The 70,126-nt window shown below is 44.8% G+C and overlaps 3 protein-coding genes across 9 annotated transcripts; 1 reads left to right on the top strand and 2 right to left on the bottom strand.

Annotated features, from left to right (window-relative positions):
• NDUFAB1 (NADH:ubiquinone oxidoreductase subunit AB1) lies at window positions 972-13,089 on the bottom strand. Of its 2 annotated transcripts, XM_005656762.3 has the most exons (5): window positions 12,864-13,089; window positions 4,479-4,601; window positions 3,560-3,647; window positions 1,894-1,993; window positions 972-1,146 (listed from the first exon to the last, which is right to left on the bottom strand). In XM_005656762.3, the coding sequence occupies exons 1-4, from the start codon at window positions 13,029-13,031 to the stop codon at window positions 1,902-1,904; spliced, it is 471 nt and encodes a 156-aa protein (XP_005656819.2). In that variant the 5' UTR covers window positions 13,032-13,089; the 3' UTR covers window positions 972-1,146; window positions 1,894-1,901.
• Window positions 19,710-45,666, bottom strand: PALB2 (partner and localizer of BRCA2). 6 transcript variants are annotated; one of them, XM_013989673.2, is made up of 13 exons: window positions 45,430-45,666; window positions 43,352-43,411; window positions 42,846-42,948; window positions 37,755-39,221; window positions 35,019-35,848; window positions 33,572-33,643; window positions 30,683-30,844; window positions 29,397-29,482; window positions 28,457-28,618; window positions 27,872-27,988; window positions 25,008-25,095; window positions 21,224-21,372; window positions 19,710-20,208 (listed from the first exon to the last, which is right to left on the bottom strand). In XM_013989673.2, the coding sequence occupies exons 1-13, from the start codon at window positions 45,475-45,477 to the stop codon at window positions 19,998-20,000; spliced, it is 3,555 nt and encodes a 1,184-aa protein (XP_013845127.1). In that variant the 5' UTR covers window positions 45,478-45,666; the 3' UTR covers window positions 19,710-19,997. The 6 variants fall into 6 exon arrangements, with proteins under 6 accessions (XP_013845127.1, XP_005656820.1, XP_020942127.1 ...); XM_005656763.3 differs by having other exon boundaries at window positions 35,019-35,701; XM_021086468.1 differs by having other exon boundaries at window positions 39,021-39,221.
• Window positions 45,741-68,374, top strand: DCTN5 (dynactin subunit 5). Its single transcript, XM_021086466.1, has 6 exons — window positions 45,741-45,907; window positions 46,671-46,739; window positions 54,068-54,186; window positions 58,289-58,400; window positions 62,946-63,048; window positions 66,850-68,374. The coding sequence occupies exons 1-6, from the start codon at window positions 45,860-45,862 to the stop codon at window positions 66,945-66,947; spliced, it is 549 nt and encodes a 182-aa protein (XP_020942125.1). The 5' UTR covers window positions 45,741-45,859; the 3' UTR covers window positions 66,948-68,374.

The raw sequence follows: 70,126 nt of genomic DNA, 5'->3' as shown, positions 1-70,126 counted from the left end.
GCTAGGCAGTTGCCTACATCTATGCCAAAGACCTAAAGCAGTGCTAGGAATACAATGTCAAAGTGACCTAGGAGGAAAGAGAACCTTCTATGACCCCAAATCACTAAATTCCATTAATTCCGAAAGAAATCCTTAGGACGGGGGTGGAAAGAACTAGTCCCACAAACGGTGTCAGCGGATACATGGGATAATCAAACTGGTAGAGGCACATTTTTGGAGGCCAAAAGTCCTTTTATCACCAATACGGTATTCCTCATACTGAAGGGGATGGGAGAGAAACTTATTTCAAGTACCCTGCTGTAAAGGTCTGGTTTGGGGGTACAGGGGACACACCCATGGCATGTGGAAGTTCCCAGGCTGGGGATCAAATGTGCATCACAAGGAGTTCCCGGTGTAGGGCAGAGGAAACAGATCTGACTAGAATCTGACTAGTATCCATGAGGATGCGGGGCTGATCCCTGGCCTCGCTCAGTGGGTTAAAGATCAGGCGTTGCCGTGAGCTGTGGTGTAGGTGGCAGACGTGGCTTGGATCTGGTGTTGCTGTGGCTCTGGTGTAGGCCGGCGGCTACAGCTCCAATTTGACCCCTAGCCTGGGAATCTCCACATGCCATGGGTGTGGCCCTAAAAAGACACACAGAGAAAAGCCCCCCAAAAAACAAACCCACCAAACAATGTCAGTATTAAGAAAGCACTTTATAGTTCTCATTGTGGTACAGCGAAAACAAATCTGTCTAGTATCCATGAGGATGCAGGTTCGGTCCCTGCCCTCGCTCAATGGATTGGGGATACAGTGCTGCTGTGAGCTGTGGTGTAGGTCACAGACATGAGTGGCTGTGGCTGTGGCTGGCAGCTGCAGCTCTGTTTCGACCCCTAGCCTGGGAACCTCCATATGCTGTGGGTGTGGCCCTTAAGGAAAAAAAGTTTTTTTAAAAAAAGCACTTTATAGACACATTTAAAGAACTGAAGACTAATGAAAAAAAATGTTGGCTTTAATAGATTTATTTTCAAAGGGCAAAAACACTTAAGACAATTTAAATACAGTCTAAACAGAATTACTCTGTCCCAGGGAGCAGTGATGCAGAATGTGTTCTCACTTCCAGACACCTGCCAGCATCTTCTGAGTTTTCTTCAGTGAAGAAAAGGGGTCTGACAAGAGACAAAGGCAGCTCAGTGTCTCTCTGTGGTATCACTGACTCTTAAGTGATCATCTATGAGGTGCTCAGTCCAAGGGAACTCAAGTTAGAGACACGAATACAAAGTTTTATTGAAGAGGTCTGCTCACTTCTACAGCCTGAAGAACAATAGCTAATATCTACTAAGAGGCTTCTTTACATCGAGCATTAAGGCATTGACGGACTATGCAACTGGAGCGTCACCAAAGCCCTAGGAAGGTCCTATCCCCATCCCCGTCTTACACACGAGGAGACGGAGCCTTGCAGACACTAAGCAGCCTGCTCGATGGCCAGGCTTACAGAAGGCAGCTGAGAATCAACTTGGGTCTTCCCCGCCTAACTAAGAGCCAGGCCATCCCTGCTTCTTAGACAGCAGGCCGGCCGGGCCCTGGGCGGGTAACCGAGGGAGGCAGAGGTCTCTGCTTCTGGGTTCCCTCGCTCAGCCTTTGGTACAAGGCTGCTTTTACAAGGAGGGCTGACAGTCAAGAGAGTCCTGGCCTGCAGTGAACTGCCTGCCGTCCACGCCTCTGGAGAAGAAAGACAATCACGGGGGCTGGCACCCTTGGAGTGAGTGGCAGACAACCAGAGAGGGCCTGCATTTTATAACCAGTGACAATCCGTCAAGTTCTTTCATTTCTCCCATGTCTTCCCACATCTTTCCTTACTGAAGCACCCCAGAGAGATTCGGTCTACGGGAGACTCCCATAATCACACTGTTTACCTGATACTTTATTCATAGACATCCTTCTTATCTGCAATGTAATCTACAATTTCTTGTGGGCACATTAACTTCTCCGCATCTATATCAGGAATTTCAAACCCTGGAAGTAAAATTTACAATAGTTAAGTGTAGAAAAAGAAAACCCTTTAAACTGAAAGCATCCAACATTTCAGCAACATGCACATCAAAAATTTCCAGCAACCCTCAACCCTCTTTAAGTTGCGAGCCAGTTATGTTTTAGACAATGTATTTTTTTAGAAATAGTTCACATAATAAAAATTTTCCCACTTAGTGCAAAATTCAGAGTTCCCGTCGTGGCTCAGTGGAAACAAATCTGACTAATACCCTTGAGGACACAGGTTCAATCCCTGGCCTTGCTCAGTGGGTTAAGGATCTGGTGTTGCTGTGAGCTGTGGCGGAGGCCGGCAGCTACAGCTCCAATTCGACCCCCAGCCTGGGAACCTCCATATGCCGTGGATGTGGCCCTAAAGACAAAAAAGACCAAAATAAATAAATAAATAAAGTGCAAAATTCACTGGTTTTTAGTATATTCACAAGACTGCAACTATCACCAGTATCTAATTCTAGAACATTGTCAACACCCCAAAAAGAAACCCTGTACACATCCTAAGCCTAACCGATACCGTCCCTGTCGTTAGCATAGTCTCTGAGGCACTGTAACTGAGTCCTGTTCTGCAGCAGGACAGAAGTTCCTTGGCTTCCATTCAGGTAGTTCACCCCCTAAAAGAGCTGTGGAACCCATACATCTGTCATTTGCACAATTAACTGTCCATCCTGGAGCGTGTGTTAGAGGCACTGCAGGAAAAACACACACACACACACACACACACACACACACACACACACACACACACACACCACACACACACACACACACACACACACACACACACACACACACACACACACACACACACACACACACACACACACACACACACACACACACACACACACACACACACACACACACACACACACACACACACACACACACACACACCCTAATCTCAGCACACCCAGCACTCTTCCAGGCAGAACTGTAGGCTTAGCTCACGGCTTGGGCAGGGCACACACACAAGGTGTCAGCTCTGCCCTTCACCTCGGAGCCCCACCTCAAGAATCCCAGTCTGAGTTCCCAGTGTGGCTCAGTGGTTAACGAATCTGACTAGGAACCATGAGGTTGCGGGTTCGATCCCTGGCCTTGCTCAGTGGGTTAAGGATCCGCCATTGCCATGAGGTGTGGTGTAGGCTGCAGACGCAGCTCGGATCCCATGTTGCTGTGGCTGTGGTGTAGGCCGGCAGCTGTAGCTCTGATTTGACCCCTGCCTGGGAATCTCCATATGCCTTGGGAGCAGCCTAAGAAATGGCAAAAAGACAAAGGAAAAAAAAAAAAAAAAGAATCCCAGTCCCACACTCCCCCAAGGCCTTTTCCAGTCCCTCTGCTGGACCTGCAGTCAATGCTTTCCCCGTACGCGCACCAGCCCTAACATTTACGTCCCCTGCTGGTGAGCAGGTGTGGATGGAGGGGGGGATGGGCACCACTCCTGCAGACCCCAATCCAGACCCTCAGCATCACTGCGCCCCAAATCCACCTAAATCAAGAACCCCAATGTGCAGATCCAAGACAGCCTGGGTGTGTTACCAAATTCGTCCTCCATGGCCATGATAATCTCCACTTGGTCCAAACTGTCTAAGCCCAGGTCTTTCATAAAGTGGGAATTTACTGAGAGCTGTAAGAACAGAACACCAAACACAAAATTCAGTCCGTAGAGCACTTGCTTCTCAAGATAACTGGTACAATGTCACTTAATCATTATATAGGAGATTTTAAAAAAATACAAGAAGCCCATATTTTAAACATACAGAGCCAGAACATTATACATTTAACCAACACACACGTGGTGTGCTTTATATGTTACCTTATTCATCCTTATATAGAAAGCTAATAATGGATCAATTTACATATTTTATGAAGATCTTTGAGGACTATTTCTGAATGGCATCTGAGAACCTGGCTTCCGTTGTTGCCCACTGACCACTAAGACACCACACCTTAGAAGCAACATTCTGCTCAAGAACAGCACACTGTGGGAGGTCCCTTGTGGCTCAACGGGTTAAGGACCTGTCATTGCCACTGCAACAGCTTGGGTTGCTGTGGTGACACAGGTTCGATCCCTGGCCCGGGAATTTCCATATGCCGTGGGTGTGGCCAAGATAACTTAAAAAATAAAGTGGGGTTCTTGTGTTAGTGGGAGTCTATGTATTTTCAAAAAAGCAGGGTGCACAACAATATTCACAGCCCACTACCACTTGTGTTTTTTAAAAAGGGTGGGAGATACAGATCACACAGTACATATGATATACATACATGTACACGTGTATATACGCCCTTCCATAAAGATATGCAAGAAGCTGGCCATTGGCAGCCGCCCCCAGAAGGGGAACTGGATGCCTGGGAGCTGGGCGACTTCGTACACAATGTCCTTGAAGGCACGTTGGATTCTGTACCACGAGATCAAACCCTCATTTTAAAGAGAAAACATTTAAACCGCATCGATTACCTTTTCGGGATCGATCTTGTCATAGAGTTTCAAGACGTAAAGGACACGGTCCTTGATCGCCTCTAATGTCAGAGGGGGCGCGTCACTATACCGGCGACACAGCTGTGTGACTCCGCCGGGAGCCTACAGAAAGGCAGGAGGGAAGCGTTACTGAGCCCAAAATGCCTCTGAACAAAGGCACTGGCGTCCAGACGTCGCTCACAAAGCTTCCAGAGCTTTAGCAGACCCACTTTATCTGATTCTGTGTTAGGACACACTGAGGCCTCCTGCTAGGTGGCACCAGAAGCCCCAGCCATCCCACAGCATAAATAAGGGCCTCTTTTCTCCCGGGAGCCAAGACGGGCCCCCTTCTCTCCTCCGTGCAGCCCTCAGGCTTTGGACATATGTCCCACTCAAACTGCCAGTAGAATCATCTAGGCTCTACAGAAGAGCCTCTGGCTTCTCATGGCATCTCGAGCAGCCACCGCTTTATAAGGCACTGCCACCTGTAAGACTCAAGTCAAAAGAACCCAAGGTGGAGTTCCCGTCGTGGCACAGTGGTTAACGAATCCGACTAAGAACCAGGAGGTTGCAGGTTCGAACCCTGGCCTTACTCAGTGGGTTAAGGACCTGGCATTGCCGTGAGCTGTGCTGCAGGTTGCAGACGTGGCTCAGATCCCACATGGCTGTGGCTCTGGTGCAGGCCGGTGGCTTCAGCTCCGACTGGACCCCTAGCCTGGGAACCTCCATATGCTGCAGGAGTGGCCCAAGAAAATGGCAAAAAGACAACAAAACAAAACACCCAAGGTGAACTGAGGCCAAGGCCACTCACACTGAGAACCACGTACTGGAAGGTCTGATCTGGCCCCGGCGGTACTTTCGCTGACTTTGGCTGGGACAGACGAAGCTGCTACCAACCCAGAGACGAGGATGAGGGAGTCCGCCAGTCATTACAGTCCAGTCTATTTCTCTTCTAAGGGGCTCGCCTCAGTGCCGCCAAGTAGTCACGAGCCATTCTGATCTTGGCCTCTATGGAGCGGTATTTCCAATCTGTTACCATGCCTGACTAGCAACTGGGCCTGACTGGATTCCTTCCCCAAACACGGAAGGGGCTCCAAGGCACAGGTCAAGTGGACCTAACGCTGAGGAAGGTATGGTGCATGGAGAGGAGAAAATGACACTTCTGCTCACTGCTATGGAAGTCCCGAATCTGAACTGGTTTACTCACCTTCTAAAGCTGATTTTTAGTCTGCAGTTTGGAGTTTTTAGGGCATTTCCCCATAGAAAGTGGGTTTGCTTATTGGGGTTCAGGTCTTTTGACAAACACAAAGGTCTATGAAAAATCACCATAAAAAACACTGCCAGGAGTTCCTGCTGGGATGCAGTGGGTTAAAAATCTGGCCTTGTCTCCATGGTGGCACAGGTCTGATCCCTGGCCTGGGGAACGTCTATATGTTGCAGGTGCGCCCTCCCCACCCCCAGCAAAAAAAACCACTGCCAAATGAACCAAATTGGTATATACCTCTGTTTTAGAGCCTTTTTTTTTAAATTTTTATTTTTTTAAAGGACCGCACCTGCAGCATATGGGAGTTCCCAGGCTGAGGGCTGAATTGGAGCTGCAGCTGCCGGCCTATGCCACAGCCACAACCATGTAAGATCTGAGCTGCTTCTGTGACCTACACTGCAGCTCACGACAATGCTGGATCTTTAAGCCACTGAGTGGGGCCAGGGACTGAACCTGCGTCCTCACTAGTTGGGTTCATTACCACTGAGGCACAACAGGAACTCCCCGTTTTAGAAACATTTATCTTGCCCACAATAAAATAAACACATCAATAAATAACCAGGATTGAAAGCAGGTTTGATCAGCAAGCTAAAGGTATCAGAGGAAGAGTTTTATGAGTACTGTAAGAGTATGCCTAGGTACTCTCAGGGTCTTAGAGCACTTGTTCTTCTTTGTTTAAAGCTAGTCTCCCTTCCTTTCTGATTAGAGCAGAGGTTTCGGCCTTTGCTCTGGGAACATCACCAGGCCTACTTCTCAACAACAACCAGGAGAGGTTTCCAAGCCACAAATAAAATGGAAGCAGCAGAAAGGACTAATGAAAAAGAGGGAGAAGACATGAATCAATAGTGGTAATGACAGAAAAGGAATGTGGTGTGGAAGGCTCTGACAGAGGCCTTGTCTGTGTGCAGAGCAAGAGGTGCCAGGAAGTGGAACGACACGGGGGGTGGGCGGTGGTGGGGGGAGACATGTGCACAGAGCTCAAGAGAAAGGAAGAGTCTGGCCAGGGCGTGCTGGAACGCGGCTACCCAAGTGGCCCACTAGGTGTCAGCAACCCCCCGCCCCAGCAGCAGAGGCCAAGTGCCTATGGGCACCAGGTGGGTACCTTGTCATGAACTAAGATTAAAGGGGGCTCCACCTGGAGACCACAGGACAGTCTAAAAGGATGACTGGAGCGTGCTCAGCAAGAGGCACGAAGGTGCAGCAGGAGAGAACTCAGGCTCTGTAATGAGAAAGTAGCCTGGCATTAGCTCTTTCTTAGTAGCTGTTTGGCCTTGGGCAAGTTATTGAACCTAGCTATGCCCCCAGGTTCCTTATCTGTAAAATGGGCATAAACAGGACTGCTGCAGGGCATCAATGAGTTATGTAAAGGGCTTAGAACACTGCCTGGCACATACCCTGTAAGTGCTACTTGGGGCTCACTGGTAGGATCAGGATGACAATGACCTGCCGGTTTGAGAGCCGCAGTAGTGTAGCCCCAAAGCGCTTGATCTGATACCTTCCTTCTCCTGCCCACTCCCCGCCCAGAACCCTTCATGGTCTCTTTGACTTCTCACGATGGCAGGCTGGAGTTCTGCCCTGAGCGCTTTAGATGTATCGTCTCCTTTAGGATGAGTGATAACCCATTTCACCGATGCAGAAACGGAGCCAGAAGGTATCTCGCCCCAGGTGTCCAAGAATGGCCTCCTGGAGGGTCTAACTGCCCCCTTCCTGCTGGAGCTCAGCCATTAAAAAAAAAAAAAAAAAAAAAAGAGTGGAAATGAATCCAACTAGTATCCATGTGGATGCAGCTTTGACTCCTGCCCTCGATCAGTGGGTTGGGGACCCAGCATTGCTATGGCTGGGGCTGTGGCGTAGGCTGGCAGCTGTAGCTCCAACGGGACCTCTAGCCTGGGAACGTCCATATGCTACGGGTGTTTCCCAAAAAGCAAAAAAAAAAAAAAAAAAGAAAAGAAAAGGAAGGAAGGAGAAAGAGAGAGAGAGGAAGGAAGGAAAGAAGGAAGGAAGGAGAAAAAGAAAAAGGGGGATACAGATACTCCTAAAAGTACCCCCAAAAGCCAGTAAAGTTTCTGGTATGAATTGTTCTTCCCCAAGATCTACTTAGCAGGAGCTGCCATCGTGGCTCAGCGGAAATGAATCGACTAGTATCCATGAGGATGTAGGTTCGATCCCTGGCCTCTTTCAGGGGGTTGGGGATACAGTGTGGCCATGAGCCGTGGTGTAGGGCGCAGATGCGGCTCGGATCTGTCATTGCTGTGGCTGTGGTGTAGGCTGGCAGCTATAGCTCTGATTAGACCCCTATCCTGGGAAGCTCCATATGCCACGGGTGCGGCCCTAAAAAGACAAAAACAAAACAAAACAAAAAAAACCCTACACTTAGCAATTATATGAGACATAAGTCACCTACCACAGACATCAGAGAAGGCACTGTTTTCGGGAAAAAGATGATTACCCCCGGGAGTAGTAAAAATAAGTCCAACTGGGTTCCATTAACATCCCTCTTACTTCCTCCGACTAAGGCAAACTCAGAGGAGCCCAGACGGCTTTAAAGGCCATCTCTGCAAACTGCCCCCTGGACAGTTCTACCCCGCAGGTGGCACACACATCCCGATCTCACTTTGGAAATAAATCCCTTATCTGTCTCCAGAACACCTGCTTACAGACCTCTATTCCTTTTCCGCTACCTGGGGCTCTAGCCAGAAACCTTAGAGCCCAACTCCACTCTTTCCGTTTCCTCCCCACTGTGCTTACTGGGCCACGCAGCCTGGCTAACTGGGAGGAATGGTATCCAGTATTTCTCCAACAAATCTCATTTAATCTGCATTCCCTGTGACTCGGACAGAGAGCAGCCACACTCCTCTGTGGGGCACACAGCCCCCTTAACAACATAACCATCCCCCCACCTCGACTCGAGTCTCTCCCTTCGGCAGGCGCGCCGAGGGTCAACCCTAAGGAAGTGCCGGGCCCTTCCTGGACCCTGCACATGCCACTGCATCCTGCCCTGACTGCCTGAGAAACTGCCGCCTTCGAGACCATGTTCCCCGCGGGTCTGAATTAAGCTCCCGCTTCCCTGCACTCCACACACACCTGTTCTCATATGAGGCAATGTCTTGCCTTTGTCTACTGCAGGCCTGTCTCAGCAGCCTTACGTTTACCTTACATGCAATTTGCTGGAACCACAAAGATAAACCTCTACTCTCGGAGAAGCTTATGGTCTAACAGGAAAGATCAATCCAAACAGATCACTTCAGTTTTGGGTTTTTTTTTTTTGTCTTTTTGCCTTTTCTAGGGCAGCTCCCACAGCATATGGAGGTTCCCAGGCTAGGGGTCTAATTGGAGCTGAAGCCGACAGCCTACACCACAGCCATAGCATCGCGGGATCCAAGCCGAGTCTGCGACCCACACCACAGCTCACGGCAATGCCGGATCCTTGACCCACTGAGCGAGGCCAGGGATCAAACCCGCAACCTCATGGTTCCTAGTCAAATTCGTGAACCACTGAGCCACGATGGGAACTCCAGATGATTTCAGTTTTAATAAAAATGTGGCAAGAACCACGGCAGGTATTTCTTTGTAGGTTGCTTCAGTAACAAAAAGTTGTCATTCAGTTCTTAAAAGGCAGGGAAGATAGAGATATCAGACTTGCGACTGGGCAGGAAAAGAACGGGGACCGATTTTCAAGGAGAGAAGGATAGGCCAAGAAAAGGAAACGAGGCATGAAACTGTAGGGTGTCTGTGTGGGAAGAAATTAGTTCATGTTTGGAGTTCCCACTGGGGCTCAGTGGGTTAAGGACCTGATGCTGCCTCCATGAGGATGCGGGTTCAATCCCCAGTGTAGCCAAAAGCTGCAGTGTAGGTGGCAGGTGTGGCTCAGATCCAGTGTTGCTGTGGCTGTAGGGCAGGCCTGCAGCTGCAGCTTCAACCTGACCCCTGGCCTGGGAATATCTATAGGCCGCAGGTGTGGCCATGGAAAGAAAAAAAAAAAACTTAGTTCCAGTGCTGGAGATTGAAGGGCAAGGGGGTACACTGGCGTGGGCGCTGAGGCTGAAGAGGCAGGGCCCAGAGCCGCAGAGTCTCGGGTAAGTCAAAACAGGTTTGTCTTGCTGGGGAATGAATGACACAGACAGACCACAGCCCCAAGTCCCTCACCTTCAGGCGAGTTGGGCTGGTTCCAGCACCAGGAACAGCTGAACTTGCCCTGCATAACTGCTTTGCCCTCATCTGGGAACTGTGCCCCACAGGATTCTTTGGAAATCCTCCGTGCTATGGCTGCCAGTTTAGATTCTGGGCTATCTGGGTCGAGTGAAAGACTTCGAAGCTCCATTTCAGGTCACTACCCTTGTGCTTCATACCTTCTATTTTATATTGCTATATTTTTATACCCAGGAAAGCTGCCTTAGCTCCATTTTTGAGGGGAAATAGTAAGTACACAAATGAACAACTAGTTGTTGCTGCATCAGCATATTGGATGATGCTGATGGAATGGAACAGGTGGAATGAGTGAAGGTTCCGATGAGATGAAAGAGGGCTGGAGGGGGAGATGTGGCCTGCAGGCAACAGCAGAAACCAAGAGTGAAGAGACAGGCCAGGGAGAGTGTGTGGTAAGAGACCTCCGGACCTTACCAACATTTAAAGATTTGGTAGAGGAAGTTCCCAGCAAGGCAGAAGAAGAGACATACCAAGAGAAAATTGTGTCACAACAGCCTAGGGAAGACAGAGCCGCAGGGAATAAGCTGGCAAGGTTAACATATAAATGCCTCGTGTCCAATGAGAATATGAACTGATGTCTTTCTTTTGTATCCGTCTCTGTATCCCTCAAGAGCTAGCATGAGGCCGGGCACACAGTCCAGCAGTATTTTTGAATGAACAAGTATTTACTCTCTGCTTCAGTCCAAAAAGGGTATAGAGTGGCCAAATGAGAGCAGTAGTCAAAACCACTTAGTAAATATAAAGAAAATGGTTCCTCCGCTGTAAATGTAAACCTGTCAGAGGCAGGGGAACATCTCTGTGCACCCTGCAACTCAAGGCATGGTCCAAGGACCAGCAACAGATCTTCTGGAAGCCCACTGGAAACAAAGGCTCTCAGGCCCCTTTCCAGAATCAATCTAGCTAGCTAGCTAGCTAGCTAATTTTTTTTGCTTTTTAGGGCCACACCTGTGGCATATGGAGGTTCCCAGGCTAAGGGTCTAATCCGAGCTACAGTTGCCGGCCTACACCACAGCCACAACAGTGCAGTATCCGAGCCGCAGTCTGCAACCTACACCACAGCTCTCTGCAACATCAGATCCTTGACCCACTGAGCAAGGCCAGGGATCGAACCTGTAACCTCGTGGTTCCTAGTCGGATTCGTTTCCATTGTGCCGAGACAGGAACTCCCAGAATCTATATGTATATGTGTGTGTGTGTGTATGTATATATATATATATATATATATATATATATATATATATTTGTCTTTTGTCTGTTGTTGTTGTTGTTGTTGCTATTTCTTGGGCCACTCCCGCGGCATATGGAGGTTCCCAGGCTAGGGGTCGAATCGGAGCTGTAGCCACCGGCCTACGCCAGAGCCACAGCAACGCGGGATCCGAGCCGCGTCTGCAACCTACACCACAGCTCACGGCAACGCCGGATCGTCAACCCACTGAGCAAGGGCAGGGACCGAACCCGCAACCTCATGGTTCCTAGTCGGCCAGAATCTATATTTTTAACACAGGGGATCTGTATGTACAATCAAATCTGAGTATCAATGCTCTGAGAACAAGGAATATCACTTTGCCTCTCAGCCTAACACTGAACTCAGTCTCAGGAACAAAACAGCTATCACACATACTGCTCTTTTAACTCCTAACTTCAAGGTGACACTTTTAACCTTCTGATTCATCAATAGGACAGTGCCTTCTGAATGAACCCATTACACTGTCAGTAAATCTTGATACTGGATATACAGTGGAATCACTGGCAACTTTTAGAAACGCACGATCGAACTCCACGTGGAGAGACTTCCCAACTTGACCTTGGGAGACTATCCTATCATATGAAAATAGTTTTCATTTTTTTGTTTGTTTGTTTGTTTGTTTTTGGGTCGAACCTGCGGCACATGGAGGTTCCCAGCCTAGGGGTCTAATCGGAGCTGCAGCTGCCAAGCCTACACCACAGCCACAGCAATATGGGATGTGAGCCACGTCTGCAACCTACACCACCACTCACAGCAACGCTGGATCCTTAACCCACTGGGTAGTCCAGGGACTGAACTCTCATGGATACCAGTCAGGTCTGTTAACCGATGAATCACGCCAGGAACTCTTGGCAATAGTTTTTAATCCTGATGTACTTCAGAATCACCTGGGAGAACTTAAAACAGCAAACATGTCAGGGTCTCATCCCAGAGGAGAAAATCGGATGGGAGAGAAGGGGAGCCCACAAGGGATATTTTTCTTTCTTGTTTAGACTACCCAGCTGATATGAATGTGCAGAAAAATCTCTGACCTAAGGAGAGTTGCAGCCTCAAAAAGTTTCATGGGGGGAAAAAAAAAAAACAATGTTAGCTACTACTTGTTTCCTATCTTATCTCCAAGAGATCCAGAAACAGGAAAAAGGTGCTACAGGGAGAAATCCGGGGAGAGAACTGCTGAGGAGAAGACTGAAGCCAGCGTGCGTTCCTCTTTGTACACTATCATTAGTTTTTCTCCAAAAAGCTATCATCATCATCCCTATCACCAACGGCGCCCAGTATTTTGAGAATTTACCAAGTTCTGCACTAGACCTCATTCAAACCTCGTTGAAACCCCACAAGGTAGACACGAGTACCTCAACTTTACGGTTCAGACTGAGGCTAAGTGACGTTAGCAAACTTGTCCAAAATCACGGTCAGTGGCAGCCAGCATTCGAATCCAGGGACGCTTGACTGGAAACGTCTGTGCTCTTGCTAAAAATCACCAGGTCACCCGGGTCTCAGCATGGGTCCACCAAGCACCGTTAGGCGGTGGCACGGAGAGCGAGCAGTGTCCCCCGGTCACCCCCGCCCACAGGAGCCGCGTCCCCGCTGCCTGGCCTCTTCCCCCCCGACCCTCAGCGGGCCCCATGCCTGACCCCTGCAAAGCCCCAACAAAGTCACCGCAACTCACCTGCGCGAGCACCAAGGCCGGCTGCAGGGCCCTAGACCTCGCCTGGGCTCCCGTGGGGAACAGGGTGGTGCTGAGCGGCCGAGCTGCGACCACCGTGGGAATCCTGGGCAGCGGTGCAAAGGCCGCGGGCAGGCGGCGGACACAGGCGCAGAGGACACGAGCCGCCATGGCTACACCGACCCAGTATACACTGCGCCGCGCCCTCTGGTCCAGTATCGTCTCGCGCTCTGCGCAGGCGACGCACAGAGCGGCGCTGGCGGCAGCCGCCGGCGCTGGCGGCCCCTGGCGGCCCCTGACGGCATTGCGTCCTCGGGGCGGCGTTCCAGCTATCAGTGGCCGGAGGCAATGGCCAAGAGCTAAAGCGCCAGAGCTAAAGCGGCTGTAGGTCTTGTTCCCCTAAACACTAATCACTGAGACAAGAAAGGCACTTTTATTAATTCTCTGAATGTTGTGAAATACATTTAAAGTTTTGATGCCGCGATTCTACCATAGGCATTAAAATTATTTAATAGGTCAAAACTCAGTACAAAGAATGTGAAACTATGAGTTGACGGATAAGTGGGAGAAAGTTCAAGCGTCCTAATTCCCTCATATTTCTCAGCAGGGAAATCGAAACCTAGAGAACAGTGGCTCCAAACTCTGAATATTGCCTGGGTGAACAATCCAACCGTGCCTTCAGTTTTTTGGGTTTTTTTTCTACCTACCCTGGGGCATATGATGTTCCCAGGCTAGGGATCAGATCCCAGCCAAGTTGCGACCTAAGATCCTTAAACCACTGCGTAGGACGGGGATGGAATCTGCTGTCCCAGCGCTCCCAAGATGCTTCTGATGCCTCTGGGCCACAGCGGAAACACCAATGCCTTCGGTTTCATTTCAGTTTCTTTCTACTTTTGCTAAATTCAAGTAAAATAAACTGTAGTGCCTTTAATTTAAAATAGAATACATACAGCAGAAATTATCACAATGTCAATCAACTATACTTCAATAAGGGGGAGGAGAAGGGAGTGGGATGGACTGGGAGTTTGGTGTTAATAGATGCAAACTCTTGCATTTGGAGTGGTTAAGCAATGAGCTCCTGCTGTATAGCACAGGGAACGGTATCTAGTCACTTGTGACGGATCGTGATAGTGGATAATGTGAGAAAAAGAAACTATATAAATGACTGGGTCATTTTGCTGGGCAGTAGAAATTGACAGAACACAATCAATTTTAATGGACAAAATTAAAATCTTTTTTTTAATTTTTTATTACTCAAATGAATTTATCACATCTGTAGTTGTATAATGATCATAACAATCTGATTTCACAGGATTTCCATCCCACAGCCCAAGCAAATCCCCCTAAAATCTTAAAAAAATTAAAAAACTATACTTCAATAAAACTTAAAAACAAAAAAATAGACTACATACTATGATCCCACTATTGTAATTTCTGTGTTCATTAAAATATCAAAAATCTTGGAGTTCCCGCTGTGGCACAAAGGGATCAGCAGTGAGTCTGCAAGTGCTGGGAAGCAAGCTCCATCCCAGGCCTGGCAAAGTGGGTTAAGGATCCAGTTTTGCCACAGCTGTGATGTAGGTTGCAACTGCGACTCAGATCTGATCCCTGGTCTGGGAGCTCCATATGCTTCAGGGCGGACAAAAAAATCCAAGAATCTGTTATGTGCTAGTTGTTGAGGCTATACCTACCAGCACACCAGGCTGACAGTTTGTTTTAAGAGTTTACATTCTAATGCAAAGATATACAATAAAGAAACAAACAAAAAAAATACAGCTTCTCCAAGAAAAATCCTCCAGGAAATAGTGATGAGTACAAGGAAGAACAATGAGGCAGGGAAGGGGATAGTGAGGGCTACAGGAGGGCTGTTATTTTAGACAGGGTCGTCCCTGAAGGCCTCTCTTTGGAAGGGATATTTAAGCCAAGACTTCAAAACCCTCAGGGATGAACCCGCTGCTGGCGACATCAGTTTCTATGGCTGTGCTGGTAGTGGATCCTCGGCTTCTCCTGCATCCTGATTTCATCATCACTACTTTGCTGCTTATTAAGCTATTGCAGAGCAAGTCTATCACCTCTTTGGAGTGGTCAGTGAATAAATGGCCAAGCTTCTCCTTGAGTAGCAGCTTTCCATGTCTGCAGAAAACTGAATGGCGCTAAAAATCCGATTGGAGTCCTAGGATTAGGGCCATACAATCTGCTTGAGTCACCTGTGACACAGCTCTGTGGTAGACCTGTGATGGTCTCAGCAGAGAGCTTGATAGCCTACTAAGTCCATATGTAGAACCCTCTCTTCCCATAACCTCTCTGTATTTCTGGGTTAGATTTGATTCCTTTGGTCAAACATCATAAAGCACTTATCTAAAGGATGTATTTTGGGAAAGTTACTTTTCCCTTCAGCAAACACGCAAAGAGAAAATGTCAGCCTATGTGGGCTACAGGGTCAAAGGTTGAGTGAGTCCTTAGCAGCAGGGGCAGATTTAACGGTAGTGGTGCTTTTCAGTGGCACACCCAACAAGGATGGATACGCATACACCTTGCCAGCTTTCGGAACATGTCTGCACATTGGCCCAGAGGCTCATCCCTCCTTCCATCCAGCACATTTGCACAATGGCTGCATCCCCGCTGGTCCCCCAGGAGCTTGTACCACCAGTTCTCTCTTCTCCCCTATGTCTTCAACTTCAGTTTTTCTTCTGGATCTTATCCTGCAGCCCATAAACATGGCAAAGTTATTTCTAGTCTAAAAACAAGGCCAGGAGTTCTGATCGTGGCTCAGCAGAAACAAATTTGGCTAGTAGCCATGAAGATGCAGGTTCCATCCCGGGCCTCGCTCAGTGGGTTAAAGATCCAGCGTTGCCGTGAGCTGTGGGGTAGGTCACAGATGTGGCTCGGATCTGGTGTTGCTGTGGCTGTGGTGTAGGCCAGTGGTTACAGATCCAATTCGACCCTTGGCCTGGAAACCTCTACATGCCTCAGGTGCAGTCCTTAAAAACAAACAGGAGTTCCCGTCGTGGCTCAGTGGTTAACGAATCCGACTAGGAACCATGAGGTTGCCGGTTTGGTCCCTGCCCTTGCTCAGTGGGTTAACGATCCGGCGTTGCCGTGAGCTGTGGTGTAGGTCGCAGATGAGGCTCAGATCCCGTGTTGCTGTGGCTCTGGCGTAGGCCAGTAGCTACAGCTCTGATTTGACCCCTAGGCCTGGGAACCTCCATATGCCACGGGAGCGGCCCAAGAAATAGCAAAAAGACAAAAACAAACAAAGAAACAAACAAACAAACAACAGAAAAAGCAAACCAAGGCTAGAGGCCCCCTCCAGCGACCATTTATTTATTTATTTGTTTATTTTTTAAGGGCCATACCCATGGCATATGGAAGTTTCCAGGCTAGGGGTTAGCCAGATCCTTGATCCACTGATCAAGGCCAGGGATCAAACTGGCATCCTCATAGATACTACATGGGTTCGTAACTGCTAAGCCATAATGGGAACGCCTCACCACTACATTTTAAATTGTTCAAGGCGTTCCCATCGTGGCTCAGAGGTTAACGAGCCCGACTAGTATCCATGAGGACTCAGGTTTGATCCCTGGACTCGATTAGTGGGTTAAGGATCTGATGTTGCCATGAGCTGTGGTGTAGGTGCCAGATGCGGCTCGGATCCTGTGTTGCTGCGGCTGTGGTGTAGGCCTGCGGCTATAGCTCTGATTGGACCCCTAGCCTGGGAAGCTCCATATGCCATGGTATGGCCCTAAAAAGACAAATAAATAAATCAATAGTTCAAGTAAAACAGATACAACCTCTGGCCATTCCTTTTCTGCTTTCTTCATGGGTCTATTTCCTCTGCTCATCATTTAAACATTGGTTCCCAGAGCTCTGTCCTTAACCCATTCTTGATTTTATTTTTTTTAATTTTTTTTTTTGTCTATTTGCTATTTCTTGGGCCGCTTCCGCGGCATATGGAGGTTCCCAGGCTAGGGGTCAAATCGGAGCTGTAGCCACCAGCCTATGCCAGAGCCACAGCAACGCGGGATCCAAGCCGCCTCTGCAACCTACACCACAGCTCACGGCAACGCCAGATCGTTAACCCACTGAGCAAGACCAGGGACCGAACCCGCAACCTCATGGTTCCTAGTCGGATTCGTTAACCACTGCGCCATGACGGGAACTCCCCCCATTCTTGATTTTAAACATACAAGTTTTCAGAATTGATTTACTCCAGAGGTTTTCACTGTCACCTGCATCCAGCCTGGCACTGTTTTTTGTTTTGTTTTCAGGGCTGCACCCATGGCATATGGAGGTTCCCAGGCTAGGGGGTCTAATTGGAGCTGTAGCTGCAGGCCTACACCACAGCTCACAGCAACACAGGATCCTTATCCCACTGAGCAAGGCCAGGGATTGAACTTGCATCCTCGTGGATTATAGTTGGGTTTGTTAGCTGCTGAGACTTGACGGGAACTCTGAGAAATGCAGAAGCTAGAAGGTCCTGCTGTGGCTCAGCGGTTAATGAACTCGACTAGTATCCATGAGAATACAGTTTTGATCCTGGCCTTGCTCACTGGGTTAAGGGTCCTGCGTTGCCGTGAGCTGTACTGTAGGTTGAAGACTTGGCAAGGATCCTGCATTGCTGTGGTATAGGCCGGCAATTGCAGCTCCAATTCTCAGGTGCAGCCCTAAAAAGACAAAAAAAAAAAAAAGACAAAAAAAAAAAATAAATGAATGAATAAAATCAGTAACTTGTACACTTCTGAAGCGAAGGGGCCTCAGAGCAATTATTTTCACACCTACTATGTCAAGTGTTCTACTGTTACTGACTTTACTCAGTTTTCTAAGTCTTAAAATCAAGATAACGTGTGTTTCTCGGGGTTCCTGAATACATTAAATCTTTGTGAAAAATCCCTGTATTATCTATGATGTGTAAGCAAAGCATTCTCTTATTTGAGGTTGGAGACAAAGTATTAGTACAGGAGAGATACTACAGTAATATCATAAAATGGCACCTTTTTTATAAAAAGGCATCTTTTTTTTTTTTTTGTAATGGCCACATCTGTGGCAAATAGAAGTTCCCAGGCTAGGGACTAAATTGGTGCTGCAGCTGCTGGCCTATGCCACAGCCACAGCAACACCAGATCCAAACCGCATCTGTGATCTAGGCTGCAGCATGCAGCAATGCCAGTTCCTTAACTCACTGAGGCCAGGGATTGATCCCGAATCCTTACAGAACTATGTCAGGTCCTTAAGCTGCTGAGCCACAACGGGAACTCGTAGTAAGTTACTTTTAAAAGAGATTAGAGTGGAGTTCCCTTCGGAGCTCAGTGGTTAATGAATCCGACTAGGAACCATGAGGTTGCGGGTTCGATCCCTGGCCTTGCTCAGTGGGTTAAGGATCCGGCGTTGCCGAGAGCTGTGGTGTAGGTCACAGACGCGGCTCGGATCTGGTGTTGCTGTGGCTCTGGTGCAGACCGGCAGCAACAGCTCCGATTCCACCCCTAGCCTGGGAACCTCCATATGCCACGGGAAAGGTCCAAGAAAAGGCAAAAAGACAAAATAAATAAATAAATAAATAAATGAGACCAGAGCATTAGTTACCTTATACATAGATCATGAATACATATCCTCAATATACTCAAGAAAGGCAAATAAGTTCTTGTAGACTAAAATTTCCAATAATACCGCCAGATTAGGACTTTAAAACTTGTGGCCTCTCAAACCACTTCGATGGTGAAGATGATGGACCCAGTACAGTTGTGCTGTTGACTCAAAGTGACCCTAGTGATAATGTAGGCACTGGTGCCAAGGATGCTCCTGAGAAGGGAAAGAACAACGGCATTTCTAAATTAGCATTTTTAATAGTTTTTTTTTGTTGTTGTCTTTTTGTCCTTTTAGGGCTGCACCCGTGGCATTGGAGGTTCCCAGGCTAGGGGTCTAATCCGAGCTGTAGCCACTAGCCTACACCACAGCAACACCAGATCTGAGCCGCGTCTATAACCTACACCACAGCCCACAGCAATGCCGGATCCTTAACCCCGAGTGAGGCCAGGGATCGAACCTGCAACCTCATGGTGCCTAGTCAGATTCATTTCCACTGCGCCACGACAGGAACTCCGCATTTTTAATAGGTTTTATATTACTTTTTGTAGGTATGTGAAAATTAAGTATTACAAATAACATAAAAAGCATATTGCATATTAGTATACCAAGTTAAATGAAATTTATTTATTTTTGGGGGGGTCTTTTTAGGACTGCACCCATGGCATATGGAGGTTGCCAGGCCAGGGGTCGAATTGAAGCTACAGTTGCCAACCTATGCCACTGCCACAGCAACGCCAGATCTGAGCTGCATCTGAGACCTGCACCACAGCTCACAGCAAAGCTGAGTCCTTAACTCGTTGAGCAAGGCCAGGGATCGAACCTGTGTCCTCATGGATACTAGTCAAATTTGTTTCCACTGAGCCACAATGGGAACTTCTGAAATGTATTCTTTTTTTTTTCTTTTCTTTTTTGGTCTTTTTGCCATTCCTAGGGCTGTTCCCTCGGCATATGGAGGTTCCCTGAATAGGGTTCTCATCAAGCTATAGCCGCCGGCCTACACCACAGCAACCCTGGATCCGAGCCACATCTGCAAACTACACCCCAGCTCATGGCAACACCGGATCCTTAACCCATTGAGCTAGGCCAGGGATCGAACCCGCAACCTCATGGTTCCTAGTCGGATTCATTAACCACTGAGCCATGACGGGAACTCCTGAAATTTATTCTTACTATGCAAGCACTGCTGACAAAATATTCCAGTTGTAAAGAATGAGCTGTTTCTGAAAATGATTTTTATAGGATGGGAAAAAATATGCCAAGCAGAATGTACCAAAATAAAATATTTATTAACATCTGAAGCTTTATATACACTTTTAAAAGCAAATGTGCAAATGTGAGCGGATTTACAGAAATCAACTGACAATCCCTTTCCCTCAAGTATAAATGAACATTCAAGATCAGTAGTGCCCCTTCCATCGGTATAACAAGCATGTCTAAAGGAATACAAGACATTATTTTAAACACCTTTCGGATAGTCTCCTTTACAATTATAACTGCAAAAAGTACTAAGAGGCCGAAAATATCCAGAACACTGTGTTTCCACCCTACCCTAACTTATGAATATCGGTATACAAATATATTTCCATCTTTTTGCCCAGCCAGCAAATGAGAATCTGTACCTGACCATTTAACAAAAGACCAATTTTGGTCAGAGATGGGAGGAAGGAGAGCCGTGCAATGACCTAGGAGTAAGTCCCAAATGGCAATGCTTCCGGAAGTCAGTACTGCTGCTGCAAAATGATCTTTCACGTCACCTTCCAGGAACCTAACGTTAGGCAGAGAAGAGACAATCCAAATCATATATATATATATACACACACACATATATTAAAACAAATTTTTTAAAAAATAGGCCACAACCACGCTCCCCCAAGCAACGAGAACAAAAATACTTGGACATCTGAACCCGTACATTTGCACTCCTCGGACCGCTGGCTATAACCGCATACCAGCCACTGCCTGGCTCTCTGAGGCACCTTTGTATCCTCTGCACGCAGGCTCACAAGGGCCTGCCTTCCACTCTTTCTCAGCTGAGCTCAGTCTCCCCCCAGTGTGTTCCTTTTCCTTGGTGGCTCTAATCCCAGACCTTAGCCTGGCTGGGTTTGGGCCATCATTCAGGCTTGCTGCCTCCACAGAGGTCAAAAGGTCAGCACACACACACACACACACCACTCTCCATTGTATGTATCACCTCTCTTTATCTGCACTGTGCTTCTCACTATGTGAGATTATCCTATTTCCCGATTATCTGCTGGCTGTCTGTCCTGCCAAATGTAAACATCATGAGACAAAAATCCAGGAGTTCCCAATGGGGCTCAGTGGAAATGAATCTGACTAGTATCCATGAGGACACAGGTTCGATCCCTGGCCTCACTCAGTGGATTAAGGATCTAGTGTGAGCTGGGGTGTAGGTCGCAGACGCGGCTCAGATCTGGCATTGCTGTGGTTGGGGTGTAGGCTGGCAGCTGTGGCTCCGATTAGACCCCTAGCCTGGAAACTTCCATGTGCCTCAGGTGCAGCCCTAAAAGGACACACACACACACACACACACACACACACACACACACACAAGCCCCAGACATCCAGTTGCCTTTTTTTTTTTTTCTTTCTTTTTTGGCCACCCTCAGATCTATAAACTTCATACTTCATCCTACTTCTTAGCATGCTTTACCATCATCTGTATTACCTCACGTTTCCATTCATGTCAGTTCACAAAACTATCTGGTTTCTGTATTTGCCTAAGTGCCTTTCAATCTGTCCCCCACATTAAACACACTTGCCTTCCAGCCTGCCCCTGAGGAAGGCAGTAGAGCATCACGCCCACACTCAAGGTCGTCTTCGGGTTAATCACAATCAGCTGAAACACAGGGCTTCCCAACAGCTGACTCTCTTTGGCACAAGGGTGACTCAGAACAACAAACAGGAGCCCCTGGTTTAGGAGAAAAATCAGTAACCAAATAAATCAAGAGCATGTTTGGAAGAAGAAAGGGCTGGCAGGAGTTCCCATTGTGGCACAGCAGAGATGAATCTGACTAGTATCTATGAGGTTTGATCCCTGGCCTCGCTCAGTAGCCGGGGATCTGGCATTGCCATGAGCTGTGGTGTAGATTGCAGACACGGCTCAGATCCCATGTTGCTGTGATTATGGCGTAGGCTGGTGGTTGATGTGACCCCTAGCCTGGGAACCTTCACATGCTGCGAATGCAGCCCTAAAAAAAGACCCCCCCCCCAAAAAAAAGAAAGAAAGAAAGAATGTGTTGGCAGAGACGAAACTATGGACTTATAGATAGGAACTATCAACAGACCCTTAAGTCTCCAGAGATGTAATCACTGGTTCGCGTTTTTTCCAGCAGAACTGCTGGGGGCATCCCTGAGCTGGACTTCCAGCTTCTCCAGCACAGGGCTTTCCGTGACTTTACAGCCAGTCTTTGCAGGCAGGAACCTAGGTGACTTATCAGCTTCCTCCACTTTAGATCCTACTAACATCTCAAGCCATCCATTTGGGAAACACTGGTGTAAGAAAAGAGGGCATAGGAATACGTGGAGGGAGTTCTCAAACTGGAAAGGTTAAGCTGGTTTTTGAAAATTCCGAACGCATTTTCCCATAAAAACAATCTTGTCAGTGGTGACTGGATTGTTAGGTCAGTTTGCAACTTCTTATTTATTTATTAAGTAAAAGCGGCCCCCAAAAGACACCATCACCTATGCCTGTGTCTGTGGAAAACTGTTACAGACCTCGCCTGGCTTTCAAATTCCATGTGCTTATAATAACATCATTGTGTGTGTGTAAAGATATAGATGTCACAGACACAGATACATATATATGTATGTTACACTGAAAGTAACATTTTGGGGGGTAAAATGGGGAAAATTAATTATAGGGCCATTTTAGGATTAACAACATTCACTTCTAATTTCATACATTTCTAGAATGATTGAATTCTCTCTCTTTTTTTTTTTTGGCAGATCCTTCAGGCCAGGGATCAAACCTGAGCCACAGCAGGAACTTGAGCACTGCAGTGACAATGCCAAGTCCTTAGCCATAAGGCAAACAGGGAACTCCTGGAATGAATTCATTCTTATAATGAGAGTGAATTACCTTTATAATTAAAAAACAACCAAGAGCTGGAGTTGTCACTGCTGTGGCTCGGGTTCGATCCCTAGCCTGGTAACTTCTGTATGCTGCAGGTGGAGCCAAAAAAACCAAAAAACACCAACAGTCAAAAAATGTTAAATGCTATACACTAAATTAGGGGGTTAGCAAACTATGTCCTTATATGTCAAATCTGGCTCAATGCTTATATTTGTATGGATTATGAGCTAAGCATGGTTTCTGCGTTTTTTTTGTTTGTTTGTTTGTTTTGTTTTTTTTCATTTCTTGGCCACCCCTGCAGCTTACAGTCATTTCCAGGCTAGGAAGTGAATCAGAGTGGCAGCTGCAGCCACAGCCACACCAGATCCAAGCCGCATCTGTGACATACACTGCAGCTTGCAGCAACGCTGGATCTGAAACCCACTAAGCTAGGCTAGGGATCGAACCTGCATCCTCAGGGACACTGTGTCGGGTTCTTAACCCACTGAGCCACAATGGGAACTCTGGTTTCTGCATTTTGAAGTGGTTGGAAAAAAGAGGAAGAATACTTTGTGACATGTGAAAATTATATGAAATCCAAGTTTCAGAAAGTTTTATTGTCTAAAAAGTTTTATTGGAACAGAGCCACACAACTTGTTTTACATATTACCTCTGCCTGATTTGGGGCTGTAAATCAGGGTAAATAGCCGCCAGAGAGACCACATGGCCTGCAAAGCTGAAAATATTTACTATCCGGCCCTTAACAGAAAAAGTTTGCTGATTCATGTACTGACCTATTAAGTATTATCTCTTCAGGATGAAAAGTATTAGCCCCAGGATAATGCGACAGATTGTCTAAGATCATGCAACTTCGGAGCTGGTGTCCAGAGATGCTGCCAGGCTAGGAAGGGACGCAGCCTCTGTGTTCAGAGGCTCTCAGGGCTCCTGCACAGGCCCACTGACGCTGGGCCAGTTGGTCTTACATGGCAATGAGCCATCTACTTCTGCCTCTGCCTCTGCTCATGGCTCAACAGTGGACACTTATTAAGCAGATATCCCTGACTCCTGGACAAATACCTTCAACTTGTTCAGATGCTAAAACTGGACTGGGGAGGAGTTCCCGACATGGCTCAGTGGTAACGAACCCAACTAGTGTCCAGGAGGACGTGGGTTTGATCCCTGGCCTTGCTCAGTGGGTTAAAGGTATGGCATTGCCACAAGCTGTGGAGTAGGCCTGCAGCTGAGACTCCATTTCTACCCTTAACCTGGGAACTTCTATATGCTGCAGGTGCGGACTGAAAAAGAAAAGAAAAAAGAATTTGGCGGTGTTGTCTCTGGGGACATGGGTTTGATCCCCAGGACAGCTCGATGGGTTAAGGATCCAGTGTTGCTTCAGCTGTGGCATAGGTCATAACTGTGGATTGGACTTGATTCCTGGCCTAGGAACTTCCACATGGCATGGGTGTGGCTGAAAAAGAAGAAGGAAAAAAAAAAAAGGACCGTAAGCTAAGTCTATTAGCACAATGGCTAAGAAGCTGTGTTTGTTTCTATATGGGGACACTAAAGCCTAAGATAAAAATGTGTCGGGGGAGTTCCCGTCGTGGCTCAGTGGTTAATGAATCCAACTAGGAACCATGAGGTTGCGGGTTTGGTCCCTGCCCTTGCTCAGTGGGTTAACGATCCGGCGTTGCCGTGAGCTGTGGTGTAGGTCGCAGATGAGGCTCAGATCCCATGTTGCTGTGGCTCTGGCATAGGCCAGTGGCTACGCTCCGATTAGACCCCTAGCCTGGGAACCTCCATATGCCGCAGGAGCAGCCCAAAGAAATAGCAAAAAGACAAAAAAAAAAAAAAAAAATGTGTCGGAGTTCCCATTGTGGCGCAGCCAAAATGAATCCGACTAGTATCCGTGAGGATTCGGGTTTAATCCCTGGCCTTGCTCAGTGGGTCAAGGATCTGGTGGTGCTATGAGCTGTGGTGTAGGTCACAGATGCGGCTCGGATCCTGAGTTGCGGTGGTGAAGGCTGGCAGCTGTAGCTCTGACTAGACCCATAGCCTGAGAACTTCCACATGCCACAGGTGTGGCCCTAAAAAGCAAAAAGAAGAAAGAAAGAAAAAGAGGGAGGAAGGAACAAATGAACACAACATGTCTAGGACCATTTAATCATCCTCCCTAAGGGCATCCGTTCACATCATAAACCCTTTAGGACAATGTGTTTGGGAGTCAAGTCTGAAAACAGGCTATTTCTAGGTACGAGTTCACAGCTGGAAATAAATATTTGCCCTTAAGTCATATAACTAGAAATTTTACCCAAACAAGCATATTTTCACTCATACATTTCAAGAAAGAACAAATGCTGTTATCCACTTTTGAAAAAAAGAGGCACCAGGGAGAGTCAGTGGACTACAGCTTACTAAATTACTGCTCTCACTCAGTGAGACCAAGAGTAACACACAACGTAGACCCAAAGCGGTCCCCGAAGGTCACTACTTACCATTTCAGAATAAGCTCTGTGACAGACTGAAGCTTGGTAGGAGTCACCAATGTGCATCTTTTTCAGGAGCTGTCCAGTTTTTAAGTTCCTTGGACACCAAAAATAAATAAGCTCATGACATTCTTCCCACAAATGGGTTTTCACATAATATTCTCTTATTTATCATAGCATCCTTTAGGAGGTAACCAAGGGAAAAACTAAGGGACACAGTACTTTAGTTCCTTTTATTTATTTATTTATTTATTCTTTTTGCCTTTTCTAGGGCTGCTCCCGAGCCATATGGAGGTTCCCAGGCTAGGAGTCTAACTAGAGTTGTAGCCACCGGCCTACACCACAGCCACAGCAACGCAGGATCTGAGCCGCATCTGCAACCTACACCACAGCTCACAGCAACACCAAATCCTTCACCCACTGAGCAAGGCCAGGGATCGAACCCGCAACCTCATGGTTCCTAGTCGGATTCATTAAACACCGAGCCACGACAGGAACTCCCTTAGTGTCATTTAATCATAGATTTAGCTAAAAACACCACTATAGTTTATTTATTTATTTAGGTCATGGCTGAGGTATGCTGAAGTTCCTGGGCCAGGGACTGAACTTGTGCCACAGCAGTGACAAGGCCAGATCCTTCTAGGAGGCTACCAGGGAACTCCTAGAACTATAGCTTAACGTTGCCAATAGTGTAATTTGATGGTTTAGCTTTAGGTCGAATCTGCTATGCCACTGGGGATGAATCTCTCCACCGTCCTTGAGAAAACTTTCCATTATCTCATTTTACTTGTACTGAAATTAGGCACCTTTTTTTGCCAAAATGTTTTGTCACCTTTCTTGTAATGACTAAATTTCCCGTGGAGGACAATGGTCAGGAACCCAAATTTGCATGGGTGAGAGACTACACCTAACACAGACTTATAACTGTGTCTCTATAGTATATGCTTATACTAGGGCTAGACCAAGATAACTGAGACAGAAGGGAAGACTGAGATGGGATTAAAAAAAAAAAAATAGAAAAAAAGAAGAGAGAAGGTAAATATAAAGAAGAAAAAAGCAAAGTTTGTCGGAACCCCTCCTTAGCGTATTTTTTTTTTCTTTTTAGGGCCGCACCCCTGACATATGGAAGTTCCCGGCCTAGGAGTCAAAGCAGAACTATAGCTGCTGGCTTATACCACAGTCACAGCAACACGGGATCTGAGCCACATCTGAGACCCACACCACAGCTCACGGCAATGCCGGATCCTTAACCCACTGAGCAAGGCCAGCGATTGAACCCGTATCCTTGTGGATCCTAGTCGGATTCGTTTCCATTGAGCCACGAAGGGAATTCCTGTCCATTCATTCTGAATGTAATAGTTTACATTTATTAAGAGCAAACTCCCGGAGTTCCCGTCACGGCTCAGTGGTTAACGAATCTGACTAGGAACCTTGAAGTTGCCGGTTCGATCCCTGCCCTTGCTCAGTGGGTTAAGGATCGGCGTTGCTGTGAGCTGTGGTGTGGGTTATAGGAGCGGCTCGGATCCTGCATTGCTGTGGCTCTGGCACAGGCTGGTGGCTACAGCTCCGATTGGACCCCTAGCCTGGGAACCTCCATATGCTGCAGTAGCAGCCCTAGAAAAGGCAAAAAGACAAAACAAACAAACAAAAAGACCAAACTCCCACTCCCTCCACCTTCCCCCGTGGCTTTATTGAGGATTTGTGATGTTGATAAACTGTCCCCACCATGTGACCCTACTGCTGCGAAATTTTCAGTTGGCTCTTCATTAGCCACTAGATAAAGTCCAAATTCTTTCTCAAGATACTTATAACTCTCGTGAATCTTGTGCTGCAATACTGTTACTCACTGGTCCCTCACTTGAAATCTTCTCACTGTGGGTACAATGCACTGTGCATGCTCCTGGCTCCGTACCCTTGTTCAAACTAGCCCACCCAATGCACTCCGTTTCTGACCAGTGTTCATCCCTGTCACTGACCAGTGCCCATCCATTCCTCAAGGCCTAGATTATGCCCCACATCCTTCCAGCTATATGGAAGTGACCAGGCTAGGGGTCGAATCGGAGCTGTAGCTGCCGGCCTACACCACAGCCACAGCGACGTGGGATCTAAGCTGCATCTACAACCTACAGCACAGCTCACAGCAACACCGGACCCTTGACCCACTGAGCGAGGCCAGGGATCAAACCCACAGCCTCATAGATTCTAATGGGGTTTGTAACCCACTGAGCCACAACGGGCACTCCATGAGCTGTTTAGACTCAATCCTTCTCCAGGTCTTCACCAGTTCACAGAAACCTCCTCTCCTTCAATTTCCAAAGTACTGTTCATAGACCTCATTTTTTATTTAATATATACTATAAAGGGTATGATATAGTCATTCAACAAATACTTCTAAGTCTTCTAAGGACTAGGTACTATGTATGAAAACTAAAGAAGCGAGTTCCCATTGTGGCGCAGCAGAAACCAATCCAACTAGGAACCATGACATTGCAGGTTGGATCCCTGGCCTCGCTCAGTGGGTTAAGGATCCTGCATTGCTGTGGCTGTGGGGTAGGCTGGCAGTTGTAGCTCCTATTCGACCCCTAGCCTGGGAACCTCCATATACTGCAGGTGCGGACCTAAAAAGCAAAAAAAAAACCCAAAACAAACAAACAACAAAAAAAACAGAAACCAAAAACCAAAGAACTGAAGAAGGAAAACTAAGTTCTCATGTACATATGAAAAGTTTCCCTCCTGGAAGTGGCCGGGCATGGTTCTCCACTATCTTCAGGAAAGAGAGGTGCCTGGGGATTCTGACTAAATAACGCTGTGAAATTGGAGGACTAACCTTACATTACAGATGAGGAAACCGAGGCCCTCGAAGGAAAGCTTACCAAATAACAACGTTGTTCATTATAGTGGTACCAAGCAGAGCTTCCGGCATCCCTTGAACCTCAGCAAAAGTTAGGAGAGTCTCTTCAGGGGGCATCAGAAACTGTCTGTCTTTGCCTCTGCATTAAAAACAGTATTAAAAGTCAGCGTTTGTACCAAAGCATTTTTTAGGCAGTCCTTCTATGGAACTATTACTACTGAACTATGCAAAATAAAAACTAAGCTAGTGCCAGGAAAAAAGCTCCATCCAGCATCCGGCTGATAACTGAAGCAATGGAAGCCAAGCTTCAGTCTGGCACAGGATCTTAATGTATTGGTAACACTCCAGGGCCAGAGAGATGTCAAAGGAGGCTGAAGAAAGAGCAAACTGCACCTGCTGAGCCTCTCTGCTCCCCTGCCCTCCTCCCTGCCACGTCTGGCTCCACCTCCCAAAACTGCTTCGATGTTACAGCCCAGTGTTGAGGCAGACCCCACTATACCACACCTACAGCATAGAACACAAGAGGCTTCTGATCCAACTCTCTCTAAAACCCTGCGATAAAATCATTCTTTACCTGACAGTTAAAATCAACCAGTGGCTTCCTTACCCTCCATCCTGTGCAAATGTCATGATTTCTACTTGCTGATCACAAAGAGTCCCACTGCTACTGACTAGCCTCCTCTTTGTCAGGCCAAGCACAGCTTTTATATTTCCAGAACTCAGGAGGACTTGCTTTTCACTTTTATCATCAGAGGAACAAAGTAGTGCCCTAAAGCAGATACAAGGAAAAATGGGAAGAAGTCAGGAGTAAGCCTTCACTAGAGAACTAGAGTCAAACTTTAAAAGGAAACTTCAGTCAGGGATGTCATTCTATTGACAGTTTTGACTGTTTTTTAAACACATCTCTCTTTATTTTATTTATTTTTTTAACTGTTTCCAATTTTATTTCAAATCGTTGTGGTTTTAGTATTAGTTTATATTATTACAATCTATTTAAACACTAGAAAGCTGAGGGAAGAAAATTAATTGGATACTATCAACTCTGACCATTGTTTCAGTAAGATAATAACAAGCAATTTCACTTAAAAGAGGAAAAACACATGGCGTACTCCAGAGCCACAGCAACTCGGGATCCAAGCCTCGTCTGCAACCCACACCATAGCTCACAGCAATGCCGGATCCTTGACCCACTGAGCGAGGCCAGGGATCGAACCCGCAACCTCATGGTTCCTAGTCGGATTCGTTAACCACTGTGCCACAGTGGGAACGTCCCCAAATTTATTTCTTATTATTTATTACTTACCTGCTTTTCTGGCTGCACCTGCAGCATATGGAAGTTCCCAGGCCAGGGATCAAACACATGCCAGAGCAGTGACCCAGGCCATTGCACTGACAATGCTGGGTCCTTAACTCGCTACACTACAAGGAAACTTCTAGACCTAAATTTAGATTCTTTCAAGACTCAAGCCTAGGTTATAACTTGCACTCTAATAAAGCTGACAAGGATTCAGGGAAAGAAAAAAAACTACTCTTTGAGATTTACATACCTGATTTCTCTGATCTCCAAATTTCCCAAAGCCACACACACGAGATCACAAACATCAGGCACTAGAATGATCTGTAATACCGGAACCTAAATAAAACAAACCAGCCAAAAATTACATTCTGTTGTTTGTCTTTAATCTAAATGTTGCCAAATTTGTCACATTCCTTTCTAGCACTGCTGTATTAGGATGGTTTGCAACAGTGAAACAAATGTGAAAATGTTCAGCAAACACTCTCTCTTTTTTTTTTTGGCCATGCCCAGAGCATGTGGAAGTTCCTAGGCCAGGGCTCGAACCTGTGCCACATTAGTGGCCTAAGCCACTGCAGTGACAACACCAGATCCTTAACCTGTTACACCACCAGAGAACACCATACGCCCCATTTTATAAGCTGAAAATCTGATAAGCTACATGCATACTAGGGTTTACTGCAGCATTTCTTTGATCCAATCTATGCTTCTACCAATGGCAGAATGAATAAATTCTGGCACCTGGACGAATGGAATAATACACAGCCATTTAAAATAAGTTTATTCACTGAACAAATATTTATTGCGCACCATCTGCAAAGCACAGTGCTAGAAGCTGTGGGTATACTGGAGGACAACAATGAAATCTGCTAAGACAGTAGATCTTAAGCGTTCTTACCAAGAAAAAAATAAAGGAAACTGAGGTGATGGATGTGTTGATTAACTTGATTATGGGAATCTGTTCACAAGGTGTTTACAGTTTTGTCAACCATACCTCAATAAAGCTTGGAAAAATCAAATTTGAAATAAACAAATAAATGAGTATGAAGAATATGTAGAAACCAAGAGACATGTTTATACGGTAAGAAAAGGCAGGCTTAAAAAGGTTAATGAGCATGCTATGATTGCACATATAAGATATGTACGAAGGTAGATGAGGACAGAAGTACAAATAGACAAAAAGCAGAAGCAATGTCTAAATGAGAGCTAAGAGGTATAGGTATCAGCAAGTTTAGAAGTCAGAACAGACAAGAAATTCCAAGTTCCTCTAGCAACTCTAGTGTAAAAATCCACCTCTGGATAAACATATGATACAGCAAATAAAGCATTAATGTTAACTGCAGAGTCAAGATGCTGGGTACATGGGCGCTCCCTGGACCACTTTTCTGCATGTTTGAAATTTTTCAAAAATGATGTGGAAAAACCTCATCTCTTGCTGTCTCGTATAGCTGTAGATCCCGTATTTTTTGGTGAGCTGCCATCTAAATTACCATGCAGATGGCTGCAAAGATCTCTTTTAGCCACAAGAGTCTGACTTACCTCTGTGAAGTGCCAGGAATACATTTTTTCCCACTGCCAAGTATCCAGAGGTTTCCAAAGAGAAACTACATATTCGCAAGCAGTTATGATACAAGGCTCTTTGAATCCAGCTGTTTCCCACCACATGGCACTCACATCCACAGAACAGGAACCTGAAGGATTCTGACACAGAATGGCAACAATAGTTATGTTAAAGGGATGCTTGGGGGCTATTTTATAAAAAGAATAAACAGAAAAAGTGAGAGATTACCAGGATTAAGAGGAAATACCAAGTAAATTTAATTAAAGATTTATAGAGGTCAAAAGAAAGAGCTTTCTTTCTTTTTTTTTTTTTGTCTTCTTCTAGGGCTTCACCTGCGGCATATGGAGGTTCTCAGGCTAGGGGTTGAATAGGAGCTGTAGCCACCGGCCTACACCACAGCCACAGCAACGCGGGATCCAAGCCGAGTCTGCAACCTACACCACAGCTCACGGCAACGCCAGATCCTTAACCCACTGAGCAAGGCCAGGGATCGAACCTGCCACCTCATGGTTCCTAGTTGGATTCATTAACCACTGCATCACAACAGGAACTCCAGAAAGAGCTTTCTAATGACAAAAATTGCCCATATACACTTGTAAGATTTAAAAATGTGTAGCTCTAGAATGGCATAGATTCAGATTTAACCACAAAAAATAGCCCATAAGAACTAACTAGAGGAGTTCCCTTCGTGGTGCAGCAGAAACGAATCTGAATCTTTGGAAATGAAACATTCTAATGAAGCACCCATGGATGGAAGAGGGAATAAAACTGAAACAACACACTATTTCTTTTTTTTCTTTGCTGTGTCCACAGCATGTGGAAGTTCCTGGGCCAGGGATTGAACCCTTGAGCTGTAACCAGAGCCACAGGAGGGACAACACCAGATCTTTAACCCAGTGATCCGCAACAGTATCCAAATACTACTTCTAAATGAACAACAATGGACGCACAGTGGCTGTGGTGTAGGCCAGTCGCTGCAGCTCCAATCTGACCCCTAGCCTGGGAACCTCCTATATGCCACAGGTGCGGCCCTAAAAAGACAAAAGAAAAAGAAAATTAAAAAGAATAGCTATGAAGGGGAGCTCCCACTGTAGCTCAGTGGTAACAAAACCCAATTAGGATCCATGACAATGAGAGTATGATCCCTGGCCTCACTCAGTGAGTTAAGGATCCAGCACTGCTGTGAGCTGTGGTGTAGGTTGCAGATGCAGCATGGATCCCAAGTTGCTGTGGCTGTGGCGTAGGCCGGCAGCTGTAGGTCTGAAAGGACCCCTAGCCTGGGAACCTCCGTGTGCCTTGGGTGGGGCCCTAAAAAGCAAATAAATACATAAATAAAGCTTTCTTCTACACCAGATGCTTTCAACTTAGGGTGATTTTGCAAAGCTCCCCTGGAGGACTGTTAGCAGTACCTGGGGACACTGCTGGTTATCACAACTGCGGAGGGGGTGTTACGGGTTGAGACTGGGGCTCTCGCTAAATATCTTACAAAGCACAGGCCAGTCCCCTACAACAAAGAATTATCCAGCCCCAAATGTCACCAGTAGTGAGAATGAAAAACCTTGCTCTACACCACCCTACTTTAAGTATAAAAAGTGAAGCAGGGGGCCGTCGTTTCCTGGTGATTTAGTGGTTAGGGCTGGACACTTTCACCCTTGCGGCTTGGGTTCAATCCCTGGTCTGGGAACTGAGGTCTCGTTTCAAACGGCTGCAAATGCTGCAGCCCGACAAACAAACAAACGAAAAGGTTAATCAGGACACGGGTCCAATCCACCTCTCAGGATTTACCAAAATAGCACTAACAGAATATTATATTTCTCAGAACCATATATATTATATAGCATATGAAAATTAACTATTCATTATGTCATAATCCAGAACTGCTACTTATTTTCTTAAGTAATTCTTCTAAAAATATTACATCATTTGGGTAGGAGAGTCATGAATGACCCCTCTCTGTCAAAATGCCTTGTTTATTTATTTATTTTATTTACTGGCCGCACCCACAGCATGCAGAAGCTGGGTCAGGGATTGAACCAGTGCTACCACCAGATTCTTAACCTGCTGAGCCACAAGGGAACTCCCTCAAATTTTATTTATTTATGTATTTCAGCCACACCCATGGCATAGGGAAGTTCCTGGCACAGGGAGGGAATCTGAGCTGCTGCTGCGACCTATGCCACAGCTGCAGCAATGCTGGATTCTTAACCCACTGTGACAGGCTGGGGATCAAACCCACACTGCCACAATGCTGGCAGATTTTTGATGCACTTCAACACAGTTGGTTAAGGATCCGGCATTGTCACTGCAGCAGCTTGGGTCTCTGTAGTCATGAGGATTCAATCCCTGTCCTGGGAACTTTTTCATGCCATGGGAGAGGCCAAAAAAAATTTTTTTTTTTGGATACGAAGTTGAGTTACTTGCATTGTTCTTCGCAATAGCTTCAAGATCTCAAAATATATACACAGGTAAATATTATGAAAAACAAAGAAGGTAAATCTGTTTTATCTTTTTGTTTTTTTCTTTTTTCTTTTTAGGGCTGCACCTGTGGCACAAGGAAGTTCCAGGCTGGGGGTCGAATGAGAGCTGCAGTGGCAGCCCTAGGCCATAGCCACAGCAACTCAGATCCAAGCTGCATCTAGGACCTACGAAGCAACTTGTAGCAACACCAAATCCTTAACCCACTGAGTGAGGCCAGGTTTGGATCCTGTATCCTCAAGGATCCTAGTCAGATTCTTAACCCGCTGAGCTGCAGTGGGAACTCCAATTAATTTTTTTAAAAAATCAAATTCTTCTGCATTTTCCCACCAACTCATTATACTGTTCACATATAAGACACAAGACATATTCTAATTTAATAGTTTTCTGACCTTTAACTTTGAAACCAATTGTAGAGTACCTGGGGTTAAGCTATCACAAGTGGGAACATCTGCTATTTCAGTCTGTGGAAACAAAAGTCACACCGTTAATTTACACTTTATAAATTAATTATTACTCACACATCAAAATGCCTACTTCCTATGTTTTATTTTCTTAGGTAACTAAATACAACTGCTTCATTGATAATAAAGAGAATAGGATCCCCTACATTAAAAAAATATATATATATATACTTTATTTTGTTTATTAATTTATTTTTGGGGCCACACCCATGGCACATGGAAGTTCCCAGTTCGGGGTCAAACTGGAGCTGCAGATGCTGGCCTACACCACAGCCACAGCGACCTACACCACAGCTGTGTCTGCAACCTATACCATGGCTCACCACAATGCCAGATTCTTTTTTCTTTTCTTTTTTTTTTCCACAATGCCAGATTCTTAACCCACTGAGTGAGGCCAGGGATCGAACCCTTGTCCTCATGGAAACTAGTTGGGTTCCATACCACTGAGCCACGATGGGAACTCCAAAAAGACATGGCCACAACCTAAATGCCCACTGACAGAAGAACGGATTAAAATGTGGTACATATACACAATGGAATACTACTCAGCCATAAAAGAACAAAATAATGCCATGTGCACTAGAGATTCTCACATTAAGTGAAGTGAGTCAGAGGAGAAAGTCAAATACCATAGGATATCACTTATATGTGGAATCTAAAATATGACACGAATGAACCAAACAGAATAGAAACAAACTCACGGACATGGAGAACAGGCCTGCAGTTGACAAGGGGGAGCAGTACAGAGGGGGATGGACTGGGAGTTTGGGGTTAGTAGATGCAAACCATTGCATTTGGAGTGGATAAGCAATGAAGTCCTAATGTATAGCACAAGGAACTATATCCAATCAGTTGTGATGGAACATTATTCACGATGTTACGAAAAAAAGAATGTATATATAACTGGGTCTCTTTGCTATACAGCAGAAATTGACAGAATGCTGTTAATCAACTATAAAAAAACAAAACAAAACAACCCCCCCCCAATTTCCCCAGAATGAACTTAATGTTTACAGTGAGGTCACAGCAAAGAAATATGCTATGGGAGTTCCTGTCATAGCTCAGTGGTTAACAAATCTAACTAGGAACCATGAGGTTGTGGGTTCGATCCCTGGCCTCGCTCATTGGGTTAAGGATCTGGCATTGCTGTGGCGTAGGCCAGCAGCGGCTGCAGTGCCAATTAGACCCCTAGCCTGGGAACCTCCATATGCCATGGGTGCGACCCTAAAAAGACAAAAAAAAAAAAAAAAAAAAAGAAATATGCTAAAACATTCTTAAACACTGGGGAGCTGATGTATAAGGCAGTCATGCTGTCCACATTCACCAAGATCCTTCACTCCTTTAGAGAAAATTTCACCAAGGAAGCAGCCTGTACCTGTTCAATGGAAGATTTCCAGGATTCCTGGCACGTATGTACACAGAGCTGATTTTCTTTGTAGGTGAATGACTTGGTGAGGAGAGGTGTTGCTTGGGGACCAGGATCACAGTCACAGGAAGGCGGTCCTTCCTTTCCTGCTGCATGCAGGCTTCCATCTAGTTTTGCTGGGCTGGTCCAGCCTTCACAGTGTTTAGGGTCACTAGCAAGGCTGACTGCAGCTTGCAAGTGCGAAAGCTGGGGGGTAGAGCAAGTTTGTCCAACAACCTCTGCCAAAGCCTTTTCTCCGCAGGCTTGGGAGCCAAAAGCTGGAGTAGTGCCCAAGATGGGGAAAGCAGGTGAGCACGGGTCTGCTGTCGCCCTGATGTCATTATCATCAGGTGCAAGCGTGTTTACAGGAGTCAAAAGTAAAATGGATGAAGACAGGCCCTTCTCCTGAGGCTGGCTTTTTGGCTTTGGCATTTTAGGATGGGCTTTTCCTGGTCGAATCATCAGGTCCTCTTCCAAGTCTTCCTTTTCTATACGGATTTGTTTAGGAGTCAGTTCCTCGACAATACAATCTCCTCCTTTAAGAGGCCTGTCTCCACACATTTTTGATCTGAAAGGCTCAATCAACTTCTCTGAGCAGGACTTCAGTTTTTCACGCTTAAGAGGCCCAAAGTCTTCATCCGGTAACTGAAAGTCTGTGGTTTTGAGAAAAGATGACAGCTGCTTTAAACTGAGCACTTCATTCTTACAAAATGGAACACAGAAAGTATCATCCGCCAAAGACAAATAAGCAGAATTACTGCAAGAAAGGGAGTTCTCTTTTTGACGATGACCTTCCTTCCCTAAAATAAAAAGCAACAGCAATACCCAACAAGAGACATTAATCACCAACAAAGAGCGAGCTTCTAAACTCCAATACCGTGCAGTGTTCACTATTTTTCCCACCCGTGACTCTGAAACCTTGGGGAGCAGGTCAAAAATGAGCCAGAGGTTAGTGGTTAACCAGCAGCCCTCCTTCTGCAGTACCAAAAAGGGTGGTGCTGGCAGCACTTGCTGGGAGAAGGGAGATAGGGATCTGGTTCCAGCTCTGGCCACTGATGAGCTGTGTCACCTTGGGCAAGTCAATTCACTTCATTTTCCCTTGTCCCTCCTAAGGGAACGGGACTAAGAATCTCTAAAATCCTTTCTGATCCCAAACTCTGACGCCAGCAGGCCACCAGAGCACAGTCTGCAAAATGCTGGCTCTTCTCACTAAAGAAAACTTAGTCCCCTCTTCAAGCAAAGCATAATTTACTAGACTTAAACGGACAAGAATTCTGTATCATTTGAAATGTAGCTGCATCCAACACCTAGTAAATGGATAAGCAAGCTGTGGTACATACATACCATGGAACAGGATTCAGTCATAAAAAAATCAGGTACTGATACAAGCTACAGTGGATATATCTCAAAAACTAGCTAAGTAAAAGTAGCCAGACACAGAAAGGCCACGTATTGTTTAATTCCATTAATACGAAATATCCAAAATAGGTAAATCCACAGAGACAGAATATACACTGGTGGTTGCCCGGGGCTGGGAGAGGAAATGAAGAGCTTAATGCGTAATGGGGTTTCCTTTCGGGGTGATAAAAATGTTTTAGAATTAGACAGGGGTCATGGTGACAAAACACTGTGAGTGTACTAGATGCTCCTGAATTGTCCACTTAATTTTATGTGAAGGACACCTCAAGAAAAAAACATTTTTTTTTTAAATGTAACTGTACGTTACTGAAATCAGAGCAGATTACTTCCACGTACACAGGCGTATTTCCAGTTTGTTAGGAGACTGCCTTACCTTCTGATGTCAACTGCATTTTATCACACCATCATTCCTAAGTTTGTTAGTGGACTCTTACTCTGACACAGATTTCACTGTATTTCAAAAATATTTCTTTATTTTTTTAGGGCTGCACGCACGGCCTATAGAAATTCCCAGGCTAGGGCTTGCATCAGAGCTGCAGCTACCGGCCTACACCACAGCCACAGCCACATAGGATTTGAGCCACATCTGTGACCTACATCACAGCTGGATCCTTAACCCATTGAGCGAGGCCACGGATCGAACCTGCATCCTTATGGGTACTGGTCATGTTCATTACCACTGAGCCACAATGGGAACGCCCTCGAAAATACCTTTTATAAATTACTTCTCCCCATGGACAGAGTGTATTGCACTTGAATTAATACTAATTTTAGGTAAATATCCAGGTTTGCATCTTGGCTCTGGCACTTTAAAGATACTTTCATCTCCTTGCCTTAGATTCCTCATCTATAAAGTGAGGATAATAACAGATTCTGCCTCACGTAGGGCTGCCCTGATGACTCAATGAGTTTAGTATCTGTACAACATTTAGAAAGTGCCGGGCAGGAGTTCCTGTCGTGGCGCAGTGGTTAACGAATCCAACTAGGAACCATGAGGTTGCGGGTTCGATCCCTGCCCCTGCTCAGTGGGTTAACAATCCAGTGTTGCCATGAGCTGTGGTGTAGGTCGCAGATGCGGCTCGGATCCTGCGTTGCTGTGGCTCTGGTGTCAGCCGGCGGCTACAGCTCTGATTAGACCCCTAGCCTGGGAACCTCCAGATGCCACGGGAGCGGCCCAAGAAATGGCAAAAAGACAAAAAAAAAAAAAAAAAAAAAAGTGCTGGGCACACAGTATGAGCCACCGCCACCATCAACCACACCTCGATTTACCTTTAACTCTCTCCTTACCATGAATAATTACTTTTCCATTCTGATCTTGGTGCAAGGCAACTTCTTCCTTGGAACTATTAACACCTGATGTGCCAGAAGCTGGCAAAAGGAGTTCATGATGAGCTGACATAGGGGTACAGACTGACTTTCTTTTTCCTCTGCACTTTCTACCAGTTGGCTGGGTAACCGTCTTCCTAGAGAAGTCATCTTTAGTAGTGCCAGCAGGAGAGCTGACTTCAATTGAGAGGAGTTCCTGAGAAGGACTTTTTGAACTCGATCGTTTTGCGTATGTATCAGACACCTTAATTTCATTTTGGTTAGTTTTTTCACTGACAAGGTTTAACTTGTTAGCAGGTGCCTTATTTTTATTTCTAAAACCCTTTTTTCTGACACCCAAATGACTCTGAATGACAGCCTCCAGTGCCACTTTCCTTTGGCAATTTGACATGCGCCGTGTTGTTCTAACATAATATTCCGCAGGAAATGGAAGGCCTTCAAGCATTGTGCAAGTATGTGTTTGATCTTCTATAGGGACAGGAGAAAATACTTCTAAGCTAAGACTCTTTGGTTGACTTAGAGCCTCATTTTCCAGAAGATTTCCATTTCTACCACCAAGCGCATTACTGGAAGATTTAAAAGACATCTCTGGGTGATTCCGTTCTTTAAAATTTGGGTTTTCACTTGCCACAAACTCATCATAAGTGAGTTCCTTTACAGAACATGAATGATCTGCTTCTAAGTTACGACTTCTAGGTGGCTGACCACTTGCGCTTACAGCTTTGTTTACCTCTGTGTTATCTGCAAAGAGAGTCATTTTTTGGTTGGGTGCCTCTAAGTTTGCGGGTGGAGCAGGGCTAATGTTTTTTAAACCAGAAGGAATAAGTTCATAGTTACTTTCAGGAGGCTTATGTTGAAGCTGCAGACCACTGCTGTCTGACGGAGTACGCCAAGGAAGGGCAGGCACCCTGGGGAAATTATGTCCTCTTGAGAGTGTACCGACATCTCTGTGCGGTTTGCCATTTGATGGAATTAAGACACTCCCTACGTTAGCTTCTGGAACGGGTGCTGCAGAATGGGGAATGTCAGACTTAGGACTTGGAAGGGAAGTTCTTGTTTCAGTTATAGGGACCCCAGGATTTTCTCTATTGACTTCCGCCCCTTCCTTTAGTCTTTTTCCAGAGAGTATGAGTGAATCAGTGTCAAAGAAAGATTCTCTCTCCTGCGAAGTCAGTGTTTTCTCCAACTTCTTTCTTCTTCCTAGCAGCTTACTCTGACTTTTCTTACCATCAGGGCCATTGAGGCCGTAGGGAAAATGTTCCTGGACATCATCTGATCTTTGTATACATAATCCTCCTACTGGGCTAGGTCCAGGGCTAAAGGACTCAGGCTCAATATCAAGTGTGACAGGTGTCTTTTCTCCAGTTTCTTCATCAACATGGGCATGGATTTGTAATGTGTCACAGGGAGATAATCTGCTTCTAGGTTCTAAGGAGAAAAAAATGGCATAATCAATATTTTTCTTTTATAACGAACCAAAAAATACTCCATATTTCTTTTGAAATATTATATATAAATGACACCAAACATTTATATAAAAGAGAGTCAATGACAGTTCATTCAGGCAGATCAAAGTTCAAGTTTTTAAAAACCTGATAAACTCTAAAATATTAAGTAAATGTGAAAAAAAATGGAATTGTGCTGGAAAAATGATTTTTAAGCTAAAAGATTACCTATTTATTGAGATCATCTTTTTTCTTAGTTTTTCCCAGTTTCACTGAGGAACAGTGACAAATAAATTGTATATACATAAAGTGATTTTTTTTTTTTTTAAGGGCCACACCTGTGGCCTATGGAACTTCCTAGGCTAGGGGTCGAATTGGAGCTACAGTGCCAGCCTATGCCATAACCACAGCAACGGTAGATCTGAGCTGGTCTGCAACCTATATCACAGTTCACGGCAACCCTGGATCCTTAACCCACTGAGCAAGGCCAGGGATTGAACCCATGTCCTCATGCATTACTAGTCAGACTCATTACCACTTACCCACAATGGGAACACCCCCAAAGTGGACTTTAAAATAAAGTAGTTTCTAGAGTTCCCATCATGGCACAGCAGAAACGAATCTGACTAGGAACCCTGAGATTGAGGGTTTGATCCCTGGCCTCACTCAGTGGATTAAGGATCCGGCATTGCTGCAAGCTGTGGTGTAGGTCATAGATGTGGCTTGGATCCTGCATTGCTGTGGCTGTGGCATGAGCTAGCAGCTGTAGCTCCAACTGGACCCCTAGCTTGGGAACCTCCATATGCCACAGGTGCAGCCCTAAAAAGCAAAAAAAAAAAAAAAAAAAAAAGATAATTCTGGAGTTCTATTGCGGTACGGCACCCCCCAACACACCCCCAAACTAAAACAAAGTAGTTCCCATAGGAGGGGGGCACGTTATGCCATGCAGAGCCATGGGAAGCATCAGGGTCGGCCAGGAGGCAGAACAAGCCTGCGTAACTGAAACCCTGTACCCTCTGACCAACATCTCTCCATTTCCCCCTCATTTCCTAATTTTTCTTTTTCTCTTTCTTTACAGCCACCTCTGTGGCATATGTAAGTCCCTGGGCCAGGGGTCAAATTGGAGCTGCAGCTGAGGTCTATATCACAGCCACAGCCACGCCAGATCTGAGCCACATCTCCAACTTACACTTCATCTTGAGGCAACACCAGATCCTTAACCCACTAAGTGAGGCCAGAGATGGAACCCACTTCTTCACAGATACTATGTCAGATTCTTAACCTGCTGAGCCACAATGGGCACCCCCTTATTTTTCATTCCATGTCTTTTTTTTTTTTTTTTGACTCGAGTAATTTTCCTACCATTTTAAAATTTCATTAGCCTCCAATTTTATTATTATAAATGACCTGATTTCTTCCTTCCTTAGCCTCCAATTTTATATTACAAATTACTTGATTTCTTTCTTTCTTCCTTCCTTTCATTTTTTTCCTTTATTGGCCATCCTGCAGCATATGGAGTTTCCAGGTAAGGGATCAGATCCAAGCCACAGTTACAACCCCCGACATAGCTGCAGCAATACTGGATCCCTAACTCACTGTGCTGGGCCAGGGATTGAACCTGTGTCACAGTACTCCAGAGATGCCACCAATTGTGTCACACCACAGTGGGAACTCCAAATTACCTGACTTCTAACATGAGAAACGACCATTGTTTTTTATTACAGTATTTCCAGCAAACTTTTTTCTTTGTGCACAGAGTCTTAATTTTAAAAAAGTCATCTTTCCGATATAAATAAATAGATATAATTTCTAAAATTTGAGCGGAAATAAGCAACTAAATAAGCAATCCAACTGAAGTATAGTTTAGCGCTCACAGAATGGGAGAAAATATTTACAAACTGTATACCTGATAAGGGTCTAATAGATAGACTATATGAAGAACACTTTTTTTGGTCTTTTTAGGGCCGCACCCCTGGCACATACAGGTTCCCAGGCTAGGGGCTGAATCAGAGCTATAGTCGCCAGCCTGTGCCACAGCCACAGCAACACCAGATCCGAGCTGCACCTGTGACCTACACCACAGCTCATGGCAATGCAGGATCCTTAGCCCACTGAGCGAGGCCAGGGATCTAACCTGCATCCCCATGGATACTAGTCAGATTCATTTCTACTGAGCCATGACGGGAACTCCTAAAGAGTAACTCAACAATAAAAAGGCAACCTAATCAAAAGAGTTGCATCGATTTTTCTCCAAAGATTTACAGATGGCTAACAAGCACACAAAATATGTTCAAAATCATTAGTCACTAAGTCATGCAAATTAAAACCACAATTAGAGGAGTTCCTGTAGTGGCTCAGCAGTAATGAACCTGTCTAGTATCCATGAGGATGTGGCTTTGATCCCTGGCTTCGCTTAGTGGGTTCAGGATCCAGTGTTGCCGTGAGCTGCGGTGTAGATGGCAGATGGGGCTCCGATTTGACCCCTAGCCTGAGAACTTCCATATGCCTTAGGTGTGGTCCTAAAAAGACAAACACACACACACACACACACACACACACACACACACACACACAAAAAACACCCTGCCACAATTAGATAGCACTTCACATCTACCAAAATGGTTATAATTTTTAAAATGGAAAATTATAAGTATTAGCAAAGATGTGAAGAAATTGGAACCCTTGGGCATTGTGGTGGGAATATAAAATGGGACAGCAACTGTAGAAAACAGTTCGGGGGAATTCCTCAGAAGTTAAATGCAGAATTACCTTATGACCCAGAAATTCCACTCCTAGGTATATACCTGAAAGAGCTGAAAATATATGCCCACACAACACTTGTCCATAAATGATCACAGCAGCATAATGGCCAAAATTCATAATAGCCAGAGTAGAAACACCCCAAACGTCCATTAGCTGATGAAGGGGCATACAAATTATGGAATAGCTATACAATGGAATATTATTTGGCTGCAAAAAGCCATCGAGTACAGATACATGCTTAGATGAATGTATAGAAGAAGCCTGTCCCAAAAGGCTACATACTGTACGGTTCCATTCCTAAGAAATATCGGAATAGGAAAACCCAGAGAGACAAAAAGTAGATTAGTAGTTGCCCAGGGGTTAAGGGTAGGATGGACATAAGGTTTCTTTTAGGGGTGATAAAAATGTTCTGGAATTAGATAGTGATGACGGTTATACGATCTTGTAAATATATAAAGAACCACTGCATTACACACTTTCAAAAGAGTCTAGGCATTCCTGCTGTGGTTCAGCAGGTTAAGAATCTGACATAGTGTCCTTGAGGATGTGGATGGGTTCAATCCCTGGCCTCGCTCAGTGGGTTAAGGATCTAGCTGCAAGCTGTAATGTATGTTGCAGATGTGGCTTGAATCTGGCATTGCTGTGGCTGTGGCGCACGCTGGCAGCTACAGCTTCAATTCAACCCCTCGTCTGGGAACTTCCACATACTGCAGGTAGGGCCATGTATTGACAGAGAGATAGATAAATAAGAGTCTATTGCTAGTCCTTACCCTCTGGCGACAAAGAAAAGAACCACCTGGGAAATGAGTACTAAAGCAACTGTAAGTGAATGCGATAGCTTTACCTGAGTGGTTTAGTTGTACTGAAACTTCTTGCTGCAATGAGGAATCTTGTTCTTCCACTGTTTTCTTAATAGAATTCTTAACCTTCTCGGCTCTTTGGGCACGCTGGAGAAAACATAAGCAGCTCAAGACACAACTTTGCAAAAAATAAGTTTTTGTTAAGCTTTATGAACCAAAGGCTGTTCTTTTTATTTATTTATTTATTTTTTCCTTTTTAGGGCTGAACTCGCAGCATATGGAGGATCCTAGGCTAGGGATCGAATCAGAGCTGCAACTGCTGACCTACATACACCACAGCCACAGCAACTCGGGAACCATGTCTGCATCCTGCACCACAGCTCACGGCAACGCCAGATCCTTAACCCACTAAGCAAGGCCAGGGATCAAACCTGTGTCCTTGTGAATGCTAGTCAGATTCGTTTCTGCTAAGCCATGATGGGAACTCCCTGAAGATTGTTCTTATAGTTTGTGCCACAACACCAATTTGAGACAATAAAGATTCACTTACCTGAAGGCGGGCCAGTGTCTTGCTGTATTCCCTTTTCAAGAATGCTAATTTTTCCTTCAACTGGAAGAAGAACATGAAACAAAACTGAGCAGGTGAAACAGAGGAATCAGAGAGAAGGGACACAGTGCCCATCACACAGCGCTAAGCAGGGGCCTCAGCTAGAGGTGGCCGAGGAAGCAGCACTGGCACTGCTTTCTGTTCTCTCAAAACCCAGCTCTCTAGCATCCTAGCTTTGACTGCTGTATCACCTGGACAATTGCCTCCCGACTCGCTTTGCTAATTCCTACTGATTCCTCAAGCCTCAGCTTAGATTTTTATCCCCCTGGGGTAAACTTCTAGGTCCTTTTCCAAATCCAAGTTAGGCATTTCCACCTCTCCTCTGCGCTTCCTTTATCACAGTGCTTCTTATATGTTGCCTGTTTAGTTCTGTGTCTCCCCCATCTCTCGGAGAGAGCCTTGAGGGTAGCAGGAGCTGTCATCCTCAGATATTTATTTGACTAATGAATCAGTTACTGGTCCAGGCATATCCAGCATCTAAAAAAACAACCCACTGTGTATCAGACGGAGTTCTAGGTGTTGGATATACAGAGTGGTCAAGGCCTCTGCTCCTGAGGGATACAGATAATACACAAGAAAACAAACAAACAGATAAAATGATTTCACATGGTAGTCAACACCTAGACAAACAGGGTGATGCGAGAATGACTTGGCGACAGAAAAGGCTACTTTAGAGACAGTGGCCAGGGAGGCATTTCTGAGGACTATCACTTGAGGCCAGACCTGAAGGAGGCTATGGAAGAGCAAACTTAAGGAATATCAGAGGGAAAGCAATTTGTCCAATTTATAAACACATCTTAAAAACAGCATGATTCAAACCTCTATGCTATACTGTTTCTACTACTTATCAGCCTCCTTATCGGCACCTGGGAATTACCCTGTTGACTTGTAAATGAACTTTCTCACTCCCACTGGAAGGTAGGCTGGGATAAGACTAATGAGTTACTGTGAAAGAAGAGTTTAGCACAAGGCCTAGAAGAGCCAGCACCAAGGTGTGTTCAAGTTAACAACATGGGCATAAATGCAAGGTGGCATGTATAAGGATAATACAGACCAGCACCGTGTAGAAACAAAAAGTACAAACAACCTAAAAGGCTCCCAGCAGAGTAATGTGTAAAGACAAGATGTCATTTCCATACTTTGTTTTAAAAAAACGTTTTTGTGGTTTCAATGAGAAACAGCTGAATTGTGAACACCACAAACAGCTTCAAGTTTCTGTACCTCTATCCCTGCAGTGGCCAAACAAACAAAACTTGAAGCATCATTTTAAATATAAAAAGTCTTATAAAATTAACTTGCAAAAATGTACCTATCAAGTCTGTAGTTTGGTACTTACTACATGTTAGTCAAAAGTCAAGCTAAAATCAGATTTTTAAAAAAAATATCAAAGTTTTTTGATTTTTCATACAGATTCTGCATTGTCCAAAATATGCACAAACATGCAAAAATTTGCATGCAATATAATTTCTTAAAAAAATCCACACAATACAGTATCCATACTGCAAAATACTATATAGAACTTTAAAAACACTGTAGATAAACATAGACTAATACGGATGTTAAACATGAAAAAGGAAAACGGAAGTTGCAGAACCATCCTCTCCAAAAAATATATATACTACCTTTTGGTCGTTACAGAATACAATCGCACCCCTTCACACTGCCCCCCCCGCCCCCGCGAGACACGCAAAAAGATCTGAAATCCAGACTATTGAGGGATTTACTAAGGGGATGGGCTCGGAGAAGCCAATATCGCGTGTGCAGGGTGGGGCGGGAAGGGTGTCAAAGGGAACTTTAGCTTTATCTTTAGCTTTACAACGTGTATTTTTGCATTTCTGCTGTAACGAAACTTTGTTCTTTAAATGCCACCACAGGAGCACAGCACTCTCCCACACTTTCACAACCCGGGCTCCCTCAGTCCAGGTTAGAGGTCACTGCCGCCCTTGGAAACAAAAACAGGCCTAAAATCCTGGGAAAGGGGGGTCAAAGTTCTGAGACAACCCTTCCCGCAACCCCGGCACCTTTTCCTTCTCCTCACAGCTGAGGGGTTTCCCAGCAGGCTCTTCCATCTGACCGGCGGCCACTGAAAAGAGCAGCAGTCGCTGGCCTCAGCCTGTGGCTGCGCGGAGCCCGGCTGGCCCTGGGCGGGAAGGCGCCCAAGAAAATTATGGGGTTCCGAGGACCCCCTCAACACTTGCGCATCCGGCCCACGCGGGCCGGGCGCGCCAACAACCCCGGCCAATCACATCCGCTGCTAGATCTGCGCATGCGCAATCCGAGACTGCCGAGCAATAGAGCGAGGCCGCCTAGCGGAGAGCCGAGCTATGGATTAGACCACAGGCTGCCCAGAGCGGAAGTGAAGGAGCAGCCGGAAGTAGCCGGAATCCCAGGCTGACTGACCGGCGAACGGTCTTTGACAGGAGCCGGAGCTGCGCGGGGGAGTTGGCGGCCATGGAGTTGGGCGAGCTGCTCTACAACAAGTCTGAGTACATCGAGACGGTGCGCGTGTCCAAACTTCTGCCCTCCCCTCTTCAGGCCTGCGTCACCTGAGGCCTTCGTCTCCATTCTGTCTCTGCCCCACCCCGGGTCCCTTTGGCATTTAGTCCGAAATTACCTAGTGAGAGTTCATTAATGTTCTGGCTTTGTTATTTATTCCTTGCATGGCCAGTTTAGGGTTTTTTTTTTTTAATTTATTCCTGGTTTTCTCACAGGGGTAAAATGCCTTTCAGAAAGTAAGACAAGTCTTCATCCATTCTGATATTAATTAGAGCTCCAGGCTTTGGGCCTTTTAAAAGTTTTTTTAAAAAAACTAATGTGTCATAATTTATTACTACGTGCCAAAGACTTAGGTTCTTTATAGTCAATACATGATGTGTGTAAATTGCTCAAAACAGAGTTAGTACTCAATCAGCATTCGTATTACTATTTTTTCATAGAAATCTCACACCGTTGGGATATTGGTAAAGTCATTATCCTGGCTTTAGGATTATAAATCTGAAATATAGAAATGAGACTTGAATTCATGTCTCTGCTGCGGCTAGGCTTATAGAACTAGCACATCCAAATTCTGGATCTGTTCCTTGGATCCCTAGGTTCCACATCCATCCTTGCTTTTTTGATCTCCTGAGCTCATTCCATTGAATACTACTCTGTTTCCAAGTCTTTTTGTCTTCAATATGAGCTTTCTTGCTGGAAACTTGTAGCCCGGAACCCACTCAGTTCTGCTGTTTGCTCACCTTGGTTTTCTGCTGTTTCCTTTTAGGCATCTGGGAACAAAGTTAGTCGCCAGTCTGTGTTGTGTGGAAGTCAGAACATCGTTCTTAATGGCAAGGTAAGGAATAGATTTCTGCTTGCTTTCCACTAATTAACATATCAGCAGTGTGGATGAAATGTTGCCATGTCTTCCACTTTATTACTGTACATTCTTTTTTTTTTCCCCCACTGTGCCCACAGCATGCAGAATTTTGTGGGCCAGGAATCAAACCCCTGCCACAGCAGCAACCCAAGCGACTGCAGTGACAATGGCAGATCCTTAACCCCTTGAGTCACATAGAAACTCTTATTGCTGTACATGGAAGTTCCCATGCTAGGGGTTGAATCGGAGCTACAGCTGTTGGCCTTCTAGAATTATTTTTTTAAATTCTCCCAATTGTAATTATTGAATGCAAAAAAAAGATCCACTAAGGGAGTTCTCTGGCAGTCTAGTAAGTTAAGGATCTGACATTGTTATTGCTATGCTCGGGTCACTGCTGTGGTGCAGGTTCAGTCCCTGGGCCAGGAACTTCTGCACACCACAGGCACAGCCAAAAAAAAAAAAAAAAAGATAGAATAAAAAGAGGCAATAGAAAGCCTTTTTCCTGTTATTCCAGGAACAAAATACAACACTACCCAGAACTGAACTTATTATACAGTATTGTAGTGTGTAATATACTGCCGGACACAAACCATAAATAGGCAACACAGTCTTTTCGTGTAGAAACTAAAGCGATACTGATATAGTTATCTGTTTAGTAACAGATGGTTCAGGGATTTCCCATTGTGGCTCAGTGGTAGCAAACCTGACAAGTATCTGTGAGGACATGGTTTTGATCTCTGGCCTTGCTCAGTGGGTTAAAGATCTGGTGTTGCTGTGAGTTGTGGTGTAGGTCACAGACCTGGCTCAGATCTGGCATCGATGTGGCTGTGGCATAGACCAAGGCTACAGCTCCAATTCAGCTCTTAGCCTGGGAACTTCCGTATGCCAAGCATGAGGCCCTAGAAAAACAAATAAACAAAAGAATGGTTCAGTATTAACTGAAATGCTTAAAATTAACATAAGAATTGGGAAAGATACTAAAATATGAAATGCATTTGAAAAATGGAATGCTAAAGTTTCAGAATTTTGTAGTCTGAATAAATTGAAATAGCAGAGAGATGAATATAAACCTTGGTTAATATTAGATCATTTCAGAACCAGAGAAAATATCAAGATATATTTGAGCTTGGCAAACACTGAAGTCCATAGATTTTTTTTTTTTCCTGCCATTAGGAACACCCAATTTTCCTTGAAATATTAAATCTCTAACATCAAGCAGTAAAATAATCTCATGATCTTCAAAAGGTCACATTTAGGTGTTCCCATTGTGGCTTGGCAGTAATGAACCCGACTAGTATCCATGAGGACTCGGGTTTGATCTCTGACCCCACTCAGTGGGTTAAAGATCCAGTGTTGCTGTGGCTGTGGTGTAGGCCAGCAGCAGGAGCTCTGATTCAACCCCTAGCATGGGAATTTCCATACGCTGCAGTGCAGCCCTAAAAAGATAAAAAAGGAAAAAAGAAAATTCAGTTAATGAGTCGGACTTATGAGCAAGTTTTTTCTTTAATCCCTCAGGTAATTCCAAAACATTTTCTATTTTATAGGGAAGATTTGTGTGAGTGTATATATTAAAGTATTTATGACAAAATTTGTCATTGTCACATTTTTGAGTACACAATTCTTTGGCATTAATTACATTCACAGTGTGGAGCAATTATCATCACTATATCTATTCCCCAAATTTTTCATCACCCAAACAGAACTCTGGACTCATTAAGAAATATCTCCCCATTCCGTTTTTCTCCCAGACCCTGGTAACCTCAATCTACTTTCTGTCTCTATGAATGTGCCTATTCTAGATATGTCATTTAGGTGGAATCACGTAATACTTGTCCTTCTTTGGGTTTGGCTTATTGTCCTTAGCATAGTACTTTTCAGAGTTCATTCATGTTGAAGCATGTATCAGAGTTTAATTCCTTTTCATGACTGAGTAGTATTCCATCACATATGTACATTTTAATCCATTAATCTGTTGATGGACACTTGGGTTGTTTTCACTTTTTGTTTTTTGTTTTTGCTTTTTATGGCTGAGCTCCACAGCATATGGAGGTTCCCAGGCTAGGGGTTGAATTGGAGCTATAGCTGCCAGCCTACGTCACAACCACAGCAGTACAGGATCTGAGCTGTCTGCAACCTACACCACAGCTCACGGCAATACCAGATGCTTAACCCACTGAGTGAGGCCAGGGATCGAACCCGCAACCTCATGGTTCCCAGTCGGATTTGTTCCTGCTGTGCCAGGGAACGCCTGTTTTCACCTTTTGGCTATTGGGGATAATGTTGCAATGAACATTGGCATACAAGTATCCGTTTGAATAGCTGTTTTCAGTTTTTTTCGGTTATATGCCTAAGGGTTGGATGGCTGGGTCATGTGATGTTTTTCAGCTTTGTGAAGAACTGCCAAACTGCACCATTTTACATTCCCACCGCAATGCCAAAGAGTACCAGTTGCTCCATATCTTCATGTTATTCTGGGGGGAGTTCTGGATGTGGGTATGAAAGGTGTCTTATTGTAGTTTTGGTTTGCTTTTCCGTCTTGTCTAATGATGATGAACATCTTTTAATGTGCTATTGGTCATTTGCATGTCTTTGGAGAAATGTCTATTCAGTCCTTCAACCATTTTAAAATTGTATTGTCTTTTTTATTGTTCTCTGTTTTTTTTTTAGAGCTCCACCAGCGGCATAGGGAAGTTCCCAGGCTAGGGGTCTAATTGGAGCTACAGCTGCCGGCCTACAACACAGCCACAGCAACAACAGATCCAAGCAGCATCTGTGACCTACACCACAGCTTATGGCAATGCTGGGTCCTTAACCCACTGAGCAAGGCCGGGGATCGAATCCACATCCTCATGGATACTAGTTGGATTTGTTTTCCCTGAGCCACAACAGGAACTCTGTCTTTTTATTGTTGAGTTATAGGAGTTCTTTGTATACTCTGGATGTTAAATCCTTATCACATACATGACCATAAATATTTTCTATCATTCTGTAGATTATCTTTTTACTTTCTTGATAAATTTTTTGATGCACAAGAAGTTTTAAATTTGATGAAGTCCAGTTTATCTATTTTTTTAAATTTAATTTAATTTTATTTTATTTTATTTTTTGTCTTTTTAGGGCCACACCCTCAGCTTATGGATGTCCCAGGCTAGGGGTCAAATCAGAGCTGTAGCTGCTGGCCCCAGCCACAGCCATAGCAACACCAGATCCGAGCCGTGTCTGCTACCTACAGCACAACTTACAGCAACTCTGGCTTCTTAACCCACTGAGCGAGGCCAGGGATTGAACCTGCATTCTCATGGATGCTAGTCAGATTCATTTCCACCGAGCTACGGCGGGAACTTCTCTATTTATCTTTTGTTGCTCAAGTATTTGGTGTCATATCTAAGAATCCTTGCCAAACCCAAGAAGACTTACTCCTATGTTTTCTTCTAGGAGTTTTATGGTTTCAGCACTTTTACTTAGGTCGTTGATCCATTTTGAGTTAATTTTTGCATGTGACAGGAGGCTGGGGTCCTTATTAATTAATTCTTTGGATGGAACTCTCCTTGCCCCAGCACCATTTGTTGAAGAGATTGTTGTTTCCCCATTGGTGGTCTTGGCATCCTTGTAGGGAATCATCTGGCCATAGATATGTGGGTTACTTCCTGGACTCTTAATTCCAGGATATGTAGTTGATATATATCTCTTTATGCCTGTACTGCACTGTTTTGATTACTGTAGCTTTGTAGTACATTTTTTATTTTTCAAGATTGTTTTGGTTATTTGGGGCCCTCTGTTTCTTTCTTTCTTTTTTTTTTTTTTTTTTTCCTTTCATTTTATAACCACACCTGTGGTATATGAAAGTTCCCAGGCAAGGGGTCGAATTGGAGCTATAACTGCCGGCCTACACCATAGCCAGAGCAACACAAGATCCAAGCCACATCTGTGACCTCGCTGCAGCTTAAGGCCACACCAGATTCTTAACCCACTGAACAAGGCCAGGGATCAAATCTGCATCCTCACAGACAATGTATCAGGTTCTTAACTTGCTGAACCACAACAGGAACTCCCTTCTCTTTCATGGTTCCTAGTCAAATTCATTTCCACTGCACCACAATGGGAACTCCTTTTTTTTTTTTTTTTTAATCCTTCTTGCTAGATTTCTTTGACCATCTGTGATATCATTTACTTCTTATGTTTTATTTTTTTGTGTGTTTGCTTCTTGGGTGGGAGTGTAATTTAGGCTGACTGAGCAACTCACGTAGATTTTCTTTATTTCCAGATTAAGATTGTTATCTTTATTTAAAACACAGTAAAACAGTAACAGCTATTACCAGATTCTGAGAACTCTTGGTATTCTGTTTTATTCCAAAAGGAAAGGAAGTCATTTTCTCTGATTGTAACAGGAAACACAAGCTGAAAACAATGATTGAAATAAATTAAAGATCTCAGATAAGAGAATTACATAGAAATAGACATCTCTTTAAGCTTGAAGAAAATAGGTTTTAGAAACCAAGCAGAACGGTAATACTTTACAGTCTGCTGATATGAAAGTTTCCTTTTATTTATAGAGATTTTATAGATTGAACATACACAGGTCAGATTGGTAAACTCTTCCAGGCATGACTGCATTTCTTTTTCAGTATCCTTTCAGAGCCTGGTGTTCAGGCTGGTGATTCATCTAAATTCACTTTTTTTTTTTTTTTTTTTTTTTTTTTTTTAGTCTTTGGGCCATTTCTTGGGCCACTCCCGCAGCACATGGAGGTTCCCAGACTAGGGGTCTGATCGGAGCTGTAGCTGCCGGCCTACGCCAGAGCCACAGCAACTCAGGATCCGAGCCGCATCTGCGACCCACACCACAGCTCACGGCAACGCCGGATCCTCAACCCACTGAGCAAGGCCAGGGATCGAACCCACAACTTCATGGTTCCTAGTCGGATTTGTGAACCACTGAGCCATGATGGGAGCTCCCTAAATTCACCTATATTTGAGGTGTATTCATCTACCTCTCTAGGCTGATCTTCTGTCCTGGGCCCTAGACCCTGCCTGTTGCTCATCCCACAGATACCTCAAACTCAGCATTTCAAAACTGAATTTATCACCTCATCCCCAGAATTGCTCATCCTGTCTTAGATTCTCTTTCTCTTACTCAGCATCTAATCTTAAAGACCAAGTCATATAGATTCTCTTCCTTGTTTTTCTTTTTTAATGTTTTAAATTGGAACATTTAAAAAAAAAGTCATTTTTGTTGAGGTATAATATACATCCAATAAAACGTATCCCTTTATTTAAATAAAATTTTTTTTTTTTCTTTTTAGGGTCACACCTGCAGCATATGGAAGTTCCCAGGCTAGGGGTCAAATTGGAGCTACAGCTGCCAGCCTGTACCACGCCACAGTAATGTCAGATCCAAGCCTCATCTGTGACGTATGGCAACGCTGGATTCCTAATCCACTGAGCAAAGCCAGGATTGAACCTGCATCCTCGTGGTTCTTAACCTGCTGAGCCACAACAGGAGCTCCAAAATGTATCCATTTTATAAATATGCAGTTTGAAAGGTTTTGGCTAATGTATCCATCTATGCAATTAGTATCACAATTAAGATATAAAATATTTATATTACCCTGGTTTCCTTGTGCCCCTCTGTGATCAAGCCTCTTTCTAGCTTTGCCCCAGATAACCACGGATGTAAAACTAACATAAATTAGTTTTGCATTTTCTGGAATTGGAATATGTGCTCTTTTTTTTAATCAGGCTTCTTTCACTCAGCATAATGTTTTTGAGATTTATCCATGTTGTTGGATATATTTATCCATATTATGGATATAGTTGTGGGGGTAGGTTTTACTTTTTATAGCTGAGTAGTATTGAAATTCCCACTGTGACTCAGCAGCTTAAGAACCTGACATAGTGTCCATGAGGATGCAGGTTCAATCCCTGGCCTTAACCAGTGGGTTAAGGGTCCAACATTGCCCCAAGCTGTGGTGTAGGTTGCAGATATGGTGCTGCTGTGGCCTGGGCCCCTGCTGTAGCTCCAATTTGACCCCTAGCCAGGAAACTTCCATGTGCTGCAGGTGTGGCCCTAAAAAGAAAAAAAAAAAAAGTAGATGAGCAATATTATTATGAAACTTTTAGGATGTATATAAAGGTAAAGAGAGCAGTTCCTGCTGTGATGTTGTCTCTGTGAAGGCATGGGTTTAATCCTTTAATTAAGGATCTGGTGTTGCTGTAGCTGTGGTGTAGTTCACAGCTGAGGCTTCGATTTGATCTCTGGTCTGGGAACTTCCATATGTCATGGATACAGCCAAAAAAAGAAAAAAAAAGTAGAGCATATAATAAGTCCCCATATAATCATTCACCAGCTTCTATAATTAGCAATAATCTAGCATTCTTGTTTCATCTCTATACCCACCTGCCAAATCCAACCCAATTTCGGTTGTTTGTTTGTTTTGGCCGTACCCACGACACGTGGAAGTTCTTTGGCCAGGGATTGAACTGGCAGCACAGCAGCAACCCAAACCACAGCATTGACAGTGCTGGGTCCTTAACCTCTGAGCCTCAAGGGAACTCCCAAACCAATTTTGGAACAGAATGCTTTTATATCCTCTAGGGGAAAAAGTCTAAGCTTCTGTACTCAGCATACATAATTCTTCATGATCTGGTCCCTTGCTTACTTTTCCAGCTGCAACCCTAGCCACATGCAGTTTTTTTTAAACATTGTTTATTCAACAGACATTTCAAGAATGCCTGCACTTTACCAAATGTGGGGCATTAATTCCCCCCAACTTCTGGGGTGTGTTATTCAGCCCCTCCTGGCAACTTCTAAGGAAGCCAGATATCACATCCCACAGTATAGCACTTAATCTGAGTCCAAAAAATGGGAGAGGAAGCAGAATCTCAGTGGATCCACCCTTAGGAGCATGAGGTTGGAGATGGTCAGTAGTATTAAGAGATTAGACAAAGGAGGGAGTAGCCCTGACTCTCACTGAGCAAGCAGCCAGGGTGTGGGAGCAGGTGGAACTGGCTGCATCTGAAGAAGTGCAGAGACGCAGTCTAGTACAGGTATTCCCAATAAATGTTTGTCCATCCAGTGAGTCCTGCTCATGGGATGATAATGGCAAGGCTTGTGATGTACTGGGAACGTCTTCATCTGCAATCAGCATTACGAGGGCAATTCTCTTTACCTTGAAAATCATCCCTTTTGACAGAACATGGGATTCAGTAGAGCGCAGCGTAACTCTGAACGTGTCATGCCTCCTCCTCTCTTTTTGTCATGTTTTAGGCTGTGTCGGTAGCTTTTTAAAATGTGCTTTGTTTTATAGACCATTGTGATGAATGACTGTATTATCCGAGGGGATCTGGCAAATGTCAGAGTTGGACGTCATTGTGTCGTGAAAAGTCGGAGTGTCATAAGGCCACCATTCAAGAAATTCAGCAAAGGGTAAGTAATGTAATGACCTGTTTCAGGCTTGGGAAAGATGCTCCTGCTGGTGGCGGCATCCATGTGTTGAGTTGAGGGGTAGGGAGCAGGTCTACACTATTGTTTGGGACACAAGATTTCACCATGGTGAACACAGCTCCAGTGGTGGCTTAGTCTAGTTGGCAGTTGATTAGTTGATGGCCAGAAACAATCTACTTAAGCTGGCAGCAGCAAAGGGGACTCTGATTAAACAGATGCAGCATATTTGATGGAATTTCAGAGCAGAAAAAGGGGCCAAGCTTCACAAGGAACTAGAACCTGGAACTGGACAGCTAGCCAGAATCATGACAACTATTCTGTCTGATTACTGCCCTGTCTCCAGTTACACTGTTTCTTAGCTGTCCTTTGCTCTGCACTTGTTCTTGCTGCTTTTTCCTCTCAGCCGTATCTTCCCCCTTTTCTCGCGGAGCCAGCCTTGCTGCCTCAGCCCTTTATTTACATCCCTTCTCCATTTAGGCTTCCAACTAATAACCAGCCAGACTCTTTTCGGTCCTGTTAACAAAATCTTGGGGAAGGGAGTCTGACTGGCTCAGTTTGAGTTAAGTGCCTATCTCTGGTGTAAGCCACGTTGACCCAGAGGGCAAGGTCAAGTCAGGCCCACTGCTCTCTCAGTGGAAATAAGATTATCTAAGCTAAGAAAGGACGTGGATGGGCAAGAAAACCCAGCACTGTGCTTGACATGGTGATATTCTCCTTGCCGCTCTGGTTCCTGTCTGTGGCACCATCTGCTTTTCATCCAACAACTCAACAAGCTCTTATTGAGTGCTTTCTTTATACCAGTTACGAGGTGAAAAGCTGGGCATATGAGGATGGATAAAACAGTCTCAAAACCCTAGTGGTAGAAATAAAACTAGTGAGTGTAACAAAAAAGAAAGACTCACAGGTACAGAGAACAAACTGTACAGCAGAAATGATCACAACCTTGTGAATCAACTATACTTCAATAAAGCTTTAAAAAATAATAAATTTAGGGGTTCCCATCGTGACTCAGTGGTTAACGAATCCAACTAGGAACCACGAGGTTGCGGGTTCGATCCCTGGCCTTGCTCAGTGGGTTAAGGATCTGGTGTTGCCGTGAACTGTGGTGTAGGTTACAGATGCAGTTGGGATCCCGAGTTGCTGTGGCTGTGGTGTAGGCCAGTGGCTACAGCTCCATTTCGACCCCTAGTCTGGGAACCTCCATATGCTGCGGGAGCGGCCCAAGAAATGGTAAAAAGACAAAAAAAAAAAAAAAAAAAAAAAAAGATTAAAAAAAATAATAATAATAAATTTAAAAAAATATAAACATACAAATGTGAAGTTCCCATTGTGGTGCAGCGGAAATGAACCCAACCAGTAGTATCCATGAGGACGTGGGTTCAATCCCTGGCTTCGCTCAGTGAGTCAAGGATCTGGTGTTGCCATGAGCTGTGGTATAGGTCGAAGACACGGCTTGGATCCTGCGTTGCTGTGGCTGTGGTGTAGACTAGCAGCTGCAGCTCTGATTCGACCCCTAGCCTGGAAACCTCCATATGCCGTAGGTGTGGCCCAAAAAGCAAAAAGAAAAGTTTTGCAGAACTCCCCCCACCCCGCCCCCAAAAAAAGAGCAATGATGGTTACCAGTGGGGAGATGGAGCAGGTGGGGCAAGATAGGGGCAGAGGATTAAGAAGTACAAACTATTGTGTATAAAATAAATAAGCTACAAGGATATATTGTACAGCACAGAGAGTATGGCTTATATATATATATATATATATATATATATTTTTTTTTTTTTTTTTTTTTTTTTTTTTTTGCTTTTTAGGGCCGCACCTGTGGCATATGGAAGTTCCCAGGCTAGGCTGGGGGTCCAGTCTGAGCTACAGCTGCAGGCCTACGCCACAGCCACAGCACCAGAACCTACACCAAAGCTCGCAGCAATGCTGGACCTTAACCCACTGAGCGAGACCAGGGATTGAACCTGCATTCTCATGGACACTAGTCGGGTTCTTAACCCTCTGAGCCGTGATGGGAACTCCCTGTCCATCCTGCAGTTTGAATGTGGTTAGGGAGGAACAGAGAAGAGAGCAGCTGACTGAGACTACAACACCTGTATATCATGTAGGAGTCATCCTGCATTTCCCATAGTGATGTTGGGTTCCAGGCTTTCCATTGTGGACAGGAATCAGAGCAGGGAGTCCTTGTAAATCCCATCAGATTCACATGAAAACATTCACTCAGTACCTTGGAAGGCTGTTGGGGCTGGGGTGAACCAGAAAACCTTGTGTAGCTGTTTTCACACAGTGACTAATGCTCTGCTAAAATTGTCGACTCCATTTCCTGATAAAGGCATTACTGGGCTAGATGTGGTCCAGGAATAGGATGGAGCATAAACAAGGAGCTTATTGGTGAATGCAAGGGTGTGTAAATAAAAATAGTCCACGTGAGAAATAAACATGTGCAAGTGTAAATAGCAACACATAAATTGAAAGCAGATGGCCATTTCCTTCCTTGCATACTTCAATACTGGAAGCAGGTAATAGTAGAAGGTGTGGAAATTTTAATTTAAAATTAAAGAGCTGACAGTAGTACAGTAAAATCAAGGAATCCATTGCCACGAGGGATCCAGACTAAAAATGCGAAATGATTTAAGAAAGATTTTTTTTTTGTCTTTTTAGGGCCACACCCTCGGCATGTGGAAGTTCCCAGGCTAGAGGTCCAATTGGAGCTGCAGCGGCCAGCCTCAGCCACAGCAATGCCAGATCCAAGCCCCGTCTGCCACCTACCTCACAGCTGAAGGGCAATGCCGGATCCTTAACCCACTGAGTGAGGTCAGGGATCGGACCTGCATCCTCATGGATGCTAGTTGGGTTCGTTAACCACTGAGCCACAATGAGAACTCCGAAGATTTAAATAAATTTTAGGTCCATGGAAGACAGGTATCATCTCTGACAAAATAGAACATGGGACTGAAAAGAGCCAGTGAGCATCTAGCTACCTTATACAGTTCCAGTCCAAGTATTTCACATCCCAAGGTACTGAAATTACTTGCAAATATGATCACAGACCACTGTCAATGACATTTGATAAATCCTGGAGAATGGGAACAGTGTCAGAAGGGGGAGAAAGCCTACTGACTCCTTAAGTCTTGGCTTAAATGTCACCTTCAATTAAGTTTTACCAAACCTCCAGTCTGCGTAAAGTCTCTTTGTTACATGCTCTCGTAACATGGTATTTTTCCTCTGTACCACTTATCACAGTGGTAACTAATTACTTATATCATCATTTATTTAATCTCTCTTTTCTCCTCTTGCCTGTAAGCTCCTCATAGGCAGGATTCCTTCCATTTGCTCACCATTGTATCTCCACTTCCTAGCGTAGAGTCCTGCATGTAGTAGACACTCAATAAAATGTCAATATGTAAATTTTTAGCTTGTTGGGAATTATATCCCATGAACCTTAAATCAGTCCCCTGAAGCATTATAGAGCCAACTAGTGAAAATGTGATCTGTGAGCATTTTCAAAGGGGATAGGAATGAGCAAAACATGCATTCATTTGTAGCTTTTTTTTTTTTTTTTGGTCTTTTTGCCATTTCTTGGGCTGCTCCCGCAGCATATGGAGGGTCCCAGGCTAGGGGTCTAATTGGAGCTGTAGCCACCGGCCTATGCCAGAGCCACAGCAACGCGGGATCCGAGCTGAGTCTGTGACCTATACCACAGCTCACAGCAACGCCGTATCCTTCACCCACTGAGCAAGGCCAGGTATCGAACTCGCAATCTCATGGTGCCTAGTCAGATTCGTTAACCACTGAGCCACAATGGGAACTCCCATTTTTAGCTTTTTTAGCTTTGAAGATCTTATCCTTACTGTTTTGCTGTTTCCTTGCACATTTCCTGGGTCTCATGTTTCTGATTTGGATTTAGCAGTCACATGCATCTTCTTCAACATGATAGAATTCCTCGAGCCTGAGAAGCCTTTCCTTGCTGGGAGCAGTCTTATTAAGACAAGATGATTGAGTTGAGAGTACAATTGTTAGTCTGTAAACCTTGACCCAAAGTACATCACCTTGACCTTTCTTTGTTCATCTTCTTTTTCTTCTACAGTGTTGCATTTTTTCCTTTACACATTGGGGACCATGTCTTTATTGAGGAAGACTGTGTGGTCAACGCAGCTCAGATCGGCTCTTATGTTCACGTTGGCAAGAACTGTGTGATTGTGAGTATGGTGACTTGGCTGGCTGAGCAGCCTCACTCCCCCTCTAGTTCCCTTCCCTCATGTCAGTGGGCCTCTGCTTCTGTCACCAAGCAGAGTAGAAGTCACTTCTGGTCTGCTGGTCTATCAGAATTATTATTGGAATCGGAGTTTTTCCTAGGCATGAATTATCATGGCTAACCTTGATGGAACCTCTTCCCTATGATGCTGAACTCTTTGATTATTTCCCTGAATCCTCACAACCATCCAGGGGTAGCGGGTACTGTTATGATCCCTGTTTGCAGATGAGAAGACTGAAGACCTTCGATATTATGGGATTGGACAAAGCTAGCAAGTGGTTGTGCTGGGATTTGAACCCTAGTGGTATGAATAGCCACGCCACTGTGTGGTCTGTTACCTCACTTCAGGAAGCTTACAGTCTAGTGGGGGGCGAGGGGATCTTGAAGGGCACGTTGAAATTGGCTCATGGACAGAGGAGAATGGGCGTTTCGGGAAAGAGACCAACACGTGTAAGGGTCACAGTCCCCTAAGGGCATGCCGTTAAAGGGAACTGCATGTAGTTCAGGATGATGGGCACGCCAGGTGCTTGGCTGACCCCATAGGACCCTGGTCCATGGTGTCAGTGTGTTTAACCCAGCCAAGGGTTTCCAAGCCGAATTTCTTGATATTTTATAGATGAAGAGGTTGATTTCAGTTAGGATTTCTGAGACCATCCTGGGTGAAAATGTTCATGTTTCTTACATTTTAAACTTGTACCTCAGATTCTAGGAAATATGAAGACTCTTTTTATGCTTTTATTGATTTATTTAAAACACTTTTAGAGTTGATTTACAGTGTCCTGCCAATTTCTGCTCGACAGCAAAGTGACCCAGTTATACATATGTTCTTTTTCTCACCTTATCCTCCATCATGTTCCATCACAAGTGATTAGATATATAGTTCCCTCTGCTATGCAACAGGATCTCATTGCTTATTCACTGCAATAGTTTCCATTTACTGACCCCACTCCCTCCCCTCCCCCTTGGCAACCACAAGTATGTTCTCCATGTCACTGAGTTTGATTCTTTTATGTAGATAGGTTCACTTCTGCCATATATTAGATTCCAGATATAAGTGATATCATATGGTATTTGTCTTTCTGACTTTCTTCACTTAGTATGAGAGTCTACTTCCATCCATGTTGCTGCAAATGGCATTATTTTGTTCTTTTTATGACTAAGTGGTATTCCATTGTGTATGTATACCCCATCTTCTTAATCTGTTCATTTGTTGATGGTCATTTAGGTTGTTTCCATGTCTTGGCTATTGTGAACAGTGCTGCAGTGAACATAGGGGTGCCTGTATCTTTTTGAATGAAAGTTTTGTCCAGATATATGCCCAGGAGTGGGATTGCTGGGTCATATGGTAGTTCTATTTTTAGTTTTCTGAGGTACCTCCATACTGTTTTCCATAGTGGTTGTACCAACTTACATTCCCACTAACAGGGTAGGAGGGTTCCCTTTTCTCCACACTCCCTCCGGCATTTGTTATTTGTAGACTTACTAACGATGGTAAGTCTGTCGTTAGTGAGTCCATCATTAGTAATGAGGTACCACTCATTGTAGTACCTCATTATAGTTGCTTGTTTTTGTTTTGTTTTTTTTTGCTTTTTGGGTCGCTCCTGTGGCATATGGAAGTTCCCAGGCTAGCGGTTGAACTGGAGCTACAGCTGCCAGCCTACACCACCGCTCATGGCAACGCTGGATCCTTAACCCACTGATCAAGGCCAGGGATTGAACCTGCATCCTCGTTGTTTATAATAGGTTCATTACCACTGAGCCACAGTGGAAACTCCTGCAGTCAGGTTCTTAACCTACTTTGCCATGGTGGGAACTCCTGTTTTGCTGCTATCTAGTTGACCAGTTTACCCAGAATTCTCTGAAACCCAGTTGAGCACATTTCTCTGAGTGGGCAGAATGGCCAGCTCTAGACAAGGTGCCCTCAGGCTGTGTGGTGGCAGGTGATACAGTGAGAAGGTTCATTTCCTCTGCTCTCCTTTTCCAAGGCCCTTTGTCTCCAGATTCCTATCTGTGAATGTGTCCTGCCTTATGCAGTGGATTGTTTCCTTTTACTCGGTACCCCATGTGCTTTGTCTGAGATACTAGGAGCTTAGGGATTATAGGACATCTTTGAGTTAATTTGAGAGTCACTAGGAGAGCTGGTCATGTGCCCAATTTTCAATATTACCAGTAACATGTAATTCATGGAAGAAAACTTTCTAAGGAGAAATGAAGAACTACAGTCATAATTTGCTTCTGCCTTAAAGATGTTGCCCAACTTGGGTATTACCCACCCAGCTGGAGACAACTTAGCCACTGAAGAAATTCAGACCTTACAGATATAAGCTTTTTAAAAAATTCATTTGGCTGTTTACATGGAAGTTCCTAGAAATACATAAGATTTGGGTATTTAATATTGGGGGGAAAGTTGAACATAACTGATTCAAAGTAGCTTTCATGTTCACATTATCCTGGTATTTGTTGGTATTCCACATCCTCAGACAGATAGATAGATATATATTGGTCTTTTTAGGGCCACACCATGGCACATGGAGGTTTCCAGGCTAGGGGCTGAATCAGAGCTGCAGTTGCTGACTTACACCACAGCTCACGGCAATACCAGATCCTTAACCCACTGAGTGAGGTCAGGGATGGAACCTTTGTCCTCATGGATACGAGTCAGATTCATTTCCGCTGAGCCACAGTAGGAATTCCCTCAACCAGATATGTTTATCAGATTATCTGGCTAGAACACAAGTGAGCTTTTAGACCTAGATGATGTCATTACTATCAGTAAAGACCGAAACTTTCATTTACTCAGCACGTTCTCTGAGGCCCAACTTTGAACTGTTACAGAAGCCTCTTTCCCTTAAGCCATGAAATGGACGAATCTCCCAGATCTTATTTCTTGCTCCCAAAATGCTGTGGGTGATGGCACAATTGAAAAGTGATGACAGTGGATTAAATCACATGTCTTCTAATAGCTACCACTTACCTGTGGGAGAACAGATGAACTAATAACTTTATATCCAAATGAATGTGCCGAGATTTGTCCAGTTGGAATTGACAGAAGAACAAAGAAACCTTAAGCTGGTAGATGCAGAATGAATCTATTGGCTGATATGAACCAGGAATGCAGAAGTAGATTCCCATTTCATACACAGATCACTCCAGGGGTTCAATTGATGTCATGGGAATTAGTCTCCTTTTCTTTTTTGTTTTCCTCTGGGAGGCTCTCAGGTCCTTTCCTCATGGAAACCAATGCTGATCCAAGCTGCTATCCTATCCTCTAGAAACCCCTTTGGAAAGAGCTTCTTTTCCCAGTAGTCCCAGCAGAAGCCCTGAGGTTGAGATTCATTAGACTGTTTTGGCTCATATGCCAGTTTCCTAAATCAGGGGCTATGGCGAGGCTTGGGGTATAGACTGGGATGGGAGGTGAAGCACGTGGACTGAGATGGGGATGGGGTACTCTCCGAGGAAAAGACAGGTTCTCTTACTAGAAGAAAGGGGAATGGATATCGGACAGGCAAAACAGTTGATGTCCACTGAAATTAAAAAGAGGAAGATGTGGTATATATACACGATGGAATACTACTCAGCCATAAAAAAGGATGACATCATGCCATTTGCAGCAACATGGATGGAACTAGAGAATCTCATACTGAGTGAAATGAGCCAGAAAGACAAAGACAAATACCATATGACATCACTTATAACTGGAATCTAATATCCAGCACAAATGAACATCTCCTCAGAAAAGAAAATCAATCATGGACTTGGAGAAGAGACTTGTGGTTGCCTGATGGGAGGGGGAGGGAGTGGGAGGGATCGGGAGCTTGGGCTTATCAGTCACAACGTAGAATAGATTTACAAGGAGATCCCGCTGAATAGCATTGAGAACTATGTCTAGATACTCATGTTGCAACAGAAGAAATGGTGGGGGAAAAACTGTAATTGTAATGTATACATGTAAGGATAACCTGACCCCCTTGCTGTACAGTGGGAAAATAAAATTAAAAAAAAAAAAAAAAAAAAAAAAAAAAAAAAGAGGAAGAAAGGAGTTTGTGTTGGTGCAGTGAGTTAAGGATCTGGCATTGTCGCTGATGTGGCATGGGTTTGATCCCTGGCCCTGGAACTTCTGTATGCCATGGGTGCAGCCCCCAAAAAAAGAAAGAAAAGAAGATTAATTCTCGAAGACGGAATTTCATATAATCTGAAATGCCTAAGATAACCCGAACTGTCCTTCTCATATAACCCCCTCCCAAACACACACGCGCTCTCTCTCTCCCTCTCCCTCTCCCTCCCCCTCTCCCTCCCCCTCCCTCTCTTACCTCCTTCTTGTAAGGTACCACCTGAAGTATAGGGAATTATGGCCAAGCCTCTTGTCATTGTCCATGACTACTATATGAGATCACGACTGAAGAAAATAGAAATATATTCCACACAGCAGACTAGACAACTTTCACCCCCTCTTCTGGTCTGTTTCCTATTAACAGGATTTTAATTGCAGGGGCGCCGGTGTGTGTTGAAAGACTGTTGCAAAATTCTTGACAACACAGTATTACCCCCAGAAACCGTGGTCCCACCGTTCACCGTCTTCTCAGGCTGCCCAGGTAACTTGGGTATTGATTGTTAAAATTCAAGCTTGTTTTCTTTCACAAAAGTAATCAAGCAATTTCTGTCTCTAACAGTACGTTGGTCTAGCTAACTTAAACATTCTCCTGATACAGAGTACCTAGAAATGCTATCTAAAATAGGACTAGTGTCTTTGTACCCACATAATTGAGTTAAGGAAATTATTAAGGATCAGCAGCAAAGTGGGAACTAAGCCCACACTTTTAAGTGTGCTTCAGTTGATGCCATCTTCATGATCGCATGGTTTAGGGTTTGATGCTCATATGGGGCTGAGAGATAAAGCCTCGATCCGCACGAGGCAGAGAGACCCCCTCTCAGGGTTATCCCTCAATAAAAAGTTGACGTAGGAAAAATCTGCCACCAGCACAGGCAACGTACAAAGAAGCATGTCTCTCTTGGCCCGGACTCCGGGTGGAAGAAGCAACTCTCTCTCCAGAGAACTCTGTGGCCTTGCCCTCACATTGGTTGTGGGTTTGAATTTGTACTTCCCGCCTGGCCTAGGAGTGCCCCAACTGGAAAGCTACCACAACACTTGGTCTAAAACCAGGGAGGACACCTGAGACAAGCACACACACCCTCTTTTGATCTTGGCTGACAATGCCCACAGCCAAAGCCCACATGAGCTCAGAGGGTTCCAAATTACAAACATGTGAGGAGACAAAAGCAATCCACGCTGATCCTAGAAAGCTTGGAAAACAGCGAAAAGCAAAAGGAAGAAGTAAACCTCACATTCCCCACCCCCGCCCCCCAAGACAGTCTCTTTTTTTCTGCATGTTGTTTTACACAGTGCAGGTCACAGAGCACCTGCAGAGCATATCCCGTGGACGATGGATGAGATGAAGAGACAGGTTTGATAATACATGATACCGACCACTGGGTGGTTTAATTGTTTTTCTGATTAGAAGAAATCTCATTACTCAGATCATTGAATATGAATTTCAGAGATGTCCACATTCATCCACTCCGATGTTTTGGGGAGGAAATTGGCCATTCTGCTATTTCATGCATCCCTGCATTTGCAGAGGAGAAAGGAGAGATTTTTATTTAGTAATTATCCCCTTGCTGGGTTCGCACTGTGAAAAAATTTAATAGTTTGTAGCAAGTGCTAGATCAGAACAGTCTCAGCCATTGGTTTTTTTTTTTTTTAATGACTTTTTTATCTCAATGAGTTTTATTACATTCATAGTTGTACAATGGCCATTGCAACCCAGTTTTATAGCATTTCCATCCCAAACCCCCAGCCCATCCCCCCACCCCCCAACCTCTCTCCTTTGGAAACCATAAGGTTTTCGAAGTCTGTCAGCCACTGTTTTAAGCGGTTGTCAGACGAGCATTGGTCTGAGGTGAGAAGTGTATTGCTGGAGAAATATCTTAATCTCTATCACTTATTCAAGGTCTTAGAACCCATTTAGGGTTCTGATGGCAGATGATAGGGAAGCACTGCTAGGTATTTTAAATCCAAATAAACACTGTGTGGAGGTTCTGGTTGGGACCTTGGAGGTCATTGTATGGATGAGGAAACTGAGGCAGAAGAGGTTGAACTGTCCAAGGTATCAGAGCTGATTAGTGGAAAAGCTTTGACAAGCACTTGTTCAGGAGTTCCCGTTGTGGCGAGGCGGAAACAAATCTGACTAGTATCCATGAGGATGCAGGTTTGATCCCGGGCCTCACTCAGTGGGTCGGGCATCTGGCGTTGCTGTGAGCTGTGGTGTAGGTTGCAGACGTGGCTCAGATCCCGAGTTGCTGTGGCTGTGGTGTAGGCTGGCAGCTGTAGCTCCAATTTAACCCCTAGCCTGGGAACTTCCATATGCCAAGGGTGAGGCCCTAAAAACAAACAAAAAAAACAAAAAGACTCCTTATTTATTTATTTTTGTCTTTTTAGGCCACACCCTCAGCTTATGGAGGTTGCCAGGGGTCGAATCAGAGATACAGCTGCCGGCCTACACTGGCACAGCACAGTACCTTGGGATCCAAGCCATGTCTGTGAGCTACACCACAGCTCACAGCAACGCCGGATCCTTAACCCACTGAGCGAGGCCAGGGATTGAACCCGAAACCTCATGGTTACTAGTCGGATTCATTTCTGCTGAGCCACCACAGGAACTTCAAAACTCCTTATTTCAAGTCTAGTGCTTTTTGCACTGATAAGATCCTTTGCATGTTTATTTTATGTAGCTTTACAAACAGATGCCAACCATTTAGAGGTTGGTAATCTCCCTCTTTAATAAAGAGACATAGGGTTGCAAGGAAAACTAGCATAGTATGGAATTGAGTTAGGATGAGAGGCACACATTGAAAGGGTCTGGGTTAGGTACCAAAAACTCAGATACCCACAGGAGCCAAGCAGATATGTAAATTATTGAGGTAATAGCCTATCATAGGTTTTAAGAATATAGATATAATATTATGAGAACTCCTGGCATTTCAAGAAAAGCTAAAAATGTGAATTTTCATGTGATATTTCTGAATTTATAATTGCTGAATACTAACTTTTTACAAAAGGTTAAGTGCTGTGCAGACTAAACTTATATTTGAAAATCTAACATGGGCTGCTAGTTTGTGAAAGGTGCCTGCTAGAATGGTATATCTTTTAAGACCATTTTTTCCTGTTTTCTGTGTATGTAAAGAGCCTATGTGTGTGTTTTTGTATGTATATGAGGCTATAGGTGTGTGTATATTTATGTATATATGTTTGTCCATATAATCTAAAACTATTTTTACGTCTATAAACAGAATTACACTCTCTATTCTCTAGGAAACTTTTTTCTTAACTGTATATCATGTGGAGACATTCACCTCATTCCTTTTAAAGGTTACCTGGTTTTCATTGTTTAAATGTTCCACAGTGTAACTAAGCACCCCCTCATGTGATGGATCAAAAGGAGTTGTACCTGGTTATTTGTGATTAGAAACTTGGCTGCATTGATGCTTTTGTACATATATCATGCATTTGGGCAAGGTTACCTGTGGAGTAAGTCCGGTTACAGGATATGAACTTTTAAAAGTTTTGCTAGATATTCCTAAATTGTTCTTCAACTGGTTGTATGAGTTTATACTTCTACCCACGTGTGTGCGAGTGCTTCTTTCTTAGAAATTCTTAAATAGGGGAGTTCCTGTTGCAGCTCAGAGGTCATGAACCCAACTAGTATCCATTAGGACTCGAGTGTGATCCCTGGCCTCGATCAGTGGGTTAAGCATTGCAGTGAGCTGTGGTGTAGGTCTCAGATGGGGCTTGGATCTGGCATTGCTGTGGCTGTGGTGTAGGCCGGCAGCTGTAGCTCCAATTCAACCCCTAGCCTGGGAACTTCCATATACTGCGGATATGGCCCTAAAAAGACCTAATAATAATAATAATAATAATAATAATAATAATAATAATAAAAGCGAGGCAGTTTCTTCCCTTCAAAGCTCTCACCTTGCTTTACCCAGCAGGTGTCACTCCAGAATCCAGGGGATGGACGAATCCTTGCCTGGAACAACCTCTCATGTAGTCAGATTTGCCTTAACTCTTCAGACCATGTAGTAATGTACTGACCTCTTTTACCTGCAGTGCATTTATGCATTTTGAGAACAGTATCATCTGTCTCCCACACACACAAATTCCCATCATCTTGAAGATATGGTCAGTGGAAATATTCTGTTAGCACCAAAGAGGGAAAGCCTGGTGTGTAGACATTCACCACTCACAGAAGGGGACTTCTGGGAGCTTAAACAGAAGTCAGAGCTGCATGTGGGCCTCCTCTGGCTCCTCATGGTTGACCAGGTCTTTCTTTCCCCAGGACTCTTCTCAGGGGAGCTCCCAGAATGTACCCAGGAGCTGATGATCGACGTCACCAAGAGCTACTACCAGAAGTTTTTGCCCTTGACACAGGTCTAATGTCTCTGCCTGTGTCTTGAATTCGCTTGAGCTCTAAGATGGACTTTGGGGACCGAGTAAGCCCGTCAGCATCTACAAAGAGCTCTTGTGTCTTTGACACCTCCCACCCTCTTTTTTTTTTAATTTTTATTTTATTTAATTCTTTAGAATTTCTCAATCCTTCCAGGCTCTCAGCTCTTAAGACTTTAATAACAGAACGTCTGGAAGAGTTGTCTCCAAATGCTGTGCTTAAACCCTGTCTGTTAGCAGTCACTTGGTACCATACGTGGAACACAGAATCATCTGTTCCCAACACTCCCGCCCCCATGGATGGCTGGGTGGAGCAGGGCCCTCCGTCCCAACGTGGAGGTGGTGATGCTCACGTGCTGCCCGTGGCCACAGCCACCACAGTGCCCGCCACTCACAGGGATCCCGCTCAGCTGCCGTTGCCGCTCATACCTTTGGCCAGTCGCCACAGCTGCTCACAGTCTTGGAAAAAAGTTTGTGACTTTTCAGAGTCCAGATCCTCGTGGGCTACTAAAACTCGACGGAAAGGTGGTTGGTATTTCTCTTCTTTGCAGAATGAGCTGAACTGTCATTTTAACCCAGGGTGACTGACTAATAAAAGACTTCCTAGCATTCTAGTCTAGGGCCTTTGGCTTTCACTAAAAGGGGGCCTCTCGGCACCCAGATTTTATTTTTGCAAAGTCCAAGGTTTGAGTCTCGCACGTGGATGGATTCGCCTAGCAGCCATTCTGTGCCTGCCTCACAATATTTGGGGGCAGTAGTATATGCCTTGTTTCACCGGCGGTGTAGCATTTGTGACACTTGCTCCCTGGCCTAGAACCATTCAGCCCACCCTGTGTTTGCCATAAACCTCACAGTTCAGACCAAATTATCTGTCCTTGGGCCCAATCTCATATTTACATGGGGGCCTCTTAAAATTCTTCTGTGGGCATAGAGCCTCAAGGAGTAAAAGAAGTTTCCAGTGCTGGTCTTAGCATCTTCTGGGTAATGGCACAACCTTTCCCCTTCTGCTCTGGCCTCTTAGTTTAGGAGGAAGACTTAGAAGTGAAGGCCTGGGGAGTTCTCTTGCGGCACAGTGGGTTAAGGATCTGGCATTGTCACTGTAGTCAGTGGCTCCAGTCACTGCTGTGGCGTGGGTTCTGTTGCTGGTCTGGGACTTCCACATGCCACAGGCACACCCCCTCAAAAAAAAGAAGTCCTAGGAAAATTCACTTTGTTTAGTGCTCTGATGCTACTGTGAATGGGGCAGAACAGTTCAGCCTTGAGGTTTAGGGTGTAGCAGTTGCTGTCTTGACTTCTTTCTGGTTGCAAGGTTTGCAAAAGGAACTGTATGTAGTTGTCTCTGCTAGTTCAATGTAAAACTGCTTTCTGGTTTGTCATCTCTTTTATTTTATGTTTGCACATTAAAAGATTGACACGTGGAGTTCCCGTTGTGGCTTAGCGGTTAGTGAACCCAACTAGCATCCGTGAGGCTGCAGGTTCGATTCCTGGGGCCTCGCTCAGTGGGTTAAGGATCCGGCATTGCCGTGAGCTGTGGTGAAGGTCACAGACACGGCTCAGATCCAGCATTGCTGTGGTTGTGGTGTAGGCCGGTGGCTACAGTTCTGATTGGACCCCCTAGCTTGGGAACCTCCATGTGCCGAGGTGTGGCCCTAAAAAAGAGACACAAAGACCAAAAAAAGAAAAAAAAAGTTTGACGCATGAAACAAGGCAGTTGAAGGTGATCGCTCTCCACCTCTAGCCATGGCGACCTCTCTTCCTCTGGGCATTTCACTGTGTGCCCAGCGTCCTCCTGTGGGCTTTGTACTCACTTGTCAACTTAGGGCTCACACTGACCCTGTAAGGTGGGTGTTCTTCCCACTTTCCAGATGAGGAAAAAGCTTGAAAATATTAGGTCACTTGGTCCAGTCTGTATGGTGAAGAGGTGGCTGAGCCAGGAGTCACACGTGTGTCTGTCTGGTCACAGCCTTCAGCTGTGCTCTTCAGCTCTGCCCCAGTGAGATGGGCAGAATGATTGCAGTCCCTTTGGGGAGCTGTATCTCCCAGCTCTCGTCTCCTTTCATGCCACCGAAAAGGTGGATCTTGGAGTTGGCAGAGCTTAGACATGCCCTCGGCTAACCTCATGCTCACTTAAGGAAATCTTCCAGGGTGTGGCTAACTGATTCCCTTCCAGCCTGTGTTGGACTCCCTGCAAAAGGAAGCTTGTCACTTTATGCAGTGGTCCATTTTCTTTTTTCTTTTTTCCCAATTTTATTGCGGTATAACTGACATATCATCTTTTTGGCTGTTCATTATGTTGCTGAACACCAGAATTGAGAGAAAGTGGGTTTATTTATTTATTTTTATTTTTATTTTTTTGCTTTTTAGGGCTGCACCAAGCTAGAGGTCTAATCGAAGCTGTAGCCACCTGCCTACACCACAGCCACAGTAATGCCAGATCCAAGCTGCATCTGCAGTCTACACCACAGCTCGAGGCAACACCGGATCTCTGACCCACTGAGCGAGGCCAGGGGTCGAACCCGCCCCCTCATGGATACCAATTGGATTTGTTTGCTGGGCCACAATGGGAACTCCCCCTCTTTTTTTTTTTTAATTAAAAAAAAAATCTTTTTGAGTAGGAGTTCCCGTCGTGGTGCAGCAGAAACAAATCCGACTAGGAACCATGAGGTTGTGGGTTTGATCCCTGGCCTCGCTCAGTGGGTTAAGGATCCCACATTGCCACGAGCTGTGGTGTAGGTCACAGACACAGCTCAGATCTGGCATTGCTGTGGCTGTGGTATAGGCTGGCGGCTGTAGCTCTGATTAGACCCCTAGCCTGGGAACCTCCATATGCTGCCCTAAAAAGACAAAAGAAAAAAAAAAAAAAAATCTTTGAGTATATGATTCCAAAAATCCAAAGAAGGGACCTACAAGTAAGTAGAATTTCCCAATCTGGAATCCAGCCCCATGTTCTGCTTCGCAGAGGCAAGCACACAAAGCAGTTTTTGATCTGTCCTTCAGTGATCAGTGTGGGGTTGGCACGAGCAGATAGACGCGTACACACCAAACTCTCTGTGTGCATACAGGTGTGAGCACATGCCAGCTATGCTGTCCTGCACCTTGCTTTTACTTAACACTGTATCTTAGAGATTGTTCCATTTTGACACATACAGGTGATAGACATAGCAACCATT

Source organism: Sus scrofa, chromosome 3, assembly GCF_000003025.6.
Source record: "Sus scrofa isolate TJ Tabasco breed Duroc chromosome 3, Sscrofa11.1, whole genome shotgun sequence".
Classification (NCBI taxonomy): domain Eukaryota; kingdom Metazoa; phylum Chordata; class Mammalia; order Artiodactyla; family Suidae; genus Sus; species Sus scrofa.
Note: the sequence above shows the minus strand (reverse complement) of the source record. Positions and strands in the feature narration are given on the sequence as shown.

Excerpts from the sequence above, each read along its gene's own strand:
- PALB2 (XM_013989673.2), bottom strand. The coding sequence starts at position 45,477 with ATGGAAGAGCCTGCTGGGAAACCCCTCAGCTGTGAGGAGAAGGAAAAG. Across the intron at positions 29,483-30,682 it reads ATTCCTGGCACTTCACAGAG|GTTCCGGTATTACAGATCAT; the intron begins GTAAGTCAGACT and ends TGTTTTATTTAG. Across the intron at positions 25,096-27,871 it reads ATGAACAACGTTGTTATTTG|GAACTTAAAAACTGGACAGC; the intron begins GTAAGCTTTCCT and ends TTGGTGTCCAAG.
- NDUFAB1 (XM_005656762.3), bottom strand. The coding sequence starts at position 13,031 with ATGGCGGCTCGTGTCCTCTGCGCCTGTGTCCGCCGCCTGCCCGCGGCC. Across the intron at positions 4,602-12,863 it reads CGGCCTTGGTGCTCGCGCAG|GCTCCCGGCGGAGTCACACA; the intron begins GTGAGTTGCGGT and ends GCCTTTCTGTAG. Across the intron at positions 1,994-3,559 it reads GGCCATGGAGGACGAATTTG|GGTTTGAAATTCCTGATATA; the intron begins GTAACACACCCA and ends TTTTACTTCCAG.
- DCTN5 (XM_021086466.1), top strand. The coding sequence starts at position 45,860 with ATGGAGTTGGGCGAGCTGCTCTACAACAAGTCTGAGTACATCGAGACG. Across the intron at positions 46,740-54,067 it reads ACATCGTTCTTAATGGCAAG|ACCATTGTGATGAATGACTG; the intron begins GTAAGGAATAGA and ends TTTGTTTTATAG. Across the intron at positions 63,049-66,849 it reads CGTCTTCTCAGGCTGCCCAG|GACTCTTCTCAGGGGAGCTC; the intron begins GTAACTTGGGTA and ends TTCTTTCCCCAG.